Source organism: Culex quinquefasciatus, chromosome 2 (genome assembly GCF_015732765.1).
Source record: "Culex quinquefasciatus strain JHB chromosome 2, VPISU_Cqui_1.0_pri_paternal, whole genome shotgun sequence".
NCBI lineage: Eukaryota > Metazoa > Arthropoda > Insecta > Diptera > Culicidae > Culex > Culex quinquefasciatus.
In genome coordinates this window covers 191,490,429-191,562,517 of record NC_051862.1, presented here as the reverse complement: position 1 = coordinate 191,562,517, position 72,089 = coordinate 191,490,429, and positions in this window count along the sequence as shown.

Genomic DNA, 72,089 nt, shown 5'->3' with positions numbered 1-72,089 from the left:
CATTGATAAATTACTTTCTATTGTTTGTTCTCAAAAAATGCAAGAATATCTTCAAAGTTTGCTCAAATATTTGAAAACATTGGGTTGTGTGGAGTAAAACCAACACTAAAAAGCTTTACCATTTGTTCAAGAACTGAAACCAGTATTTTGTCATGAAAAACATAATTTATGCATGTTTGTTCTCATTTCAATAAACTGGTCACAGAGGCATGTTTAAAATTTCTCATCAAAAAATACCAAAATACATTTTCTTGTAGTTGAATGATTTTTTACATGCAGTCAAGCTGTTAATTGATCTTCACACTTATTTAAACATAAATGTTGATGTCCTATACAATTTTGTTGCTTAATATTAATTAATACCAAGACCATGACAATTTTCAATAAATTTAAAATTTCCCGGGAATTCCCGGGAAATTGGCTTAAAATTTCCTGTTTCCCGGGAAATTTGTAACCCCGGGAAATTGGACGCTCTAATTTATAGTCAGTAATTTTTGTTATGTTTTTATTCATGCAAACTGAAAAGATTTTTCGCCTTGTGCTTACCATGAAAACTTAAAATTGATGTACCTACAACCCCTTTAGGACTTAAGCTAACGTTTCATTCAACTATACCACCTGATAAGGATCGAATCCATTAGCTTCCGTATGCTTGAACACACACTTGGCTGACGAAGATCTCCACGATATCCTTGGCTTGGAAACGGCTGCTTGGGCGCATCCAAAGATGCAATAAAATGTGCTCAACGACCGATTCTTTGCGCCATTTCCAAGACGAGGATGAAAAAAGTGCAACGACAGGAAAGGTTCCTTCTTTTTGACCTGTCTTGTGTGTGTGTCAGTTCTTGCGCTGTTTTGTTATTGTTCCGTTGCTGTAACACCCCAAAGCCCCAATTGTGGGTGGTGACAGACCACTGTTGATAGAGTTTGCAGTGGTTTTCTGGGCAAGTGACCCGCCAAGAAGTGGTCACCCTGTCAACATGTAAAAAAGGAAAAGGTTTGATCTATTCAGATTTGTTTCTTGAATTTCTAAAGAACTGCCAAAATCTTTGCAGGCCACCCCTCCCTAGTGTTGCAACAAAAATAAATAAACTTTTGCATGCCAAAACCGTACAGACGCTTTTATGTGTCGCAAGGCGCAAGTAAATATTTGGTATCCCGTCGTTCCAAAAAGTTTACTTTCGGTGCAAGGTCTTCCAAGAGGGCAGGGATCTTCCCGGGCGCCCCATCTTGAGGACAGATATAGCAAACGGCCATGGCAACTGTCACTGCGTTGCAATGCAAACAGGAAATGGCAAAGATATTTATGGACAGTTTTGGTTTGAATCTTCGCCGTCAGGTTTTGCTGGATTTTTACAATCGTTTCCTCAGATATAGGGGGTGATGGGCAGTGTTGCCGGTTCAGACTTTGATTCTTTTGGGAGATTTTTTAAACACCTGTTGTTAGACCAACCAACAATAATAATTATAAATTCCTAATAGAATTGAATAAAATGTTAAAGATGTAAATTTTGACACCCCAGCCATCGCAGCCTTAGCCCCATCACAAGGGCACAATCGGGTGTTTCTCAACACATTGCCGATTTATTTCATGCAAAATCGCCTTCTTTCCTTGCCCGACTGCTGAATCGCAACCAGCAGCGGACTCACTTCGTCTTCTTTCAGACCGTTGCATTCAAACAGCTTTCGCTATTGCTTTTTGACCAGGACCAAGTCAACTGCACCAAACGACCCAAAAGACGGGCGTTCCAGCAACATCAACAGCAACTACTTGTACTGAACGACTGCCATAAAAGTCGTCGTCGTCCTCGTCTAACCTGGAATGGAAATGTGCGGGCCCAAATTCCAATTCGGCACCCCATCCCGGCCGCAACGATCTTGGGTACTGTCGTCCGTGGAGACCCATTCCGAAGCGGCAGACGACGGCCAAGGAAGCTGCAGAAGCAGGCAAGTGCGTCCTGCTGTTGTTGTTGTTGCTGTTTCGTCGCATGTAGTACACAAAACACTGGCACAGAGAGTCCCAAGCAGTGTGTGTGTGTGCAAAGAATCGTCCTACGTCGTCCCGATGCCCACTGGCACTCACTGCAAAAACTCTGGAAGGAAGTAGAGGAGGGAATGTCTGTCGTTTATATTAGCCGAAATTGTTTTCTACTTTATGTCCCATAAAAGTTAAAATATTGCTGGTAATTGAAACAGTTTCTGGGCATTAAATATTTCACTTTCCTCACTTTTGTTGCTTTGTCCTGGTGGCCCCACGTCTTCCGGAAAAGCCAAGCCAGACCAGTATTTTTCTTTACTCCAAGCTTCAGAAAAGACGAAGAAGCTGGGTATGCAGATCTGCAGTAGAACACAAACAACGTAGTAGTGCGGAATGAGGCTCAGATGCTATCCCCGGCGGGGATTTGTGCTGACAGCTGTTATTTGTGCCAATAGATCACCCGGAGAGTGAAGAATTCAATTTCTGAGCTGGAAAGAGATTGCACATTCTACCATGGCAGAACATTTTGTGCGCTCGACTTGCACAGCTCGAATTGAACCACTCATTTACACGATGTTTATAGGAGGGAATACTTGTCTTATCAAATGTCATGCTTGATGGAAGGCAAATAATTGTCGGTTCCAGATTTTGGAACAGAATGTATTTTGCTTGGACTTGAAACATCCTGTTTTTAAATTGAACACTAGCCAATTGTTTTCTATAGATTTTTTTTCTTCGATTTGTAATGAAAACATCATTATTATTGTACAAAACCAAAACAAGTTTTCAAAAGCTAAACAAATGATTCTTTCTTATAAATTGTTTAGGCTAGAACGAATTTCATTAAAAGTTTTTATCGCTTTGAACACTTTTGAAACCAAGTTAGCCCTTTGTCATTCAACTTACGTTGTTTGTTTAAATAGAAATTTATATCCATTTATAACTCCCTGTAACCTTTAATTATAATAATTCTTAAAATGTCATTATTTTCTCAAAATAAATTAAGTTTGAATCGAAAAACGAAGCGCATGGTTCGATAATTTGAACAATATTCATTTACGAATCGATGAAATTAGAGTCCTAACCCCTATTCGATTTGCGTGAAACTTTGTCCTAAGGGGCAGTTTTTATCCCTGATCGCAAATCCGAGATCTATTTTTTGATATCTCGTGACGGAGGGGAACATGCGAAAAAGAGGTGTTTTTTCAATAATTTGCAGTCTTAAACGGTTATGAGATAGAAATTTGGTGTCTAAGGGACTTTTATGTAAAATTAGTTGCCTGATTTGATGGCGTACTCGAAACTTCGAAACTCTGTCATTTTCCGCAATTTAACTGTAATTTTTTTTGTAACATGTCATTTTAAGAGAAGTTTAATGTACTTTTCGAATCTACATTAACCCAGAAAGGTATTTTTTTTTCTTTTAGAAAAAAAATTTCGTTTTTAATTTTTTTTTTAACTTTGCAGGGTTATTTTTGTAACAATGTTTTCAAAGTTGTACAGCAATAACAATTACAAAAAGAAAGATAAATAAACATCACCGGTTTTCTAATAACCATCACAAGTTATCGCGATTTAAAAAAAAAAAATGTTTTGGAACTAAAACTGACTATTGATATTTTTATTTCGATAGAAATCTGAAGCAACAGACATAATTTTTTTCAAATACAGCCTCAAAAAGAACTTAAAAATGGTCAATAAGACTAGATCATCTAAAGAAATTGATAGTGTTCATTAGAGTGACAAGAAAAAATGAAAATGTTGGAAAATCGTTCATCAGGTAAAAAATAAGTAACTGTGCCAATTTTGAGCCAAATCGGATAGGCAAAAAAAAAATCAAAATACCGCCAAAAGCTGGCGTTAAATATGTACGATCATTGTCAAGTGTAAAATTCTTATGTAAAACTTTATGACAAACAACTTTATCCAAGACCGCAAAACGATCCGAGTTATTTCTGCCAAGTTATGAACGATTTAAAGATGATGTTTTTGTTTGAAAAGCCAACAACTTCAACGATTAAAAGCGACCCATAACCCTTAACCAATGTCGCTCAAAATTTTTAAAGTTACTTATTTTTGCCTTCAATCTGATAATGGTAAGAAACTTGACCCCCTGGATTTGAAAAAAAATGAAAGATTTCTTGAATCATCAATTATGTGTTTTATACATAGTTGTAGGTATGGATGAGGACTCCACAAAAAAAAAAAAAAAATAAAAAAATGGAACACTCGACTCTGACTGGCGTGGTTTTCAGTTATTTCGACTTATTGAATTTTAATTTTAATAGGTCAAAATAGGAAAATTTGGTAGAATTTTAATAAAGTGCACAGCTTTTAAGCATTTTTAAGGTAAGATTTTTGAAAAAAAATCTCAGATATTGCGCAATTTCCACTAACTCGGACTTCGTACTATATTATCGATCGCACTATTGCGACTTGCCAAACTGCCTTGGGAAATTTAAATTTGCTCTAAAACGATCAAAGCGAGCCTAGGTTGCTCGCTTGTTTTCAACTGTCAATCGCACTTATAAAGTGCTAAAAGTTCTGTTTGGTCGAAACTGCGACTGGACATGTAAATAAACAATACGTGGTTGCCTAGCTTTTTGAACTCTTTTCGTCAAAAGTGCGACAAAAAAGTGCGGGCTAAATCCAAATTACAGTGCAAGAATCAATATTTTGATGCGACCAATTATTAAATCAAAATCAAAGGACATTTCCAACAAATTATAGATCTAAGATTAAAGATCAAACAACCCTTTCGTTAGTAAGTAGTAAATAAAGTTATGTAAGAAAACATTTGTATACTTGAAATTTTTATTTTACCGAAAAAAAATACAAAAATGTAAGAAAAGCATAAAACACCTTATGGTGGATAAGAAATGTATTTTTTATAGTCGCGGCAAAAATGGACACAATTTAAAAAAAAATGAAAAAAATATTCACTTTAACTTGAGAACGGTGCATTTATCAATTTTTCCAAATATTTTTCATTTTAAATTTTATATACATTTAAAAATTAAAACAAAATTAGTTTTGATCTTAAATATTTCCTTTTTCTTAAGAATTAACAATTTAAAATCATGACTTGTTCAAAAATGTTGGGTACCACCCTAAATTACAAGTGACTAAGAATGATTTCAAAAACCACAAAAATAGTTTAGACAGCTGTCAAATTTGTATGGAAAATGGCATGGACAAACTGATGGTGCAAAATGGCATATACAGTCGACTCTCTGGTTGTCAATATCCAAGGGACCGTCGAGGAAGAGAATCATCAGTTTACAGAACGATGCAGAATGAAGACTCGATTGATTTTTTTTTTTTCTTTATACCCAGCTATAGGAGAGAATCATGGCAACGTCCAGCAAACAAAAACAAACTAATGTCAAACACCCTTCAAAGCTTCGTTTCGCAAACAAAAATGTCTATGCAAGCCATGAGAAAGTGCAATTATTGACAACCGGAAGAGATTTATAAAGCAAACAGAATCCAAGGGACCGTCGAGGAAGAGATCCTTCAAGGAAGAGAAAATATCGAGGAATGAAGAGAATTGAAGAATTGAAGTCTTTGAGGCAATCAGTTTTTCGATCATCCATACCATCGGATGATGGATCCTGAAAGATATTTTTTAACAAAAAATACATAAATGTTAATAATCTTTGACAGGGCTACCAAAGCCTCAATCTTTTGTGATGATCGGATGATTTTTTTTATGAATATGTGACATGACATGAACCACTCTTTTGAAGATTTTCAGAACTTCGGTGAAAATCATATTGAATAACTTTTGAATTACTTAACTTTTGAAGTACTTAACTGCACTAAATTATGTTAGTCAATGCTGAGATAATCGAGGATAAGACATTTATCTAGAAATTGATTCTGAGTCGATTAGTATTCGTAAAGGATTATCTCTAGGAGGCTTAACGAGAAAGTTCGCGTTCCGTATCATTTTAAAGTCCTTGCTCCAAAGAGAAAGTCAAAAAGTCAAAGCTGATTGAAAGTTGTAGATTGAGCTCAAACAATCACAAAATAGTAAAAAAAATACATAAAACAAGGGAAATGTATCACCTAAAAATGTCTTATTAGAATATGAAAAAGCAATCCAATTTAACGACCCCCGGGTCTTTTGTGGGCTCTGTTGCAAGTTTCTCCTTATTTCTAGGCATCCGAAGGTTATGTGTGGTGAGTCACCCAAAACCTCTTTGACGCAAATGGACCGACATTTTACTTCCCCATCCGATAGAAGGCCAGTAGGATAAGGCGGAAATCGAACCCGTGCCCCATAGCAACTTAGTGATCGGCAGCCGAAGCCGCTGACCACCGCGCCACGAGGCCCTTTGAAAAGGAAAAAAAAAACAAATTAGGCATAAGAGATTAAAGCAAATAAAATCCCTATGTGTGGCACTAACCAGCCACACAATCTACAGTACCACTCTGGTTCTTCGCTAACCATAATCGAAGCAAGCCTTAGCCCAGATCGAAAAGTGCAACGCGAGCGACCACATTGCGCATTATGCATGTTGCTTTTACCTCGCGTACACCCCACCCTGATATTACGTAATTTGTCCTCGGCTCATAATGGCAATATGATATCGGTGATTACTTTGAAATTACATAATTTCCCCGCCGGTGCAAACTTGCAGGATAAACTGACTGGGGTTGCAGTTGGGTTTCGTACAGTACAGTGAAAATCTTGATTAGCTGCTGACCATACTTTCTCAATCACTACTGTACAAAATGGGACCTTATTAGGCGGAGATGATACCGTGGATCTCGTTCACGTTGCAGGCTGCAGGGACAAAATGCAACAATAAGGACCTAACAACGTGGTTGCACCGTCGCGTTCACGTTGTGACCACCCTCTTTTCCCATTCGGATAGTTAAATGACAAGGATTCGACTGGATTTTGCAGCTTAAACTGTGCTGCAAGTTTTACTTTTACTCTATGAAATCACATAATTTTGGCTAGACTGCTGAATCTTACAATATTAATGATAAAATTATTCTAAATAATGTTATAAAAAAAAAGAAAGTGGAAATGAAAAGCAATGCCATTTTTAAATTTTGAAAATGTTCAACACAGTGTAATTTATCTGTACCGTATGGCATCGTTTCCACGTATTAACGATACGGATTATGCTCTGTGTGGTTTGTAACGATCGCTCCAAGTGTGTTTGTGTGTTGGTGTGCGCATTAAGCCGACGGGTTTCTTCCTTCAACAACCGTGCCAGAAACTGTCGTCTGTGGCTAAGAGTGGCACCCATAACCCCTCCCCAGCCATTCGGCTCCATGACGGTTATACGGTTGTGGTTGTGGAGAGAACACACGAACCACCCAACGGTCGGAAATATAGCTCGAAGACAGCTCACCACTAATGAACGATGATTAACTTGGAAAATGAAGCTATTTGTAGTCGCAGGGGAACGGCTTTTTTTTTCTTTTTTCATTTTCTTCCTGTATGACTCCGGATTTGTGTGTGTTTGATGGGGGTGGGGTGGCACCCGAAAGGCATTTTTGCATTATCAGACGAATGTGTCTGGCTGTTTGAGATATCGTCTAATTATAACGGGGAATGAGAAACACGACAGTGGAATTCTTGTTTGTTTTGTGTGAGACAGTCTAAACAGCAATAGAGGAATTTGCTTTATGGCGATAGTTTTTCCACGAATTTCAAGAATTTAATGTAATTTTTTATTTATTAAAGATCAAAAATAAAAGTCACATAAATTTTCTTCAAATACATTGAAAAATGGACCAACGCTTGCTGAGATGTAGCCTCTAATAGAAAATTAAGTTTTTATTTCTGATAGAAAATGAATTTAAAAATTTAAGATAATTTAGACATGTTACATTAAAACCCGGGACCGTGGTGCAGGGGTAAGCGTGGTTGCCTCTCACCCAGTCGGCTTGGGTTCGATCCCAGACGGTCCCGGCTGACCACGCCTTCCGTCGGATGGGGAAGTAAATGTTGGCCCCGGACTAACCTAAAAAAAGGTTAGGTCGTTAGCTCAGTTCAGTTGTAGGAGTCGTCTCCCTGGGATCTGCCTCGGTGGAGTCACGGGTAAACAGTTGGACTCGCAATCCAAAGGTCGTCAGTTCGAATCCCGAATCCTGAAAAGTTATAAGCGTTTCAGACGAAAAATATATTTTCAATTCAATTCAATTAGTTTTTATTAGTAAATAATCAATTCACAATTTCGTAATTCTTATAACCTAATAGAGTTTTGGAGTACCTTTCAACTATGATTTGTACTATAGTTCATTTTGATGTAATTGGATATTCTAACAATGGATTTGCCAACAGAAGGAAAAATTATTTTAAAAAAACCTTCTAAATTTGCTAAGGAAAAGGATAGAGATAGAAAAGCTTAAAACTAGATCACAGTTTGTTTTGTCTTTTGACGTCGAAAAACTTCGCTGCACAAGGCAGCTTATCCGTTGTAGATATACTTCATCATAAGCTCACTCAGAGCTTGGAATTGTTCTGCCTTGTTCCGGCAGGCACGAAAGCGCGTGAGCATCTCTCCAGCAAGAGCGAAAAACTCGGGAAGCGTGAAGAGATCATCTCCGGTAACGTCTGCTTGTCCCGGTGAAGTACCGCTCCCAGAAGCAGCTACTCTAGCGTACGAACCTCCCCAACCGGGAGGGAACGCTGGGTTGGTCGGTGGAACCGCTCCGCCGCCAGCTGCTGCAGCGTTCGTGCTCGAAGTCTTTGGAGGTTGGCGGGACGCTGGCGCTTTCTTCTTCTTGTCCTGCTCCTCGATGTACTTTTTCCGCGCGGCACAGCCACGGAAATTCGCCGTGTGGTTTCCACCACAATTGGCGCACTTGACACGTGCTTTGTGCTGCTGGGCGTTTTCCCCCAGTTGGTCTTTCCGCGGAAGACTGCACCTTTCGGTGAAGTGGGTCTCACCGCACTTTACACACCGGGGTGGGAGATTGCAGTTTCTTGAGCCGTGTCCGAATTTCTGACAGCGGTGGCATTGGGCTGCGTCGGCCGGATTCTTCGTGTAGAATCGCCACGTCACGAAGAAGCCGTCCAGTGCTTTGATCTGCCGTAGGTCCTGGATTTTGACCGACCCACGATCGAAGTACAGGAGGTACAATGTGTACGTACCTGTCACCGTTGTCGATTTCGAGAGCACCTTAACCTCTCGAGGCTTAACCTTGACGCCCGACAGGTGTTCTTCCAGGTCGGAGATCGGGCGGTCCGTATATCCCTGAAGGACGATCTTCACTGGGACCTTCTCTGCTGGGTCAAATGTGAAGAATTTGAAGTTTCGCAACTTCAACTTCTTCACTACCAAGTCGAAATTCTGTTTTTATGCGTAATCACTTGCACCGAAGTTTTACTAATTTTAAGACAATATTGGAGTCCCTCAAGCAACTCGTCAACATCGTCCGCCAACGTATCCAAAACAAAAATTGGAGGTGGTCGTCGTTCCTTCGGAGAGTTACACTTTTTCTGCTTTCCTTGCTTGCGCGCAAGTTCATCATCGTCATCGTCGTCGCCAGCACTGCTGCTGTCACTGGCGGTGTTGTTTTCTTCTCCACTCAGCATCTCAAATTCGTTGCTGGTGGGAACGTTGGAAGTGGTTGTTGTCGTAGTGCTGGTGGACTGCTGCTGCTGCTGCTGGTCGGAAGTACTTCCGGATGCCCGGTCGATTGTCTCGTCCGTACTGGGGACTCACGTGGACGGTATGACACGTGTAAAAAAGAAGGATCGGTGACGTCACCGGGCACGCTCCCGTGCGCGATGGTGGTCGATGCGGCGTTGGTATGTTTACCTTTCTGCACTCTGCCGGTAGATGAACTTCGCGGGTTTTTCGAGGCCGCACTCGAACTGCCACGGCCACGGCCGGCCCTTGGCATGCTGGAGCAGCAAACTCGCGGGTAAACACTGTTAATTACGGCGAAAAAATCGAAAAGTTTGAGGAGCTCCGAACAGTTGACTGTTGCTGGCTGGTGTTGCCAGTCCCGATCGAAAAAAAAAAATATATATATATATTTTTTTATTAAAAATAATCAATGATAAACTCCCTCTTTTCGACAAATCTAAAAAAATCCTCAAGTGGTTTATGAGTCAGTCCACAAGTTAATTTGCCTAAAAAAAAAGTAATTTTACACGTTTTTCATGCTTTTATATTTTATATGATATATTGAAAGAAATAAAATCCACGATTTTAACTGCGATTTTTAACTTCAGAATCTATAATTTAATATAGTCTTAAAAAAAGACCACTGGTGCACAAGTTTTTTTTTTCCTGTTGCCAACCAGAGTCTGACGGCTCGGAATAGAAATCGATAACGGGTCTCCAGTGCAGTTAGTTAATTCCGATCACGTCACAGCTTTGCTCGTCAAAACGCCCGTGCATTTTTTCGACAGCCACATCGGATCGGGATTGTGGAAGCAAACGAGCTTGTTTTTCGTTCATTTTACGGTGGTAACATTAGAAAGGGGTTTAGGTGTTTTCTTTTGATTTGTTTTTTTTTTTTCAATTGTAATTTTTTTTTCAATCATCATTTTAGTTGAGTAGTACAGAAAATACAACCAAATATCTCGTCACATTGCTTCTATTACACGTTGCACTTTTTTCTTCACCCATATTCAATTTAAAAAAACAATAGAAATGTGACAGGAAAAGCCTGACGGGTACTATCAAAGATATTATTTCAAACCAAATTGTTACCCCTGCTGGCGTTGCTGCTGGGTGGTAGTTCAAAAGAAATGTTATTTTTTCGTACAGGATTTTAAATGGAGCGATTTTTGCAACACACTTTTTCCTATGTTTTCCACCAACTAACGATACAGATATCTGACCGTTTTTAAGCTGTTTTTAATGGTTGCCATCCCGATAGGTTTCACAAAAAAAAAGTTGAAATGGTTAGGTGATTTTTTGTTTAGTATTTAAAGTGATGCTTTAGTAGAAAATTGCGAGCAAATTTTGTAATGTAGGTGCCTCCAAGTAGGGGAAGTTCTCGTATCTTTGGCAGGTTAAGCACTCGCTCCTAACTCCATCCAATTTGCTGATTTTCACTATTTAAACAACAAATTTTGCAAAACTTTTGATAGAAACTTGCTTGCTCACTTCTTATTGAGCTATTTATCACTCGATTTCAGTTGAAAACGCTTTTAATTAGCTTTAATTGAATGTCAAAGTTCTGACCTGCCAACATTAGAGGCACGCTGGAATTAGATGCTGTTCCCCTAAGTTATAAACGAAAACCAGAACAGATCCATCATTTAGCATTTCACAGCTTTCTCCAACAAAGACGGGTGGGGTTGGCAACTTGAGCAACGAAACCATAGTGTAAGAGGTAAGAATGCTTCACCGCAGAACTTCCTGACACTGTTTCCAGAAAAGGTTCCTCTTCCTAGGACAAGCATTCTGGGATACTTTTTTTTCTCTTCGTTGCACATCTTACGTTCGCTCATTTCATCCAACAACAGCTAAATTGCCTCTGCTAGCTAGCGTTCCCAGCAGAGATGGTTGTGTATTGGTGTGCAGGGTGTGCTAAAAAGGGACACTCTCACCGCACAAACACACTCACCCTAGCAAAAACCACACTCCCGAGAGCGCTTACGTAATCGTGCTCATTTAAAATTCCAAATCCATTCCACAGATTACATGCATGTAACATTCATAATATGAAAAAGATGAAAAATTTATGTCATTCAGTAAAAGTCACCGGCGGGTGGTGGGGGTGATGCTGGGCGTGGGGGAGACGAGCTGGATGGAGAGATTGTTCACGTGCACCAGACCCGCTCACGTGGCACACACCGGGTTAGACTGATTGTTATGCTAAGAGCTTATCAATGGGTTCGGTTTACGGTGATGTGAACCCCGGCGCGTCGCGTAAGTCACTGAGTTGAATTCTCACGTGGATGTCGCTCGTCAGGACGGGGGCAATCAAAGAGGGATGATATCGTTTAATTTGAGCTGGATTACAGCCAATTAGGGGTGTTGTGGAGTGATCCCCGGGAGAATTAAGATGCTAGTGTGTTTTTAATAATGCTTTCCCGGGAAGAAAGTTGCATCTTGGAAAAATCTACCCATGTTCGTAAAAACACGAACAAGTCAAGTTCACCCCAGGGTATGGTTAAGAGATAACCGAACATGGCCACGAACATAAATTGTTCGAGGCGTATCTGCGAAAAATCTTGTTGAGTTTATTTGACCAACAATGCCACATGAAGTTGAGTTTATAGTAGCAAACAACTGAAATCTTCCAAAAATCATATCAAGTTCATAAAGTAGATTTTGATCCCAAAAATAATTTTATTGGTTTTTAATGCACCCCGCCACAATTCAGACCTCTCCCCCCCTCCCCCCTTCTTCCTCTTCACAAATATGAGTAATATTGCAGGAATATACGCACTTACATCAAAACAAGATTTTTCAAAGTTGAAAAATTATTTTACTTTAAAAACTCATTAAAAAATTGTGGAGAAAGCGTTGAATTGCCAAAATGTTATAATAATTTTCCAAATCACATTAAAAAATTAAAAATAACAGTTTATGAAAATATTCCTAAAATTGCATAAGTCCAAAAATCAACAGTAAAATTCCAAAAAGCCTGGTAATGTTTCTTATCAAAATAATTTTTCAAAATGTTGAAAAATATTCAACTGGCTGTGAGCAAAAATTTCGCAATGTCCTGAAAATCTAAAAAAATCTACCAAAAATCTTATCGTGATACGGATCCCGTAAATTTTCTAAGTGCCGGAACGATTTTTGTAGGGGGTATATCAATAATTATTAAAAAACAACTTTCGAATTTCAAAATTTTAATGAAGACGTTTTGTTAGGGACATTATTTTAGGAACAAACTGATGTTTTTGTAAAAATCGGACGAAAATTTCCTGTAATTTCGACGATTTTTCCGAAATTTTACTGGCTAAAAGCCAAAATTTTGCTAAGTCCAAAAAATCAAATAAATTCTACCGAAAATCTTGTCGTGATACGGATCCCGTAAATTTTCTAAGTGCCGGAACGATTTTTGTAGGGGGTATATCAATAATTATTAAAAACCAACTTTCGAGTTTCAAAATTTCAATGAAGACGTTTTGTTTGGGACATTATTTTAGGAACAAACTGATGTTTTTGTAAAAATCGGACGAAAATTTCCTGTAATTTCGACGATTTTTCCGAAATTTTACTGGCTAAAAGCCAAAATTTTGGTAATGTCAGCCTGGTAATGTTTCTTATCAAAATAATTTTTCAAAATGTTGAAAAATATTCAACTGGCTGTGAGCAAAAATTTCGCAATGTCCAAAAAATCAAATAAATTCTACCGAAAATCTTGTCGTGATACGGATCCCGTAAATTTTCTAAGTGCCGGAACGATTTTTGTAGGGGGTATATCAATAATTATTAAAAACCAACTTTCGAATTTCAAAATTTCAATGAAGAAGTTTTGTTAGGGACATTATTTTAGGAACAAACTGATGTTTTTGTAAAAATCGGATAAAAATTTCCTGTAATTTCGTCGATTTTTCCGAAATTTTGGTTCAAAGCAAAAATAAATATCAAAATAATTTATCATGTTTCCAAACTCCCGAAAATTTTCTAAGTCTCAAAAAAATGCTTTTTCTGTAAAAAGTAAAGAATTAAAAAATATACGCAAAAATTTCAAAGTCCAGCATAAATAAAATCAAACTTTAAAATATCAGCTCATGAAAATTATTCTAAGTATCGGAAATTGAAACTTCGGTCAGTGACTGCAAATTTTGCTAAGTCCAGCATAAATTTGAAACAAAGTCAAAATAATCATTTCATGATGTTCGGGTAAAATTTTGAAAAAAAATTAATTTTCGAAATTTTTGCTAAGTCTAAAAAATTACCACTAACAGCTCAATATCAACTGTAGATAATGCAGTATGATCATGGAATATACTTTCCATGATACGCAGTCGGTTTCATAAGTCGTCATAACTCGAGGAGTTTACAACAAGATGCAAATAAACAAGCCAAGATAGTTCGAAGTTGTCGCAACCAACTCACTTTCCGCCCGGGTTTTAAAGTCAGACTTCAGATTGCTGAAAATATTTTTGATTTTTCCTCTGCCATTACAACAGATAAATTTAGACCACTACCAAGTTCTCAGTTTAACACGGTGACGGTGGTGGTCAGCAAGACGATCTTTGCTACCCCTGGGTTGGTGGGTTTGGGAATGTCCTAGTCATGTGCTACATATGTTAAGCGTCAATTATAATTATTAGTTTGCGGCAGTAACACTGGGGAGGTCGAGGGCTGACGAGGTAGAGCTTTTGCATTCCGACCGCTCTGCTCAGACCAGGAGACCGATGGAATCTACGAGTGTTTCTCCGAGAGGAGGTTGTAGAATATGGATGAGGAATATTAATTATCAATTTATGGTGTTCGAAGCGAGTGGTTATGTAGAGGAATGTTGGGTGTGGTGGTGAATAAGTTATTACATTAGAGGGTGGTGAATTTCAAAGATATGTTATAAACCAGGGAACTATACGGTGGACATTAGAACATTTTTTAAATGACTTAAAAAAAATATAGCTGAGAAAATTGTAATCATGAAACATGCATGAAGTTCAAAATAAATCCAAAAAAATATATATGCTTAGTGATGCAAAAAAAAACAGTTTTTAAGTAATGTTATATTGGATGATATTTCAACCCTCACTTAAACTTCGAGTGTTCACGTTTCGACCAAATCTACTCAGAACTCAGAATAATCACGGTAATGTTATATCTGAGAATTTTGTATGTCTTATTTTACCTTTAAGAAGTTGTATATTCAAATGTGTTTTTTTGACAGATTTTCTTATTTCACATAACTTGAGGTTAACTTACATTGAAAAACATATAAAATCTACCATACAATTTTTCAACCTTCCTAAATTAAACCTTTCTTTACAAAAATGTAGGTTTAACCTACATTTAATTTATTATTAGGAATTTAAATAAAAAAGGTTCTTGGAAAAAATCGATTTCTTTTTACTAATATACATTTTTATTAATAAAAATAAAAATCCCAAAAGACTTATTTTTAAATTTTCAAACTTTATTAAATTTTTTAAGATACTAAGAAATACATTTTGAAGCAATATTCGTGGTTATTAAAATTCTGGTTAAGCAGACATGAATTATTTTTTTCATAAAAAAACTAGAAGAAAATAATAAAAAATACTATTAAAATACAATTAGAATTTATATTGTGAGACGAAACCGAATTTACAATCTAAAAGTACTATTTTGTTTTAAATAAAAGCGAACGTTTTCAAGTTATAGCTACATGATGGTACAGAAAAACCTCTTTTTACGCGATGCGTTGAGTTTTTCTATTTTGTCGATATCTCTGAAACTACGCAACATTTTTGCAATCCTTAAAAAAGCAATTTGTAGGATTTGTTCAGATCTACAAAATGCTTTTTGAAGCTTGCAAAAATATTGTATAGTTTAAGAGAAATCAACGAAAGAAAAGTATTTTTAGTTTAAAACATAATTCTTCAAATAAAAGCAACTCTGGAAAAATATTTTTGAAGAGCTGAAATAAAACCCAATGGTTTTCTGCCTGTAGCTTTGAAAATTGGATTATTCGTTTCTGAAATACAACTTCACAAAAAATCGAATCGATGAACATTTACTTCTCTAAGTGTCACCGACGGTGTATTTTTCCGTTTAACAGTGTTTAATGCTCGAACTTGTATCCGGACAGTCTGTTGCTGTATTTTTATGACAAATTGTTCAAAGAAAAGACTTTTTTTAATCGTATTGAGGATTACTGCTGGTCTTTTGGGAAAATTTCAAAGAATGCTAGAAATCTGGTAAATATGGTTTGGAAACCTTTTGTTGGAGGTCAAATATTGGTCAAATATGTTGTTTAGGGTCTGTTGAGGCACATTAATAAGAAATTTAATGGATATGAACATGAACCCAGCGATTTTCATTATTAGAAGAAAAGTCCCAGAAAATAAAAAAAAATCTTTAAAAAATAGTTGCTCAAGACCCCCCGACAAAATATTTCACCGGATCTTGCAAAATGTCGATAAAGAGCCCTTCTTTCATGGTGCTAAATATAAGACTTGCCGAATTTTTGTATCTTAATTTTTTCTAGGAAACACACCGTCTAACCTTATCAAACTGTTATTTTGAATTAAGGATATCTTGAAAACTATTCAGCTGATTTTCAAAGTTAAAAATTCAAACATTTTTGAAAAATGGTTTTATTAAGTCTAAAATATGAAATAAATAAATGATCTATTTTTACATCCATTCAAAAGTTTTTCTTGATTTAATAAAACTGGAATTATAATTGTTGACGTGATCAGAATTTTTTTACGAAAAATTCATCTTTTATCACTAGTTTCCGAGGTATCGTCAATTTTGAATGACAAGCTTATTAGGTGACGCTTAAAGATTTTTCAAAATTCTATTAAAAAAATCTTTGTTTTCTATAAGTGCTTTCCTTCACAGAAATAATTTTTAAATAAAAAAAAAAAACAATACAAAAAAATAAAAAAATATGCCAAAAATTGGCTTTAAATCAGGGGTGCTCAAAGTTTTTGAAGGCCGGGCCAAATTTGAAGCTCAAATGAGCTTGCGGGCCAAATTAACAAAAAAATGTTTTTGAAAAAAATAAATTACATTATTTTAATTTAAAAGATATAATTTGTTATTTAAAAAAATCAATTCAAAACAATAGAAACAACAAAATAACGGTTCTCTATCGGTATCGTTAATTTTATTGTTTCAGGTATTTGAAAAAAAAGTTTTTAGCTGAATGTACTTGTGTTTTCAAAAAAAAAAACAAAGTTTTGGATTTAGTTTTTTATTTCGAAAATGGTGACATAACATGTTGAACAATTCATCTAAAGGCGTAATTTTATCTTTAAATTAAGTGTTGCTAATGAAAAATTGTTGATAGCCAGAATTTCAACATTTTAATGAAAAAAAATGTTAGAAAATGTTTTAAGCTTCCGTATAGTTGAACTGCAATCATTATTTTCAAAACAAGAAAAAAAAGTTTCAACAAAAAAAACATTTTAGCGAAAAAACATTTATTTAGTTCATCGAAAATTCACTAAAATTCATTTTTTTTTAAATAAACCCAAACATGCTCAAATGATTCTAAATGCAATTTGCATGCATATTTAAAAAATTTCACCTGATTGCACTTAAATTTCCTTTTTTTAAGTTTTTTTTTTAATATATTTTTGCTCCTGGTTATGGTGGAGAGGTGGGTTGATCGACGAAAGCTTTCCAAAATATTTGCAACAAACTTGATTTTCCGATTTCCACATTTTGTCTGCCTGAATCAGTTGGTAGTCAATCATATTCGTTATCTAACTGTAATGAGTTCGAATCCCGAAGGAAGTGCAATGTATGTTTGAGGGTCAGTTCATAAAAGTGTCATTATGACTTGCAAATTAATAAAGAAAATTTACATTTTTGCAACTATTACAGAATTGTACCTAAGTCAAACTTTTTAAATATTTCTTAAAATGTTTGATGAAAATTTTGACGATATTTACTAGTTTCACTCACATTGAAACGTGTGAAATTGTTTTAATTATAAAATATTTTGAACAAGTTATTTGTATCCTAAAGTGGGGATCAAAATATTGATAAATCGTAAGTTTTTTTTTATTATCAAAAAATAAAAAAGATTAGCATATAAAAGTTTAAAATAAACTTTAATTTTGAAAAAGTATAAAATCACTTTACAAGTGGTCAACGGGCCATTTTACATGATCATTCAAAATGGGTCCGCGGGCCACAAAATATCACCTCGCGGGCCACGTTTGGCCCGCGGGCCATACTTTGGTCACCCCTGCTTTAAATGGAAATCATTTTCATAAAACATTGTAGATTCCTTTTGGATTTCAAATTTGATTTTGAGTTGAACAATTTTAATCTCAGCTTTTCAAAAAATATTTTTCTAATGTGATTTTATTTTACGACCATTTTAAACTCAAAATATAGAAAAAAAAACATCAAAAACGTATACCTTAAAGTACCTTGAGAACGATATGTTTATAAAAAAATAAATAAATGTGAAGTAGTATGATTATGCGTTTTAAACGAATTTTCTATAATTTTTCAACAATATTGTTTATTCACCTGAGTTAAGAAATAAAATAACGTTTAAATGATTTAAATGAACATTAAATCTAATTAAAAAAAACTAATATTTTATTTCAAAATGATACCAAGAGCTCAAACATTTTGTTGATTTGTAGCTTACTGAAATTTCACTAAATTAACGATGCAGTTCTCCCTCTAGCGCAAATCTTATTTCAAACTGACACGTGACGTGTTGAAATGTAGCATTCCTTTTACTGTAAAAAAGCCAGAATTTCGCAACATTTTCACAACATTTCCTTACACCTACCGGATTCGCTCGCTCGAAAAAGGTCAAAAACTGGCCATTAATCACCGGTGAACGCACCCCTCGCACCCTTATTTTGCCAATAGCTCATTAATTCTTCGCTGCAAAAGTTTCAAATTCAACCTCCCGCGTGTGCCAAAAAGTTTATCCCCGCTTTCACCAATAAATCTCATTAGTTAAGAGAACTCCGAAAGCACACTAATAACTGTCAGCACTTCTCGTCGAGACAGCACCACTCACGGGGAGGGGGGCCGAAAATCTCAACGCGAAACTTATTTCGCTATTTTTTTTTTTTTCGTCGCGGGCGTTCCTTGACGCTCGGATTCTCGGAGAGCTGAAAGAACGAACTTTCCAACAAATAACATAAATTTGTAACTGTCAATGCTTAACGTGCTGCACATTAAACAGCATCATAATGCGGAAACACATGTTCAATTATGAAACGAAGTGCTTTCATTTCTCAACGATTCTATTCGTGAGCACAGTTTTTCCTGTTGCTTTTCCGGTTAGGAGGAAGGGTGGAGGGAAATGGACCAAAGCTGGAAGCAACTTGCCCGCCAAGTACATGATGTCGAGCTCGAGCTTTGCTAGTTTTGCCCCGAGCAGAGTTCTGCCATGTTCCGGTGACCTTCCCTCTCTCTGTCTCTCTTCTCAACCCTCATGGACTCAAAACCAATGAAATATGATGAAAGTTTTGTTCTCGGAAAAAGATTTCCCCACTTTTTTATTATTTTTTTTGCTTTCTTTCGCACTGGTTGGCATTATGTTGTAGCTGGGGAAGGAAGATAGTTTTTCCCGCTCGACTTTTTTCCCACCCCACCCTGAAAAGAGCTCAGCTGCTGCTCTCCCCACGTAATCCTTTTTTCCTCTTCTCTTCGTCCGTTTCCATTCAACGAGCCACCACCCACCAGCATTTCCCCACCAAAAGTCGAATAATGGAAGCCATCACTAATGTTCTACAACAAAACATTTATTACACAGACGCCACTGGGGGGAGAAGAGCAGGGGCCCGGAAATGGACAAAAAGTTTCCGACTGGGAGAAAACTACTTTTTCATCTCTTCAATCGTGTTCATGTCTTTTTGTGTGCCAATTTTCACCGCTCACCTCCCCTCAACCAAAAGTAGGGCCTTTGTCTTGGCCGCAATCATAATGGGGCGCTGGGCGAGCTTTTTGGGGGAGGAAAAACGATGGGTTGGAAAAGACCTCGAAAGCATTCAATTGTGGTTAGTCTTTCAACACGTTGGGGCTTAATTACTCGAATGGAGCTTGGTTTTCTTGTGCTTGTGATTTGAAATATTTAAATATTATGTTGTCGTTTTACACCACTTGCAATAAAATTTCAAAGATATCAGAGTACTTTTTTCAATGTGTAAGAACTTTAAATATAGCAAGATCTATCTTTAAAATTGCAAGTATTTTTTTATCAATGCTTCTCATTGTTATTATTGATTTAAGTTTTGGCCGATTTTAACGTGGCATACTTTATGGATGGCGCCTTGCTCCTCGGTGTATTTGAACATAGCTTTTTTAATTCTTAAAATCTAAAAGTTTTTTTAACAATCATTTTGGAACTTGTTTTGGTAGTTACAATGTTTTACGAGACGCAGATGAATATTTTCAGCATAATAAGCTTTGGTATTAACTGCTTCGGATACGACAATATGTAAAAAACTATAAATCAAAAATATTTAGCTTTATCAAACATATAAAAAATAAAAATTAATTGTGATAGAGGGTTATTGAAACGTTATACAAATTATTTTAATAGGGTTATTCTCATCCATCTCACACAACAGTTGACCGGACCCCTTTTCGATTTGCGTGATACTCTGTCCTTAGGGATAATTTTTGTCCTTGACCATGAATCCGAGGTTCGTTTTACATATCGCGCGACGGAGGGGCGGCATTTTTGAACATGCGAAAAAGAGGTGTTTTTCAATCATTTGTAGTGTCATTTGCATCAAAAGGTGATGAGGTGGAAATTTGGTGTCAAAGGGACGTTTATGTAAAATTGGTGTAAAATTTAAAATTTGATTTGATGGCGTACTCAAAACAAAAAAAAAAACGTTTTTTTTCGAAAAAAAATAATATTTTTTAAAGTCGGCCATTTTTTGTTACTAAACTGTAAATTTTTGGGAACAAGTCTTTTTTAGGGTTGTTGCGAATACGCAAGTGTCGCACCCCTCGGACACTGCTGCTGACCCTTTTGTGCTCCGTTCAATTGTTTGTACTCACGATCGGTGCCCGTGCTATCGCTCAGTGAAGAACAGAAGTAAATAACAGTTTGGGACGAGCGGTAGTGCGGACACCGAAGTTGTAAGTTTTGTGTTCTATTGTGAAATATGTGTTATTAATTGTTGTAATAAATTTACAGCTTTGTAGCGATCGACAAATTGAATTGTTTTATTTGTCACGCTCACAATCCCGGTGTTCGTGCCCACATTCCGGCCGTTTCCAACACTACAAAGAACTTCGACCGATTCTGCCGAAGTTGATGACCGGGGACCAGTTCCAGCAGGAAGCAGATGTGCGTGGATGCTAAGGAGCAGTTCGTCCGGATCGCGCTACAGAGAGGTGAGCTGGTGAAGCAAACAGCGATGGCGGTGGATGAAGCGTCCAACATGGTGTCAGTCGGGCAGAAGTTGCACGTTTCCAAGGTCGCTTGTTTTCACCCGTCGGCTATTCACCAGCAGCGTACTCACAAAGAAGCGTCCTGGAGAAATGTGTAGTGTTCGCGGCCGACAGTTAGCGGGTCTGTAACGCGGAGGAATTGGCCCGAGAGGAATCCGGAGATGTGCGCGGGAACGAAAGCTGACGGTGGCCGATGCAGAACCGTAACCGAAAGGCGGCAAATTGGAGTCGGCGAAGCAGCAGACCCAACCCGCTAGTAAGTTGCAGGAGTTGCAGCAAGAAGCCGGTCCAGCAGGTCCAGAATGCGACATCGGAGTTCGGTAAAACTCCGGCTTAATCGAAGCAGGAGTGTTACGGGGGGAAGTGTTGCGAATACGCAAGTGTCGCACCCCTCGGACACTGCTGCTGACCCTTTTGTGCTCCGTTCAATTGTTTGTACTCACGATCGGTGCCCGTGCTATCGCTCAGTGAAGAACAGAAGTAAATAACAGTTTGGGACGAGCGGTAGTGCGGACACCGAAGTTGTAAGTTTTGTGTTCTATTGTGAAATATGTGTTATTAATTGTTGTAATAAATTTACAGCTTTGTAGCGATCGACAAATTGAATTGTTTTATTTGTCACGCTCACAATCCCGGTGTTCGTGCCCACATTCCGGCCGTTTCCAACAAGGGTAATTTAATTTACTTTTCAAATCTATATTTTAACAATTTTGAACATTTTTTTTATTTTAAAATTTTGTGTTTTTTCTAACTTTGCAGAAATATTTTGTGGAGTGTAACAATGTTGTATAATGTTCTACAAAAAAATTTGATAACTAAACATAAGGGGTTGCTAAAAATCATTACAAGCTATCGGGATCTCACGATTTTTTTTTAAATTGGTTTTTGCGTTTCTTTTTGTTTTGTCGTTCATGTCCGTCACGTGTTACGATGAACGGCCATGATCAACAACGACTGACTTTTTCAAAACATTTGGTTCGTAAAATCGTGATTACTCGTGATGATTACGAACTAACCCCTTATGAGCAACTTTCTACAAAATCGGCCGATTTCGACCATTTTTATTTTTTGTATTTTTTGATTTGACTTAAACTTTGTGGGGTCCTTCCTTATGACCAAATAAGCTATTTTGCGTCATTGGTTCACCCATACAAGTCACCATACAATTTTGGCTGCTGTCCATACAAAAATGGTATTGAAATATTCAAACAGCTGTAACTTTTGAGTGAATTTTCTGATCAATTTGGTGTCTTCAGCAAAGTTGTAGGTATTGTTGAGGACTTTAGAGAAAAAATAGGTACACGGAAAAAAAAATTGCCAATTTTTTTTATCAACTTTTTTTTCACTAAAACTCAATTTCCCAAAATACATATTTTTTGATTTTCGAGATTTTTTGATATGTTTTAGGGGACAAAAATCCGCAACTTTTGAGCCATAGAGAAACATGATCAAAAAATCTGCCGCCGAGTTTTGAATTTTCGAAAAAAAAAGTTATTTTTGGAAAAAATCGAAATTTCATGCAAAACCAAATTTGACATTATTTTTTAATGCAAAATTGAATTTGCAATCGAAAAGTACTTTACAGATTTTTTGATAAAGGGCTCCGTTTTCAAGCTATAGCCGCCGAAAGTTTGATTTTAGCGAAATATTTGCAGTTTTTCAATTTTTAAAAATAGTGACCATAAGTGATCATTTCTAAAAAAAAATTTATTGAAAAGTTCAGAAAATTTGCTATAAAATTGTCTAAGAGACATTGAAGATTGGACCTCGGGTTGCTGAAATACAGCGGCTTGAAGAAAAAGAAACACGAAAATTTAAGTTTTCTAAGTCTCACCAAAATAACCCACCATTTTCTAATGACGATATCTCAGCAGCTAATGGTCCGATTATCAATGTTGATACAAGAATCATTCGTGAAATTTTCCGATCTTTTCGAAAAAAATACTTTGAAAATTTTTAAATAAAGACTAACATTTTAAAAGGGCCAAACATTGAATATTACGCCCATTTCAAATGCTAGTCTTGATTTAAAAATTTTCAAAATAGTTTTTTCGAAAAGATCGGAAAATTTCACGAATTTTTCATGTATTAACATTGAAAATCGGACTAGAGACTTAGACTTAGAAAACTTCAATTTTCGTGTTTCTTTTTTTTAAAGCGGCTCTATCTCAGCAACCCGAGGTCCAATCTTATATCTCTTAGACAATTTTGTAGCAAATTTTCTGAACTTTTCAAAAAAAAATATTTTTAGAAATGGTCACTCATGGTCACTATTTTTAAAAATTGAAAAACTGCAAATATTTCGCTAAAATCAAACTTTCGGCGGCTAGAGCTTGAAAACGGAGCCCTTTATCAAAAATCTGTAAAGTACTTTTCGATTGCAAATTCAATTATGGATTAAGAAATAATGTCAAACTTGTTTTTGCATGAAACTTCGATTTTTTCCAAAAATCACTACTTTTTCAAAAATTCATAACTCAGCGGCAGATTTTTTGACCATGTTTCTCTATGGCTCAAAAGTTGCGGATTTTTGTCCCCTAAAACATATTAAAAAAATCCCGAAAATCAAAAAATATGTATTTTGGGAAATTGAGTTTTAGTGAAAAAAAAGTTGATAAAAAAATCTGCAATTTTTTTTCCGTGTACCTATTTTTTCTCAAAAGTCCTCAACAATACCTAAAACTTTGCCAAAGACACCAAATTGATCAGAAAATTCACTCAAAAGTTACAGCTGTTTGAATATTTACATATATGGTATACCATTTTTGTATGGACAGCAGCCAAAATTGTATGGAGACTTGTATGGGTGAACCAATGACGCAAAATAGCTTATTTGGTCATAGGGAAGGCCCCCACAAAGTGTGAGCCAAATCATAAAATACAAATAAAATCCATTTGCGGTTTTGGTAGAGAATTGCTCTTATGTTTAATAGTCAAATTAAAAAAAAAACATAAAAATCCCTTTGACACCAAATTTCTATCTCATCACCATTTGAGGCTGCAAATTATTGAAAAATACCTCTTTTTTCGCATGATTAAAAATAGTAGGGGTCGTACCGCCCCTCCGTCACGAGATATCAAAAAACGGACCTCGGAATCGTAATCAAGGACAAAAGTTACCCGTTGGGACAAAGTTCCCGATTTCGTGTGATTTGGTAGAGAATTTCCCAATAACTCTGAACAATTTGTTCAAAACGCATAGAATTCTTACAAAAAATAATATTTTAATAATACATGAAGCTTATTTTCATTTAATTTGGTTCAATTATAATACATGATGTAACAAAATTTGTTTTCCTCTTTGCAATTTTTGATAATTTTGTGGATTATCAACAACAAATAAAAAAAACTATTAGAAATGGAATTCTTCTTCAACTTTTTTTTTGTTTTTTAAGTAAAAATGTTTTCAAAAGAATGTGCTTTATTTAAAAGAATATTTAGCAACTAGGATTCGAAAATCTTAGTAAAAACAGGTTGGTTTATTTGTAAAAACTAAACTGCTGATAAAAATTTTGAAAAGTTTCACAAATTGCGCTCATATTTTTTTTTGTCGTCATTGCAGCAATACAGACTAGAACGTCCGAAGGCTTAGGAAAAGTTTCAAATTAAAATTTCCGTTCCGAAGTTGCGTTAAACTGCCGAAAATCTGTACAATGGATTTTTTATAACACAATCGAGAGACGTAAAATGACACAGGTTTCAAACTGGTGTTTTGCAGTTTTCAATGAAAATTACTGTTTTTTGAATTTTGATTACGTTTGAAGTCGGGCATCTAATAAACTTTCTTTGACATCAAATATCCTGACTTTTTCAGGCTGCAAATCATTGAAAACACATATTTCTTTAATATCAAAAAATGAAGATAAATAGGCCGCATTAAATTTAGACAGCCTAAATTGTAGAGATTTTTGCAATACCATAAGTGAATTGCAGTATATGTTGATCATTCGAATTTTGAGATAGGGTCTATTAATAGATATTAGGTGTTATATATTTAAAAAAATGGTACCATGAGTTCAAGATGAATCATCAACATAATATTGATTGCACTTATTTCTTCATCCACTTTCAGATCAATTTAAGAAAAACCCCTGAAACACAACAACAAATTAGTACACGTTTCCCGATCCAACCCCCTCTTCCAAGCGTCCCTCTCCTTGGGTTCGCTCGCTCGCATCGACCATTAATTTTCTCGCCCGGTAGTAAACAACATCGTAAATCAAAACCCCCGTAAAATGTCGATAAAAATTATCAATTCATAAAAGACGTTTAATGGACAAGTTGTACGAACCCAAACATTCCTCTCCCCGCCCGCGTCTTGGCACGTACTCTGTCTATCCAAGATTAAGCTGTATGATGTTGTGGGAGTGTTGTTGGGATGGCTCCTCCCACACCTCGAAAATAAGCTGGAGTGGCTGCAAAAGTAGTCGTCGCCATTCTGGGCGAATTGAAAAGCACCAAATAAATAAAATTAAAGCCAACACGTGGTACGGAAGCTTGCTCCCAGGCGCACCTTCAACGATCGACCATAAAGATGAAGTATACTGTGGAACCAGAACCAACTGAAACGGAGACTCTCTGGATGGAAAAGCTGAATCGTTCTGCGGAAACTGTGGAGCGGTTAAAAATTAATTCAAATGAGTGCGAATGGCATAACACTTTCTGATGATTTTTATTATCGCAAACTCATTCCACGTGTCAGGAGTCTCGCTTACCTTTGCAGAATCTGCGGTGGTCTAATGGCTGGCGCTGCCCATGCGGAACAACTCTCTGAATCGTTGCAGCTTTATTATGCATGCACCATAATTGTTACGTAGTTTGCTGTCTGCAACTTTGTCGGAAAGTGGGAAAAGGCGATTTTTGATGGTGTTAATGGACACTGCAGGTGTCTTGAGAACTTTGTCCGATGCAGAGGTACGATTGCATTTAATAATTTTGTTTTTAATTAACATAGACATTTCGACGCTGTCTTGTCGCACGTCGATCTTAGGCCAAATTGAGTTTAAAATGCCATTTTGTGCAACTCACAATGCATCATCTTTTGACCTTCACAGATTCGCAAATTTCGATTAAAATCCTGAGATATTCAATTAAAACCGCAAAAACTCCATGCATTGTTGTCACTCTTCATATGAAAGTAGTTTCAATCTTGTCGTGCTATCTTGTCACTCCCTGAAAATTGATGTAAACAAATTTACCTAAAATATCCTGGGACCATCAAAAATCAGTTTCCATAAAATTGAAAATGTCATTTTTTTTTTCGTTACAGTGCCATCCCAATTTTGCCAACATGAGGTAATTGCCAAAATCGGACAATCAACTTGTGTGGGAGCAATCCATAAATAACGTCAACCTTCCAGGATTATGGTTAAGGTTTCAGGGACAACCCATAAATCACAGAATGAACTAAATTGAAAACAAAAATATTACAGGCAAAAAAACTGGATTGATTGACTTCTAATTTCTCGATCTAGGATTTTTCGATTTTCGACGACGTCGCAAGCATTGAAAACATTACACTTAGAACTTTTTCAAAACTTTCGTAAGATCGCGAGAACTCGTGATGGTTATAAGAAAACCCCTTATGTTTATAAATATTTGTTTTAAGTTGTCTGCTCTAAAACTCTGTAAAATATTATTACATTGTTAAAATAACCTTGGAAAGTAAGAAAAAAACACGAAATTTTAAAATAAAAAAAATAAATAAAATAAATTCATTAAAAAATACGTTTATTTTTATATTTTGAGTGCGCCAAGTAATTAGGCGTCCAATTTAACATATAAGTTCCTTCGACACAAAATTTCCATCTCATCACCATTTAGGCTGCAGATTATTGAAAAACATGTCTTTTTTCGAATGTTCAAAAATTGAAGGGGTCGTATCGCCCTTCCGTCGCAAGATATCAAAGAATGGACCTCGGATTCATGATCAGGGACAAAAGTTAACTCTTTGGACAGAGTTTCACGCAAACCTGCAGATTTAGGAAAAAAACACGAAATAAAAAAAATCCGTAATATCATTTATATTGGAATTTTTACACACCATTTTTGAAAATGATAGTATTGCCACACATTCTGTAGACATTTTTAGAATATAGCTCTTGCACCAAGTTTTTATTACAGATATTTTGATATATTTAATATTACAGGAACTATTGATATAATTTTTAATTTATCCTTTAAAGTGAAAGATAATTTTAAACAAAGATTGACTATTTATACATTCAGATTGTCGCTGAATTGGGTCCTTAAGTTTTTCAATTTTGAAATAAGAAGACATCATATTCCTTGATTACATCCTTATAAGTTCAAATTAGGTTTTTTTTTTAAATTAAGGGACAGGGTCTCAACTAGAGCTGAGGAACTAAAACTTTAAATATAGTTATAACATTTTTAGTAACAGTTTTATGAATTTCGTCGCCATCGTGCTAACTTGTCGTACGTGCATTTTGGGCCAAATTGAGTTGAGAACGCCATTTTGTGCAGCTCACAATGCCTCACCTTTTGACCTTCACAGATCCCCAAAATTCGATTTCAATCCTGAGATATTCAACAAAAACCGAAAAAACTCCGTGCATTTTTGTCACTTTACATATGAAAGTAGTTTCAATCTTTTCGTGCTATCTTGTCACTCCCTGAAAATCGATGTAAGTGTGACAAAAGGCCAAAGGGATTTCAGGCCAGGAAAGTCAGGATGCGTTTGTCGCACGTACAAGCTAGACTACCGTAAACATTTGTAATTATAACTTGGGACTCCAGCAACCAACTTCAACCAAACTTTGGGACAATGCACAGAATGGTCAGCCAAACAAAACGTGTTTGTTATTGTTTACATTGCGTGCTCTCGTTTTTGAATATTCAAGGTCAAACATTAAAACGCGTTTTTCTCGGAACGTCCAAATGGCGGGTGCGACAAGATAGCACGACGACGTCGATTTGTTGACAAAAAAATATGGTTTTTGCAAAATATCGAAATTTTTGACAAAAACATTTTTTCATTCACTTTTTATTTTCAAATCAAATTTGTATTTGAAAGGCAATTTACATTTTTTAGATAAAGTCCGTATAATATGTGTTCATAAATTAAAAAGATCAAATTCGAGATTTCTGCACAGTTTGTATTTTTTGTCAGAAGAAGTGGAGTAAAAAATGGATGCATGCTTTTATCAATTTTGAATAATTTCGATTTTTTGAGCAATTGGAAATGTCTGCATTTTCAGTAGAATTTGCATTTAAAAAACATTGCGTGCTGTTATTGCTACTTAAAACGCAATTGGAGAGAAAATTTTACCCAAAATTAAGAGTTGTTTTGAGAAAACTATGTACAGTGACATTTAAGTTTTAAGATAGTTTGACAAAATATGTTTTTCTTGTTATATATTTCCCGTGGTCCCTTGCTAAAAAGTGGGTAGTAATTCATCGAGCAACTCCAAAATGTAAATGCGTCCAAATTAGATTACACAGCGCCCCTGTTTCCCGTCTCTCGAACCGCCTTTGTCATTTGACAAAATACTGTCCCTGGGACCGGCCGGTCGCATGGATTAGACGTCATCAAACCGTTTAGCCCTCATTTAGATTCAGCCGTTCCTAATTCCACGGGAAGCGCGCCTTTCTGGGCATCAGGCCGTTCTTCTATTCTTCCAACTCGGCGGCCAAAACCCAAATTGAATAATGCCCTGTGCACTTGGCCGGCCCAGATCCTTTTTTGATGAATCTCAATCTGGACTCCAATTAAAATCTAAACCCCTTTTCAGCTGCTGCTGTTCGGTGGTGGGTTGGCTCCACCGGGGACAACGAATTGTACATTCACGGCGCACATTTTCCTATTTACTCAGGACGGAACCACACACACAGAGTTTCGGACTTTTTTGGACGGGTCCCGTTTTTGTCCGGTTAACCGTTTCTCGTTGGAGGAGTAAGAGGTACAGCAAGCCTTTTCGCCATACAATTCCGGTTCGGCGAAGTACTACAACTAGTCAGTCGTACACCGGGATTTTGAGGGTCTGGTTGGAGATTGTTGGAAGCTTTATTTTAATTTATTCAATAGAACTAATAATGAATGGCTGCTAATCACCAATAGTTACAGGGAACAAATGTTCGTTGAAAAATTTAAAAACATCTTGGCCTACAATAGCCAAGTGGACCCTACTTTTCCCCGGACAGTCACAGCCAGCAAGGCAATCGGACCAAACATCGTCATTTGCATTGTAATTCCATTAGGCCAAATTAGTCACTAAAAACGAGCTAGCTTCTTTTTTTTTGGTTGCCTTTTGCTATCCTCAAATTTGGGCGAACGCTGACGAACGAGAGTTTCCATGAATAAATTCGCTTTTGGAAAAGTCAATGCAGCAGCCTGACTAGCAGTGGTCAGCATGAACACACGGCGATGTCATCGTTCAGTGTTCGGGCCAACGGGTGACTTTGGAGAACTTTCGAGGACGTGGTCACCAGAGTTGAACAAAGAACGTGCGGTCTGGATTAAGTCCGGAAATGTATGAAAAGATGATCCACATTCGGATTTCGATGGCGAAGAGCTCTTACCACAGACAACAGACGTAGCGGCTAGAACAAAATAATTTGAAAATCGTGTGTAAAAACATGGCTGCCGCATCCTGCTAATCTACTAGCGCCATCTGTTAGCCTATTGCCACTCTCTAAAGCATCTGTTAGCCTATTGCCACTCTCTAAAGCAGCCATGATGGTTTTCTGAGAAGGTGTGTTTGAAAATGCATCACCCAGAAATATAAAAAAAATATATTATTTCAATTTTTCGAAAAAAAATAATAAAAAGTTGAAGATTATGTTTAAATGCTATAGTAAATCTACTTTAATTACTAATTAACACGACTTACAAGCACGTGGATGTTTTTTTTTTTCATTTAATTATCGATATTAAAAAAATAGTCTAGTCTGATGCTTTTTTAAACACAGCAACCAAGGCCGCGCTTGAGGCTGTCAAATTCTTGCTGGTTGTGTTGATAAACAAAACCAATAGAGGTGAGCGAAAAGGAGTAGGAGACCCGGTGGAAATCGGGAGGGATGAGCAAGCGTTTCTTGGAGGATAAAAGATCCGGAACCAGAAACGAAACAATCCGGAACAAGAGCTACTATCACGGCCAACCCCGTAAACGCTTTGGCCCCAAACGACCGCATTCCGAAGATTATCTCTGGAACCGACAAACCAGCTACCACGATCATTTCAACGCTCACCTCCAAGACATCAACCTCTTCAACGCCCTCGAAACCCACCCCACCTTCAAGTGCCGCCACTTCCAGCGAACCCTCGTCGCCATACCAAAGGCCTCTCCCGGCGCGTCAGATTCCCCACCGGATTTCTAGCGAGTGATTTTACTGAAATCGGCTGAAATCAACTTTTCATCCAGAACAAACGATTACAAACGTTGAAAACCAACAAAATGAAAAATGACAGTAGGCGGAAAGCGATATTTTGACAGCGGGCAATGTGTCAGGGAAAAGCGACTGCAGCGCCACAAACGGATTGCCACAACTAAAAAATCTGTAGCAATGATTTACACAAGGGAAGAATCGAGCCCAAACGTCTGTTGTCTGTGCTCTTACCTAGCGAGTAAAGGATTTTTTCAGTTGTTGAGTAGTCTTTCTCGAAAACAAAACACATAGTTTAATGCTCCATCTTGTTAACATACTTCTATTACAAGTGAAAAATTTTCACAAAAGTTCTCTACTTTTCACAAAATATCTTTAAGTGCCATCCGTAACGTTCACGGGGAGTACATTTTCAATTGAGGGACACTATCTGTGACAGAATCTTCACGTGCTTCCAAGTAAGACACAGTGCCATCGTCATGCCTTATCTAGGAACGACTCCCAGTGAAGGAAAGGCAGCCGGAAACCAAAGTTAGCAATGGAACTGCATCGCATTAACCCTCTACGGTGAAATATCAGGCACTTTTTTAGTACCGTCATCAGGGGTGACATTGTTTTTTGTTTATTGTTTTTTGTTTTTTGTTTTTTGATTTTTTGTTTTTTTGTTTTTTTTTGCTTTTTTGTTTTTTGTTTTTTGTTTTTTGTTTTTTGTTTTTTGTTTTTTGTTTTTTGTTTTTTGTTTTTTGTTTTTTGTTTTTTGTTTTTTGTTTTTTGTTTTTTGTTTTTTGTTTTTTGTTTTTTGTTTTTTTTTTTTTTGTTTTTTGTTTTTTGTTTTTTGTTTTTTGTTTTTTGTTTTTTGTTTTTTGTTTTTTGTTTTTTGTTTTTTGGTTTTTTTTTTTGTTTTTCAATATGTTTGTGATGTTTTGCGCATGAACATTTTTGATATTTTTTTTAATTCATAGAATAACTTTTTGCAGAGAGAGGGTTAAAACATTTCTCGTGATCCTGGTGATAGCTATAGATCGAAAGGAAAGATAATGTAAGGAAAGTACGGAACCGGAAACGGTTCTTTTTCTTGCTCTACTTCAAATCCACCGGAATCTTTCCCCCCGGGAGAATCATAATCTTATTTCTAAATGATTATTGGCAATTTTCCTTTTAATTTATCACTTTCAAGAGGCTTCGCGCAGGAGAGCTTTTCATCTGATTTCGACTCTAGTTGTGTGTGTGCTTTACTGATGGTCTCCAAAGATCAAGTGCCCAAGCTGCTTCAGGAGCTCAAAGTAGGAGTACAGGAGGGAGTGCTCTCCGGATAGAGTCCAACCCCTCGTCAAGCATGCTTTATATGGAAATTTCTTTTGATTTGAAGCGAATCTCTTGATGTTGGAAAAGTGCTGCTCCTTGTCGATTACGTTTTGAAGTAACGATTTTTTGTGCGCTCTCAAGAAAATCTCTGCTAGAGATTGAAATTGACTCGAACTGGACGAAGACGACGACGACGTCAGACTCATGCAAAATGTAAACGTCAGTTACTTACAGGCTATTATGTAATGGACAAGGGTGATTGAAAACTATGGGTGTCTTATCCCATCAAGGACCGTCTCCCATTCATCCCATGGCTCCAAGACTCCATTGAGTATATCATAAAATATGATTTATTTTATCTCCAGCATCGCTTCTTTTCAACCCCTGTTTGTTTATCGTGCCAAATTGACTTCGCCCGGGATAGAATAACATATTCATCTCGTTTCTTTACTTAACTTTTTTTTTCTTCTTCACTCTGAACGGGGCTCATCTCCTTCAAAACATTTGCCGGGGGGGTTCAGGTTGGTAGGAGGGGGTGCGAGTCCCACTGTTTGCGCGCATATGAGGCCACGTTGACGCTTTTCCACCCCACCCCATTCGAACCCTCGTCTTTTGGTGGGAAAAAAAGAAAACAAAGTTTGTCTTGAACGCCTTTTCACACGCCAAGGACTTCTATTCGTCGCAGAGTGGACGCGTCCTCTCAGCGATGTGAAAAGTCATTTTTCCCACCCCAACCCCCAGAGCGCGTCCAAAGAAAACATCACCATTCATTGGGGCAGACGACCTCATCCCACGTGGGACGTTCTTTTGTGAATGAAGCTCACGCGTGTGAATGGTTGACGGGGATAAATGGCTCCGGGGCAAGTTCCACGCTGGCAAAGTCTTTGAATCTGTGTGCACCTTACACCTTTTGGGCGCAGTTTATTCCTCTATTTTTGTCTGCAGCGAGCACACGAGATGGCACATTTTGTTTGTTTTGGGATTGGCGGTTTTAATGAATGTGGTCAGGAGACGGTGTAAGAGATCGATGCCGGTGTGCTCTCTTGTACTAAGCTTTCTAGGATTTTTAACTTGATATTTCAAGAGCACACACGGGCAACGAGATTTGGAGTTATTTTTTTCCTGAATTTGATAAATTAAAAGACTTTTTGTAACTCTACATTCGTTTAGCTGGACATTTAAAAGTATTTGGTAACGGGTTAAGCGAATTCTTCTCTTTTATTTTTGAAGGGCTGTTTCTTGGCATTGGTTTGGTTTAGTTTGAGATATGCATTGATTCTTACAAGATTCTTATCTAAAAATGTCTGGAAAACACGATGGTGATTGGATAAAAGATATATAAATCAGGCCTGCCCAACGCCCGGCCCTCGGGCCGGATCCGGCCCGTGAAGCAATTTCATCCGGCCCGCGACGGCTTTTCAAAATAGTTCTTTGACCGGCCCTTCATAAAATATTCAATAAATAAAATGAGTGTCTAAATAAAAAAAAATATCTTGAGATCAAATTTTCAAATAATATAACAAAACCTTATTTGTTTATTTTGCTTTTGACATACAATGTTGCTAATTTAACATTTGTTAAGATTATGCCTTTTTTTTTTAAATGATTTTATTTCACATCTAAACATTCTTTATGTTTGAATTTAATTCTTTTCATTTCAATATTGATGTAATCAGAATTTATTATTAAACTTAAAAATATGCAAAAAGTTTGCAGAAGACACTGAATTCTAATTTCTGAAAATTTTGGCTGTTTTTATTTGTTTCTTTTTTGAGGATTTTGATTAATTATTATTTTTTCAGAGCAACTTTTCAATGATAAAGTTTTGCTTGGAAAAAGGTTAAAAAAGGCAAATTAATCATATTGAAAATAAAGATCGCTGCAAATGTTTAAAAAAAATTAAAAACAATCTAAAGAAGTCAAGAAATCAGATAGCATTTTTTTCATAGTCTTCAATAATTCTAAGAAATTTGAAGAATGACGAATCAGATATATATTTGTATACACTTTTAAAATTTTTAAATAAAGGTGCACAACAACGCAAAAAAGAGAAGATTTGAATCTAAATTTCGTTTTAATAAATTTTATCTTGTCTCGTTGATTTTTCAAACTAGAATAAAAACTTGCAACGACGAAATTTTGATATTTTACAATACAAAACAAAATAAAAGTAAATCAAATAAACACATCTTTGAAAGTAATCTTTGTATTTATTGATCCTTTCACTGTAACTTGGATTTTGCCCGCAGTTTTCTCTCGCACTTTTGACAACAAGAATTCACAAAACTAGGCAACCGCTCGTTGTTTATTTATATTTCCAGTCGCAGTTTCCACCAAACTAGACTTTTGCACTTCAAAACTGCTAGTGACAGCTGGAAAACAAACGATTAACCTCGGCTCGCTTTGATAATTTTTGAGGAAATTCAAAACTACTCAAGCCAGTCTGACAAGTCGCAATAGTGCGATCAGTAGCAATAATTTAGTGCGAAGTTCGAGTTAGTGGGAATTGCACAATATTTCTTAAAATAAATTTATTAGAATCTTATTTGCAACACTTGTTTATGTATTTGGTTACTTGGATTAACTTATTAACATAAATTTCATGAAAAAAAAATGTTTACTGTTTTTTACTTTCACCAACATTAGTTCCGGCCCGCCTCTGCTTTAGAAAAATCAGATCTGGCCCGCATGGCCAAAAGGTTGGGCACCCCTGATATAAATAAACAGAAAAAAGTTTAAAGTTTAATTTTGGAATGTTGAAAATTTGGTAGGTTGAATGTCACCTCTTTTTTGCGTAAAATTTCATAAAAATGTGTAAAAATGTGAACCTGATGAATATTCATCAAAAACTGATGAAAATTCATCATTTTCTGTGGTAAAATTCATCTTTTTTTTGACACAGAATCTGTCACCATTTCCTGATGAATATTCACTACCATCATTTTTTTTTCTGTGTATGAAGAATAGGTTACAACCACGTTTTAAACCATTAACTGCAAGAAACAATATTGGAAGACATTTGAGGGTTGATATGTTATTTAAATGAATTCCTTGTACAATTTCCTATAAAATGCAACCAGGAGAAAGTTACGAGTAAAAGTATAAAAAGTTTTTTTTCAGAAAATCTTTGAAAAAATGGCGATGCCAAAGAAAGAGGGATGGTCCAATCGGCACCAAACTTGGGATTTCTGTTAACTATCGATAGATGTTCCAAGTTTGGTCTAAATCTGTGAAGGTCGAATCCAAAAGTTAACCCAAATTTTTTGTGTTGAATTTAATTCGTTGAATTAAATTAAAAAGATGTTCAAAAATGCATGAAATGAAACATCTTTTATTATCTGTCAATATCTTTTACTGAAATGAATGAATTTTTATTTTGGCTGATGTAGTGAATTAATCAAGTTGATGAAGTTTATTTTTCAGTGCCGTTTCGCAATATTACAGAAAACGAGTTTCAAAAATTTGGCTTTGAGTTTTGCGTTTCGAGTTTAAGATGAACTTGTTTTTTAATTTATGAAAAATAAATAAATAATGAGTTGATAATCAAAAAAAAAATGTTGCAAAATGTCTTAATTATTTTGGCGTTTTGGGTTCTTCCAGAAGAGGGTCACTCTCCAACAACTCACACAGCAGTTGCCCCGACCCCTTTTCGATTTTCTTGAAATTTTGCTCTAAGGGGTAATTTTGGTCCCTGATCACGAATTCTCAGGTCGATTTTTCGATGTCTTGTGACGGTGTGGTGATACATTTTTCTTGATTTTTTTAAGGCACGTTTTTCAGTGATTTGTTGCTTGAAACCGTGAAGAGATAGAAATTTGTTGTCAATGGAACTTTTTTTTGGTAAAATTTGACGTACTCAAAAATTTATGGAAAATTAAATTTTCTTCGCCAACTTTGGCGTTCTTCGAGACGAGATTTGGCCCCGGCACACCTAGAGGTTAGGTCGTTATTATCTCAGTCCAAGTGTAGGAGTCGTCTTCCTGTTTTTTTTACTGTCTCTGTGGAGTTGCTGGTTGGTAGTTGGACTCACAATGCAATGGTCGCCAGTTTGAATCCCGGGTTGGATGGGAACTTAGGTGTAAAAAGAGGCTTGTATTATTCAACCGTTTTAATCGTTGGAACACCTTATTTCGAGTCTCGCTACTGAGAACGTCCAGGAAATGCTGTAGAGCGAACAATTTGTTTTTTATTTGATTTAGGCGGAGAATTACCCAGGATTTTTGCACCCACCCAAGCTCGAGAAAAAGAGAGAAGTTCCATATAAATTTCCTCTTTTGTTGAGCTTGCGAGTTAAGGTGCTGATGCGATTTAAGTTGTTTTGATCAGTAGTTTAAAAGAAAGTAAGAATACTGACCTATTATATCCGTAAAAATCTTTTTGAAAAAGTTGCTTTCAACCCTTTTTGTGCCAATTATCACTCTTGCCAATTTTCATATAATTGAAATCTAAATTATGTACCTTAAAAACTAGAATAGGCTCTTATGATTATCAAATAACCCTTATTTCAGAGCTTTTCCTCAAAACGAATGATATTGTTTTTAAAAATTAATGAACTGTTTTTGAAACAGAGCTTTAATAATATCTTAAGCAATTATTTGAAATTAAATTTGCCCCAAAATAGAAACAATTGCTTAGAGAAGCTCTAATCAACCAATCTATAAATAAAGAATCACGCCAACCATACATCACTTAGCTTCCACATCGATCCACTTAAACTTTTGCTCCCATCACCAAAGTTTTCTCCCTCTTGGAAAGTAGAATGTTATGAAAAAGTAAGACCACCAAAACGGGACCACCCACCCTCGCTCCCAATCGTGCAGTTCAGGTAGGTGGAGGGTGGATATATTGAGATCGATGGATGGCCACACCGGAACCACAAGCTGCGCCCTGGCACGTGTCATTGTAGGAAGCTTCACCTCCCGTTCCCTCCTCCTGGCACCACACATGACCCCGTTTTACTCCCCCCCCTCCACCTTCGATCTGGATTCGCTCGAACGAACAGCTGCTAGACTAGAAACGAAAAAAAATAACAGAAGCTGGGAGGGGACCAGGAAAACTGCTGCTTATAAAATATTCAGTATCGTATTAAAACCGACAGTTTTTCATGAATATTTTAGTAACAACAAAATTACGAAGCTGTCTCCGCGACCACCCACCACCCTTCTTTGTCTTGCGGCACTGCTTTTCCATTGCCAGGAAGAAAGGAGTCAAAACAAACCGGTTTGTGATGCCACCAGTCAGGTGGAACAACCACCCCCCTAACCTCATTTCTCCAGCGTTGTCTAGCCGGGGAAAATAGCGGAAAAATTCGGAAAATGCGCAGGAAGGCGACGTGTAGAAATTCCGGTTCGTTCGTGGGAAAGCTATACCTGTGCCGGTGGGGTTGTGGGAGGAACCGAAGCTTTTTAGATTGCGTGAGGAAGAGTGATGATGGTTTCAGCAATGGTTCGAAATGTACCACTGGCATGCTTTCGATTTGAGTGCCCTCGGGCGCCCAAATCGTATTCAGCCATACAATGATGAACATAATGGGAAAATTTATTATCGTTACTAGCCCGGTTTCGTATTATTTTATGCTCGATCATACATAATTTTGACAAGGGAGGAGAGCAGAGCAATAAATCGCTCATAACAGCTGTTTTGCTGAGGAACAAGTTTGACGTGTGGACAAATTAGAGCGCCAAGCCATGATTTCAACGTTTGGATGATTTTTTTTTAAATGCAAAATACACAAGTCCAGCCGTTTTGCATTATTGATCTCTGTGTATGTAGTCGGCTGTTGATCAAAAAATTGTCACTAAATTATCTCGGCACTGGCTGAACCGATTTAATACGATTTGCACTAGTCACTATTGAAGTACATAAAGTTTAGTAAAGTACATCAAAAGTTAAGCAAAAAAACTATTTTACTTAAGTCCGGTAGATTGAGAAAAGTGTTTTTTTATAAAAATGGCCACGTTATACATTTTTAAAAGGCATTTGAAAGTTCGCTCCACACGTCTAAAATATGAAAAGATCAAATATGTTTGATTCAAAATTGGGTGTACTTCCAGAAACGCCTACACCATGCAGTACTTTGTTCTAGAAATCCAGTTTTTTCGCGGAAAACTTAACACGTAGCCTTATGTGTGGGACAAACTTTCAATGCGTTTTTCTCAGCTCGCTGTTTTTGCATACGGGACATTTATGCGAACATAGGCAGATAAGTGTTATTTATACAAATAATTGATGCCGGTTGGTGTTGCTAGTTAACATGAATTTACTAATAATTATTCATTAAAATCTTCCAATGCATTGGAATTTTGAGTTTGAACTGAAGAATAAAGAAGAAGCAAAAACTTACATTGGACCTAATGTATATTTTGAAATAGATGTAAGGCGGTTGCTAATATTTTTTAAACCTTATGCCTCCCCACTTCCTTTCTTCAAATCGGGCCGAAATCGTGTGATCAACAGAAAATAATTTTGTAATACAATTTAGGCCGTTGCAAATATTTTTCAAAGTTTATGAAAATCTTTAAAAAAAACAAAATTTACACAAATCTTTATAAACTCGAAAAAAAGATTAACAACGTTTTTTAATCATATTTTTTTAAACAAAACTCTTCTAAATTTGCAATTGATTAAATGTGCTTTAAGATTTCGAAAAATCGATGCATCACAAAATTTTACTTTAATAATACTTTAATAATAGTCTTTTCTGAAATGATGCTATCATGTTAAAATATTAAACCAGAGTAGTAAAATGTATTTTGGCTTTGGTAAAGTTGTCGCTTAGTTAACTATCGCTCACAAATAAAACATATTTTATTTTAAACCTCTGAGCAATTCTTTGCAAAATCTGTTTTTTTTTTAATTAGAATTTTTGTAATTCTTAATCCGGCTGAAACTGTTTTGTTGCCCTCGGTATGCCCAAAGAAGCCAATTTGCATCATTAGTTTGTCCATATAAATAATTTTCTATTCAAATTTGACAGCTGTCCAGTCCATACAATAATGATCTATGAAAATTTAAAAATCTAAATCTTTTGATCTGTATTTTTGTCATCGATTTGGTGTCTTCAACAAAGTGATACACCGTCAAAAATAATGGTTATTTTTAATTTCACTTTTTGCCACTAAAGTTAATTTTCAAACAATCACATATGTTTTAGAACACTTCAAATTCCAACATTTCAAAAATTTCCCGAATCTTTGACCGCGTTTAACAATTTTTGAATTAATTTTTTTTTATCGAATTATTGGTTTCTATGTGAAATCAAATTTGGACTCAAAAAGTACTTAATGAAATTTTAATAAAGTGCAGAGCAAATCTCTCTGATTTCGGTGACTCGATTTTTTTTTGTATTTTTTAATTCGACTGAAACTTTTTTGGTGCCTTCGGTATGCCCAAAAAAGCCATTTTGCATCATTAGTTTGTCCATATAATTTTCCATACAAATTTGGCAGTTGTCCATACAAAAATGATGTATGAAAATTCAAAAATCTGTATCTTTTGAAGGAATTTTTTAATCGATTTGGTGTCTTCGGCAAAGTTGTAGGTATGGATATGGACTACACTGAAAAAAAATGATGCACATAAAGAAATGTTTGGTGATTTTTTATTTAACTTTTTGTCACTAAAACTTGATATTTAATATTTTTAATTTTTTTTATTTTTTGATATGCTTTAGAGGACATCAAATGCCAACTTTTCAGAAATTTCCAGGTTGTGCAAAAAATCTTTGAGCGAGTTATGAATTTTTAAATGAATACTGATTAAAAAAAAAATCGAAAAGCTGGTCGCAAAAAAATTTTTAACTTAATTTTTCGATGTAAAATCAAATTTGCAATCTAAAAGTACTTTAGTAAAATTTTGATAAAGTGCACCGTTTTCAAATTAAATCTATTTTTAGGTGACTTTTTTGAAAAAAAGTCGCAGTTTTTGATTTTTTTAAATTAGTGCACATGTTTGCCAACTTTAAAAATAAAACTTTTTAAAAGCTGAGAAAATTCTCTATATTTTGCATTTTTAAATTTTGTTGACACGACCCTTAGTTGCTGAGATATTGCCATGCAAAGGTTTAAAAACAGGAAAATTGATGTTTTCTAAGTCCCACCCAAACAACATACCATTTTCTAATGTCGATATCTCAGCAACCAATGTTCCAATTCCCAATGTTAAAATAAGAAACATTCGTGAAATTTTCCGATCTTTTCGAAAAAAATATTTTCAAAATTTTTAATCCAAGACTAACATTTCAAAAGGGCCAAAAATTAAATTTTACGCCCTTTTAAAATGTTAGTCTTGGGTTAAAATTTTTTTAAATATTTTTTCGAAAAGACATATAAAAAAATTAAAAATAGTGCTTTTTTGCAATTCAAGATTCAGTGACAAATAGTTAAATAACAAATCATTTAAAAAATTTACCGTGCATCATTTTTTTCAGTGTAGTCTATATCCATACCTACAACTTTGCCGAAGACACCAAATCGATCAAAAAATTCCTTCAAAAGATACAGATTTTTGAATTTTCATACATCATTTTTGTATGGCCAGCTGCCAAATTTGTATGGAAAATTATATGGACAAACTAATGTTGCAAAATGGCTTCTTTGGGCATACAGAAGGCACCAAAAATGTTTCAGTTGGATTAAAAATTACAAGAATTAAAATTTAAGAAAAAAGACTGTTTTCGTAGAGAATTGCTCTGCAACGTTTTCAAGTTACACCCATTTTTAGGTAACTTTTTCGGAAATAGTTGCAGTTGTTCATTTTTTTTAAATTTGTTCCCATGTTTTCCCACAATGAAATTTTATTTTTTTGAATGTTTATTAAATTCTCTATATTTTGCTTTATGGAACTTTGTTAAAATATCAAAAATTAGTGAAATGTTCCAATCTTTTCTGAATATATTTTCAATTTCAAATAAATCAAGACTAACATTTCAAAAAGGCGTATTATTAAATTACTGACCCTTATTAAGTAATAGTCTTGAGTTAATTAAAATAAAAAATATATTTTTCGAAAAGGTTGGAAGAATTCACGAATGTTTCATATTTTCACATTAAAAATCGGACCACTATCGACATTAGAAAATGGTGGGTTGTTTGTGTGAGACTTGAAAACATCAATTTTCCCGTTTTTTTTATCTTTGCATGGCAATATCTCAGCAACTTAAAGGTCGCATCAACAATGTTAAAACAAGTTAAATATTAAGAATTTGCTCAGCAGTGTTTTGATTTTTTTTTGAAAAAAGTATTCCTTCAAAAAAAATTATAAATTGGTCATTGATTTTTTGTACATTCCGGAAATTTCTGAAATGTTTTCATTTGATGTCCTTTAAAACATATCAGAAAATAACTGAAAATAAAATTGTATTTTTTGCAAAACAAGTAAAAGTGACAAAAAGTGAAATTTAAAATCACAAAAAATTACCGTGTATTATTTTTTCAGTGTAATCCTTATCCATACCTTCAACTTTGCCGAAGACACCAAATCGATTCTTCAAAAGATAAAGATATTTGAATTTTTATGTATCATTTCTGTATGAAAAGTCGCTAAATTTTTGCAAAATGGCTTTTTTGGGGATACCGGATTAAAAAATAAAAACAAAAATAATCGAAAGACCGAATCTCAGAGAATTGCTGCTCTGTTGATTTTTTGCCTTTAAAATAACTCAAAAAATGAACTTTTAGATTTGTTGTTTGATAGTTATGATTAAAAAAATCGATCAAATAAAAAATAAAAAAATTGGTTGATTTCAACATAACCTCAAATGTATCTTTATTTTCTTAAGAGAAAGTATGTAGTTTTTCTTAAATCGGAAAATTTCTTTTCCATACTAAATTGGGGAGGCACAAACCACCTAAATGTGGCTTAAGTTACGTTTTTCTCAATTTATGCAATTAATGCAGTTTCATAATTTAATGAATTGCAAATTTGTGCCTGCAAATGGAAATGCGTAAATTTATAATTTTGTTGGTACATCTCAAAATAAAAAAAACGGCAATTTCAACAATGTTTGAATCAATAAACAAAGTTGATGTTGCTTTTGAAGTAAACAAAGAACGTGAAATTTAAAATATTAATTATTGGATCTCATTTCAACATGTAACGCAAAAATATTTGCCAACAAATCAATAAGTCAAGCAGATTTAATTGAATATTGATAGCTTATTTACGACATGTGTTTTTATTTTTCCTGCCTTCGCACAATCCATCGGCAATGCACAAACGATTGCACCTTAATTATTGATCAATGGAAATAAAAGTACACCAACTGTAAAGCAGTAACATTTTTATTAATTGAAACGAAATTGGAAAGCCGAACAACTATGTAAGGGTGGTGGAACAATCAACGCAGCAGTGTTGCATCTGCAACACAGAGCTGATTACAGCTTTGGTGAAAGTGTGTGCAGCTTCATCCGGCACACATTTCCCTGAAATGTGATACGATAAATAAGTTCAAACAACAAACAGACGCTTTCAACAACAGACAGCAGGCACCACTACAGCACATTTGCATTAATTATGCGAAGAATATTCATTTGCCGATAACGACGACACACAACAGTAACTATTACACCGGGACGTAAATGTGTTTGTGTGTGTGATCCTTAAAGTAACCGCACACAAAGGCACAACTTTTCATCGCCGGGGCTCTGACGTCTTCCGGTAATCAAAGCTTAGCCTAAGTCGCAAGACAAACAAAACTAGTCACATATTTGCATATTGAGGGGGACACACACACACTCACGGAGTTACACGCAGCTATATATAGTTACAGTTACATATATTCATTCATTCCGTTGAGTGCTGTGCTGGTGTTTGCTGGTGAGAGTGCGTTTATTGTGTTTGCACAATGTCACAAAATCAGTTCAAGTTTTGTGGAGGAGGCGAATTGGTTACGTGCTTCCGACTCTGATGTGGCAGTGTTGTCAGCTTTTTTTTTTTTATTATTTTTAAATAATTTTAGGAATGTTTCTTCATGTTTACTAGTTAATAACCTCCCTCAAATGGAAATCATTTCAGCTTTTTTATGACAACAAAAAAAAACGCCAAAAGCAAATCAGTCCTCAAAAAATTGCACTAAACCCAAAATATAACAACACTGCCCTAGAAAATACCGCAAAAATGGGACAACTTTCCAAACAACTGACAACTGTGACCGGTTCTGAGGGAATGGGTCGATGATGGGCGTTATGATAGCTTTTACGGTGCTAACGTTCCTCCTGGGGGCCCTCTAGCTCCGGTGGCGGGCAGCCATGACCGGTTCGAGCTCCACTCTACGAATCCACTGTGAACACTACACATTTTACCGGGCTCTGGACCGGAAGATAAAGGCTTGATGTAATTTTCCAATTTTGTTTGGGGGGTGGTTTGTGTGTGTGTGTGTGTGTGTGTGAAAGAACTTTCCCCTTTTCCCTCCGCGCGACACACAAGTTTTTCACGTTGACTTTGTCTTTGGTGAGGCGAGCACAAGTTTTCTAGCTATTGTTATTAACTATTTAGATTATATATATCCCCAAGCTGGGTTGTAATCAAAAGTGCCGGGACTTTAACTGGCAGAGCAGCAGAGAGGAGAGGAAGGAGTCTCTCTATTCGTGGAGGAATTTTCAGAATGGAACGCAAACTTGGCAAACATCTCCATTTGCGAGCTGCGGGCCACGGATGGGTTTCGCGCTTTTCAGGAGTGACATTGTGAGAAATTAAGCAATAAGTTAACACAATTAAATTGGTATTTTTTTGAAAAAAAAAAAAAAATAAGAAAGAGTAATACTTTTCACGAACTGAAAAATGCTATCTTATCCCATAGTAATATTTATGTAATTAATGTTATATTTGATGTCAACCGCCTGCTTAGTTCCATAATAATACCATTTCCTGTCTTGGTACAGAAAAAAAAATACTTTGAAGTTTCACATTTTTTTATCAAATCATTGCAAATTTGCTGAGAATTCTAGAAAATTTGAATAGAAAATAACACTTATTATTTTTTAACACACAAATAGGGGAAATTCTCCTAACTTTCGATAGAAACTTGATTGCTCACTTCTTATTGAGCTATTTATAACTCGATTTCAGTTGAAGACGAATTTAATTAGCTTTAATTGAATGTAAAAGTTCTGACCTGCCAACATTAGAGGAACGCTGGAATTAGATGCTGTTCCCCTTAATCACATTTTGATAAATTTTGTGGTTTTTCCGTCCATTTTTGTTTTCCGGTCTTCAGAAGGTTATTTTAGGCATAGTTGTTCTACGCAAAACTAAATTTCTCTTGTTTTATTTTTTACTTCTTACATTTTTTATATGCCTCTTTGAAATTCCAAAAATGGCTAAAAAATATATTTTGGCTAATTTTTAAATCGATTTCCCACAGAAGCGGGATGGGATTAAAGAAAGTTAAACTCCGTTTTTTATACTGAAAATCTAAAGTTTTATGATAATTGTTCGATAAGATTTTACACACAAAATAACAATTTTTGCATCATGGATCTAAAATTTTTTGAAAAATATTTAAGAGCAACTCTCTACGAAATCGGCCGATTTCGACCATTTTAATTTTTTGTATTTTTGGATTTGACTCAAACTTTGTGGGGGCCGTCCCTATGACCTAATAAGCTATTTTGTGTCATTGGTTCACCCATACAAGTCTCCATACAATTTTGGCAGCTGTCCATACAAAAATGGTATGTAAATATTCAAACAGCTGTAACTTTTGAGTGAATTTTCTGATCAATTTGGTGTCCTCGGCAAAGTTGTAGGTATTGTTGAGGACTTTTGAGAAATAAAGAGGTACACGAAAAAAAAAATTGCAGATTTTTTTTATCAACTTTTTTTTCACTAAAACTCAATTTCCCAAAATACGTATTTTTTGATTTTCGAGATTTTTTGATATGTTTCAGGGGACAAAAATCCGCAACTTTTGAGCCATAGAGAAACATGGTCAAAAAATCTGCCGCCGAGTTATGATTTTTTGAAAAAATAGTGATTTTTTAAAAAAATCGAAGTTTCATGCAAAAACATGCAAAATTGAATTTGCAATCGAAAAGTACTTTACAGATTATTTGATAAAGGGCTCCGTTTTCAAGGTATAGCCACCGAAAGTTTGATTTTAGCGAAATATTTGCAGTTTTTCAATTTTTAAAAATAGTGACCATGAGTGACCATTTCTAAATTTTTTTTTTGAAAAGTTCAGAAAATTTGCTATAAAATTGTCTAAGACATTGAACATTGGACCTCTGGTTGCTGAGATACAGCGGCTTAAAGAAAAAGAAACACGAGAATTGAAGTTTTCTAAGTCTCACCCAAACAGCCCACCATTTTCTAATGACGATATCTCAGCAATTAATGGTCCGATTTTCAATGTTAATACATGAAAAACGAAATTGATTTTATAGCTGTCGGCCACCATTGCTTGTACCAACCACTAGTGTCTTCCTTTTATCTACAAAGAATTCGCCGCCCTGGGCTCCTAAGTGTATGAAAGTATGGCACGGAGCGGCAACTTTGCCGAAGACACCAAATTGATCAGAATTGATCACTCAAAAGTTACAGCAAGAATATTTACATACCATTTTTGCATGGACAGCTGCCAAAATTGTAAGGAGGCTTGTATGGGTGAACCAATGACACAAAATAGCTTATTAGGTCATAGGGAAGGCCCCCACAAAGTTTGAGTCAAATAAAAAAATACAAATAAAATCCATTTCCGGTTTTGGTAGAGAATTGCTCTTATGTTCAAGAACTAAAGCAGAACAATTGTTTGCATATTTATTAATTGTGGAAAAACGTATTTATATCAATTTATATCCCGAGAAATGTTAAATTTATTGAAAATTGTTCAATTTCTCATTAATACTATAAATAAGTTTGATTAGTTAATAGCTTGATAGCTTGAAAAAGTCAAATTTCAGTACTAAAATTTTATAATTGTATAAAAAATACAAAAAATATCTTAATTGGTTTTTTGTTAATTAACTCAAGTTAATTAAAAAAAAACGATAAATTACCATCTTCCCACGATTAGGGTTACATTAAATTCTTTTTTAATTCTCTAACGGTCATTCATACACAAAAAAAGAATATTACCTCTTTATTCGTGTAATATTCCATAAAAAATGTGTAAAAATGTGAACCTGATGAATATTCATCATAAACTGATGAAAATTCATCATTTTCTGGGGTAAAATTTATCATTTATTTTGCCACAAAATCTGTCACCATTTCCTGATGAATATTACCATCATTTTTTTCTGTGTATGCATATCGTAACATCGTATGCCAAACAAATAAGTTTTGTCCAATGTCTATCCCGGGTAATTGAAAAAAAAAAACACGGAAAATCCTGAGATTTTTTAAGGAATGGGAAATGGGATAAATTACCATATATTCTACATTTTACTAGTGCAAATGATCATAAAATTGGGTTTATTAATCAATGGGTCCATTTTTTTGCATATTTAACTTAAGATTTATAAATTACAACTTGTATGTTTAAATCTTAAACCAAAAAAATAAAATTAAAAAATCTATTTGTAAAAAAATATACAATGTAGATTGTATTTAAAGCAATAAGGTAATTGAAAATTATTGTAATTTTGAAAAGCTCTTGAAAACTCGTACACTGTCAGTTATGAATTATAGTTTTTTTTATTCAAGTCATATTCAAGATAAACTAGACATTTTTCACCATTGAAATCCCTGTTATAAAATTGATCACAATTTATTCATTGCAATTAATGATGACACTTTTTATGTTTTTTTTTTTACTGCATTTGTTATATGACATTAAGATAAATTTCAAACTCACTCTTGAAAACATTGTTGAATATTTTTGTAAAATAAAAACGGGTAATTCTCCACCAACTTACACGAAATCGGAACAAGTTGCCCCGACCCCTCTTTGATTTTCGTGAAATTTTGTTCTAAGAGATAATTTTGGTCCCTGATCACGAACCCGAGGTCAATTTTTCGATATATCGTGACGGTGAGACGGTACGACCCCTTTCATTTTTTTTTGGTTTTTTACTAAGACACGTTTTTCAGTGAATTGTAGTTGGCAACCGTGAAGAGATAGAAATTTGGTGTCAATGGGACTTTTGTGTAAAATTAGACGCTTGATTTGATGGCGTACTCAAAATTCCGAAAAAAGCATTTTTCATAAAAAAATAAAAAAAAAGTTTAAAAATCGCTGCCATTTCCCGTTATTCAACTGTCAAAAATCGTGAGACATGTCATTTTATGGGAAATTTAATGTACTTTTCGAATCTGAAATAACCCAGAATGTTCAGTTTTTCATTCAAAACAAAATTTTATATTTTGAAATTACGTGTTTTTTCTAACTTTGCAGGGTAACATTTTAGAGTGTAACAAAGTTCTACAAAATTGTAGAGCAGACAAAAAAAATGATATATAAACATAAGGGGTTTGCATGTATTTTTCACGAGTTGTCAGAATTCTACAAAAAAGTTTTTTGAAAAAGTTATGATTTTGACCATTTTTGACCAGTTTTTCGAAATTTTAACCCCAAAAACTCAATCGTGTGCTTTTGAAAGTATTTTTTTTCGGAAAGTTCAGCTAATTTTGCATAAGAATGACCCCTTTGGGCGATTGTTGTGGCTCAATTTTTGAGGGTCCTGCCAATAACCAATCCCAAAATTATGGAATTTCCAATGAAATGTATGCTTCAAAACTGTAGATTTTATTTTAAGTTTCTGCCACCTTCTTCATCTTCTTCACAGGGAAAAAATATTATTGAACATGTACAATTTTCTTCAATCTATTTTGAATATGTTTTTTGGGACTTTGGGACTACTGAAGAAGACATAAAAAGCATTGAATTACAAATTAATAAAAAATATTACCTTTCTTGAAAGTTTTGAATACAAAGTATCATATAGTAATTTTGAATCAACATGTTCAAAGCTAAGCAAAGAGAAAAAAAAATAACTTTTGCATGAAAATCTTATACATTATTAAATCTGAATTTTTGATCATCAGCCATCGTCATGCGCATGAAACCCATTTGACATTTTTTTCAATTCAAGTATGAGGCTGGTACAAATTTTATTTAAAGTTTTTGTCTCCCCCTAACGATGGCAGATTATTTTATTGGAGATATGTATTTTCTAAAAAATAAATCTGTTTTTTATCTGTATCATTTTAAAAACTTCTACAGCAGATTTAAGTTTTTTAGTCATATTAAAGCATAATTCAATTACAAGATTGTTGAAATTATTAAATATAATCAATTCAAAAACAAATCTGTAAATACAGATTTTTGTGATTTATGGGATCACAAAATCTGTAAAATACAGATTAATCTGTAAAACTGGCATAGCTGTCTAAAATCTTTAAATTTTAATTTCTTTTGATTCAACCTTTTAAGTGCAATAATTTCCACCTTACCCCAGCTCTACATTGTCACAATCGCATCGTCTGTCTGTCTGTTTTCCCGCCCCGAAACGCGGTGTAATACAAATATGACAAGATAGCGGAGTTTGAAACACTTTATGTTAAAATAATAATCTTAATCATCCGTGGGTTTGTACCCCTCCCACGTGCCACCACCCACTACTACCCATCCATTGCCGCCCTGGGCGACTGAGTTGAGCACACTTTGGGTAAATAGTTAGCTGAAGATGTGGCTGCAAGGGGGTAGTACGAAATGTAAATTAGGGGTCGTTTGCTGTGTGTGAGTGTGTGTGTGTGCGGTTCGTTGGCTCTATGAAAGTGATGCTGTTTCAATTAAAGATATGGGTAATGTGTATGTGTGGGTGAGTGTGGATCTGAGCAAGTGTGGATGTGGCTTAAGGGGACAGGGAAAGTGTCTTATCAAGACCAAGATTCAATTGTAGTTATCTGCAACAGGCACGGGGGGAGAGTATCCATAGTGAACTCCTCATTTTCCTATGTAAACACTATGGAAAGGGATACACTGATTTCATTATGAAAACAAACAGCACAAGTTCGTTATAATTTGGTAATTAGGCAAACATTAGCTTTGGAACAGTGGGTAAGCACATATTCTTATTTTTTTCATTCACCATTTGATGGTTTTTGCTCAAAATTTAAGAAAATTTGTATGCAATTAAATGTATAAATAAAAGACTAGTTACAAGTTACAACATTCGAATATATTTTCTACATCAAACCGTCTCAATCGACTGCTTTTCGGTAAATTTACTCTTCGACTTCAGCACCATAAAACTTACTGAATCGAAAAATCCTCCACACTGCTGCTAATAGCACCGATCACGACGGTAAATTTGGACTAGGAAAGCTTCGCCCTCAGATGTTGACAAATATCTCCAGATTCCTTTCAAGAGGATAGGCAAAAGCTCATCCCACTCCGCGCACCCACCCCAAGTCTGGTGCAAAATCTGCTGCGATGCACAATTTTTCCGCTAAATTTCCCTCCCATAAGTACACTTTAGGTCGGGAGAGACGAGTATGACGCCACGCCGTAAGTTGTTCAAGGGAAAGTTTACTTATTCGAAAATCGTAGACTTTTACGAAGACGACAAAAACGACGGTGACGACGAAGACATAAATCCCGGCTCTTAAAAGCATAAGCTGATCTGTTCGATTTTTTTTTTCTTTCATGCTACCGGCAAATCCTTTTTATGGCCTACCTATAATAATAAATATGATACACTTTTTGATGAACCATTGCAGGGTGGCGACACGAGTTGATGGGTGGTGGGAGGAAAAACCACGAGAACCACACTGCTGCTGCTGCTGGGAGGAAAAGTAAAAATAGGATACACATTTCGAGCCGGGATAAAACACACTCTTCGTTGGGAGAGTCCTGCCTTGGCAGGGGGTTGCGGAAATGGACTGGGGAAACTGTCTGGTCTGGGGATGTAAGAAGGCGAAAATCGCTCGTGTGGCCAAAAAAATCCCTCGGAGACGATATTCGGAGTCTATAAAATTTTATCTATCACATAAATTCTTGGCACAGAATTATTAAATTTGATTACATGCACGATTAGATTTTAAAGAACGATGTAGGAAGTGATTCGATTTTGGTTATCTATTTTTTCCTCTCGAGAGCACCCGGTTGCCAATGCCAGCGGGAAGGTATTCGAATAAATCGAGCAATCGAATTATGCCCTCGTTGACTATCTACTAGAAGTAGTTCTTTTCCCCCCTGATGGCCCCAAATATCTTCAATCGAAGTGCTTTCCAAAAGCAAATAACTCGGGGCCAGATAAGGGCGAAATCTTTGCCGTTGAGTTTTTTTGCAGCCACTTTGGGAACACCTTTTTTGCTGAATTGAATTTGCTACCGTCGTCTTTCTCGATGATAAATTGAATGTGAAATCATTTCATGCGAATTTAAGATCTAGGAGCACTCCAACCCTCCTCGATTGCAGTGAATTTTATTTGCATACGATATCGTACGATAGTATGTCTGCACGAGCAACTTTTCTAATGGATTGGATTCGATTGCTTCTAGAATGAATCGGTAATGAATTTAATTGCTCAATAAAATCACGCTCGAGCAATTGTTGTAATTGGAGGTGTGCATAAATTATGACTTTCAAGAATAAACTTTCAACAGGTGAGTTTTAAAAAAATATGTTCTCATCATTAATCACAACGCATGACTGGTGTAAATGCTGCTGTCATAGCTATTATTGATTTATGAGTTAATTTAATCCATTTAAAAAAAATTCTAGGACAATCTCTTCAAAAAAAAATTAAAATAAAAGCAATGGCACTTTTTATGGTTGAATTTGGCTGATTACTGTCAATTATGTAGTTATTCCAGCTAAATTAATTCCTGAAACAGTAAAATTTGAAACCCACTAAAAAAGATGAAGAGTTGAAATGCATTCTGTACATTTGAGAACACTGCCATGAGATGTCGGTTTTACCAGAGTCTGCTTATTTTCATCAAATCCACAAAGGAGTTGTTTTGGGAGTTGGATTCGGGGTGGCTGGAATAGGGAATTTTTAGTTTTTAACAGTTTGATCACAAGGTTATTTTTGTTCAAATCATTTTGGCATAGAGCAATCCATGTCAAATAGGGAATCGGTTGTACCCGACCCTCTCCGATTTCAATGAAACTTTGTAGACATATTATCCTAGGCATATATAAGCCATTTTTGTGTATATGTATATGGATCCAGTAACACTCGATAATGACATTTGAGAAGGGCGTACGTGTTTTCAATATTTTTGTTTTTCGTAATTTAAATATTGCTGTATCTCGAAGCCGTTGCATCGAATCAAAAAGTGGTCGAAGACAAACTTGTAGGAAATTGGACGGGCTTTCCGAAAAAAAATACACTGAAAGAAAAAAACAATCCACTTGTATGAGATATTTTTATTTTTAAGTTTAAAAGTTAAATTTGAAGGTGAGCCCACTATTTTTTTCGCTCAAAATTTTTGTGAGAATAGCCTAAGATGTAACAAAAAGACTCACGAAAAATGCAGGATGGAGCAACTCACCTAAAAAAATACAAAAATCATTTACTGAAACTGTTTTTTTTTCAAAACTGTTCTTAACGTCAAAATTTTCAAAAGCCGAATACGGGAATCGATTCTCCAGACAATTTTACATAAATGTCTCCATATTGACCATTGTCTTAAGTCCAATCCTTGTGAAGTTACAGCGGTTTTAAAAATAAAAATGTTGAAAAAATTGGTTTTTTGATGGTTTTTGGCAATTTCTATATAACGGACTTGATTTTTCAGTTTCGAAAATATTTTTACCGAAAAGCTCGTCCAATTTCCCATAAGTTTGTCTTTGATCACATTTCAATTGGATGAATGGGTTTACAGATATAAGCTAATTTATTATCCAGGTTACTTTACTACACTGAAAAAATGTTATGTTTGAATTATGAGCTATGTAATTAGCTTATATCTGTAAGCCCATACATCCAAATGAAATGTGGTCAGACTCAAACTTATGGAAAATTGGACGAGCTTTTCGGTAAAAATATTTTTGCAATTCCGTCATGAAACTACTTACTTTTCCTGTCATTATTGAACGACGAAATAGCCTACTTTTCTGTACCAAAAACAACGGAATCGAATAGCAACACTTTTCAAAATAAATGCTGAAAAGTTCTACTTTTCAGCACTCAAATGGGTGCTGAAAAGTTGAACTTTTCAGCACTTGTTTCGAAAAGTAACACTTTTCAACATTTTTTTGATTTAAACAATTTATTGACAAAATACATGAAAATTTGAAACAAAATTTCACTCAGTGTGTGTTTTTTGGAATTGCAAAAAAGGTTGTATGGAGCTCGTTGCAAAACTTGATTTTTTTCAGCACTCTTCGTATTTATCCAACTCGGTGAACCTCGTTGGATAAATGTACGACTCGTGCTGAAAAAATCCTCTTTTTGCAACTTGTTGCATAAACTACTATTTCGAAACCGAAAAATCAAGTCCGTCATACAGAAATTGCCAAAAACCATCAAAAAACCTATTTTTTCAACATTTTTATTTTTCAAACCGCTGTATCTTCACAAGGATTGGACTTAGGACAATAGTCAATATGGAGACTTTTATGTAAAATTGTCTGGAGAATCGATTCCCGTATTCGGCTTTTGAAAATTTTGACGTTTAGAGCAGTTTTGAAAAAAACAGTTTCAGTAAATGATTTTTGTATTTTTTAAGTGAATTGCTCTATCCTGCATTTTCGTGAGGCTTTTTGTAACATCTTAGGCTATTTTCACAAAAAATTTGAGCGAAAAAAAATGTGAGCTCACCTTCAAATTTAACTATTAAACTTAAAAATCAAAAAATCTCATAAAAGTGGAGTGTTTTTTTCTTTCAATGTATTTTTTTCGGATAGCCCGTCAAATTTCCTACAAGTTTGTCTTTGACCACTTTTTGATACGATGCAACGGCTTCGAGATACAGCAATATTTAAATTACGAAATACAAAAATATTGAAAACACGTACGCCCTTCTCAAATGTCATAATCGAGTGTTACTGGATCCATATACACAAAAATTGCTTATATATGCCTAGGATAACATGTCTACAAAGTTTCATTGAAATCGGAGAGGGTAAAAAAAAAGTACCTAAAAAATTCCTGTTTTGGGCTGGAATTGCTCCATACCAAAAAAATCATCAACCTCTTTAGAATATCATTTTTTAAATAATTGTTCAAATAATTATTTACAAAAAAACTTCCTTAAATCAGCCCAATCTGAGCCCCAAAGTCACGCTGTGCGGGGTCACGTTGGACGCGTTGATCACGTCGATGGCCGGAATCATCATCACCGAAAGAAAGAAAAACACCTCAAAGTGCTGCGAGGTAAACATTCCGCAATAAACTGGGCAAACCATGTTGTTTTTTCACCTGTCGAGCGTTATGATTCTGTTTCGTATGAACGCAACTCCTCACTTCCGGCGTGAACGCGCAAAAGTGGAAAAACGTTTCTCGATTTCGATGCGAAAACAGCTGAAATAATTTCCCACCCCTCCACCGACTGGGTAATCATAATAACCACACTGGTTAACAGGGTGGCTTGACTAAAGGTAATTCGAAACTTCACGTACAGGTAAGAAAAACAGACAGCTTAAATAAGGTAAATGCTGGGTGGTAGCCTATAGTAACCTAACTGTAGTTTGATGGTGAATTGAAAGAGTATAAAAAAGCATCTTAAGGTGGGGGTGAACTAAACGATTTCATGAAAGCATTATCATCTCGTGAATGAAATGATGAAAACCAAGCCCAGTTGAATTACCCTGCATTTTATAACACCTTTCCACTACCTTGCGAGCCAGGCTTTTTGTAGAGTCAAACCAGCCAAAATCGCAACACAAAGGCTTTTCCCGCTCCTCAAGTACTTCATAAAGCTCGAATTGGACCCCCTTTTTTCAAACCAAGTGACAATGATGGCAACTCTTCATTGTGGTGGTGGCACCAAATGCAAAACTCAAACAGAGACTCAGCTGAAAATATCTTTTTGATTAATTTCAAAAGTTTGCTTCACGCGGTAGCTTTAATTTCCTCTGCTCAGGTGGAGCAACTCTTCCGTCAAAAGGGAGGGGGAAAATCCACCCAGGAAAGGATTTCTCGTTGCTGCTTCCGCTGGAGCAGGAGAGGAGCAGGGAGCGCTGCAGCTGGGATGGGTAAAGTTTTCCCCTCGGTGACGTTTACATGTTTTGGTCTACACGTGGTTCCTAGAAATAGATCTGGGGTGAATTTCTACGCCCAAACGTGCCCAAACCTTCTGACTTAAAGGAAACTTTCCGTTTCTTTTGAAAAATGTAATGTGTTCAAGCTTTGTCGTAACATGAACAAGTAAAAATCATTTCTAGAGTTTTTTTATGGACCGATAAGCTTTTGTGTTATATATGTTTATAGGACCTTTGTTGTAAAATATTTCATGAAAACGGTGCGCATTATTGAAAATATATTTTTAAATTTCGGCCGGAGTTATGTTCAATCTCAGTTTACCCAGGTTGGAAATTTTTGAGACGAGATTTGTCTGATCACGGGCCAAATCTAGAGATTAGGTCATTAGGTCATTACATCTACAATCCTGGAGTTTTTTTTGAAAATGTCCAATAAACCAAATTTCCAGTTTTTGCTTTTTGGGTGTTTTTAGAACCGCCTTGAGTCAGGGGTATTGAAAAACACCCAAAAAGCAAAAACTGAAAAATTGGTTTATTGGTCCTTTTCAAAAAAAAAAAAAAAACTCCAGAATCAAACTTAAGCGTTCGCTGTCTGATATCGAAGTAACAAAGCAAACAGAGGCAAAAGTGACAGACGCACCATTCTACGATTTGTCATTGTAGATTAGTTTAAAGAGTCGTCGCCCTGGTATGGGTAAAGTTCTATACCACGCCTACTTCGGCAGAGTATTATTTAGACTCTCAATCCAATGATTCGAGTTTGAATCCCGAAGTGGAAGAGAGATACGTTGTAAAAGTGGTTTGGATTGTTTCACTATTTAAGCCTCCATAACCTAAAGCCGAATAGGAGTTATGCAGAGACCTTAAAGACAAAGCTATTTAAAGAATGATGTTAGTGTTGATATTTGAGTTTTATTTGACGTTTACTTAATTTAAAATTCCTTAAAAATAACCGCGAGCATTACCAAATAAATCATCAATCCTAAGCTATTTTTGTGTTTCAAAATATAAAACATGTAACGAGGTAGCACACAAGTAACGAAATCTGAACTATCTTGTGTTTATATGAACAGCAATTAAAAATTAAAACTCGTCATTTTTAAAATTTTCAAAAAATTGCAAAAGTTTCTTTGGCATTAATAGTTACATCTTTTTTATTGAATTGCCCATTAAGGTGGCCCTAGCCATGTAAAAAAAATAGAGCGTCCAATTTCCCGGGGATAAAAAATTCCCGGGAAACGGGAAATTTTCAACCGATTTCCCGGAAAATCCCGGGAATTCCCGGGAAATTTGAAATTTATCGAAAATGATTCTGATCCCGCTTCTGATAAATATTTTGCAACAAAATTGTATAGAACAGCAACTTAAATGGTCCAAATGAGTGTGATGACTTAACTGCTTGTAAAAAATCATATAACTTTAAGAAAATATACAAACTTTAATTTTATATGCTGTCTCGTACCAAGTAAAAAAAATCGTTCGTATTTCTTGTTATGAAGTGTTATTTTTCAAATCAAGGTGTTTGGAAATTGAGTAAGATCTGGTTTCAGCTTATGAATAAAAAGATAATCATTGAATTTAGCTTAAGAATCTAACTTCTCGTGCTTTTTTAATTGAGATACTATTTCATTTTCAATTGAATTTTTAATTGAAATACTAGTTTATTTTCATTCTATAATAGCGTTATTTTTGTTGCCCATCAAATAAGCAAGATCTGTTCCTAGTTGTGATTGCTTCAGAAATAAATACTATCAGAATCAAACCTTAACATGCAATTTACAGACAAGTTAACAAATTGAATATGAACAGTCGATTGAAATGAATAAAATCAAACAAGGTTCTCTCATTATTTTTTCTTGTATATTTTCAAAATATTGGTGCCAAACAATAGAAAATTTATACTTCCACTTTAATTTCGGGAATTCCCGGGAAATTTACAAATTTCCCGGGAAACGGGAATTATATATTTTCGGAAAATCCCGGGAATTCCCGGGAATTTTTTTCCCGGGACGGGAAATTGGACGCTCACACGAAATCAGGAAAAGTTGCCCCGACTTCTCTTCAATTTGCGTGAAACAATGTTGTAAGGGGTAACTTTTGTCCCTGTTTGTTTTTTGATATCTCGTGACGGAGGATATTCATAAAAATCACGAGTTATCGCGATTTTACGAAAAAAACGTTTTGAAAAAGTTACTTTTTGCGTCTCTTTGTTTCTTCGTCCGTGTCTGTCGCTGGTGACCATGAACGGCCATGATCAACGACGACCAACCTTTTCAAAACATTTTTTTCGTGAAATCACGATATCTCGCGACGGTTACAAGCAAACCCCTTGAGTTTTTTACATCATTTTTTTTGTAATTGTCTGCTTTACAACTTTGAGAACATTGTAACACTTTTAAAAATAACCCTGCAAAGTTAGAAAAAAACACGATATTTTAAAATGAAAATTTTTGTTTTAAAATGAAAAAATTACCCTTCTGGGTCAATAATTATTCGAAAAGTAAATTAAATTTTCCTTAAATTACATGTTCCAACATTTTTTACAGTTGAGTAACGGAAAACGGCAGAGTGTTTAAAACTTTTTTAGTGTTTTTTCGATGAAAAATACGTATTTTTCGAAATTATGAGTACGCCATCAAATCAGACGTCCGATTTTGCATAAGTCTTTTTGACACCAAATTACTATCTCATCACTGTTTCAGGCTGCAAAATATTGAAAAACACCTCTTTTTTTGCATGTTCAAAACTGAAAGGGGTCGTACCACCCCTCCGTCACGAGACATTAAAAAACGGACCTCGAATTCGTGATCAGGGAAAAAAAGTTACCCCTTAGGAAAAAGTTTTACGCAAATCGAAGAGGGGTCGGGCAATCGCTGTGTGAGTTGGCGGAGAATTACACATTACTTAAAAATGTGTAAAAATGTGAACCTGATGAAAATTCATCAGAAACTGATGAATATTCAGCAATTCCTGTTATAATATTACACTTTTTTTGACACAAAATCTGTAACCTGTTCCTGATGAATATTATCATCATTTTGTTCTGTGTATTTCAACCGATTTCAGCTTTCTTGCAGCCTTTTGCAAACAATCACGAGCGTAAGCGGAACATTTTGAAAAATGAACATTTTTCAGTAAGATTGCGTCAAGGGGTTGCAAACAAGTAAATCAGTAAAAAATTCTAGGGTTGTTATGAGTCCGCACTTGCACACATTGACAAAATAAATTTGAAGACAGATACACGGAAAAAAATCAATTCTCAAAATCGTGAATCACGAAATCGGTTCAGGTTAAAGGATCGATTTTTAGCGTTAAAGTTTATATAGGAAAAATTGCTAAAATATATGGGGAAAAACATCGCTTCAGGATTTTTGCAGCAGGTGGTGCAAGTCTCGTCCAAAATTGCAAAAAGCATTTCTTGTGTGGAGTAACTATCCTAAGCTGAGGCGTGGACTACCTTTCAACAGCTGATTAAATCAAAGTTGGGAACAGAGTTAATGAATCGAGTAAATCTACTGAAGGAAAAAAGTTACAAAATAACCTTCGAAATAACTAATAGGTGGGGGTAATGCGCAAGAGTGAGATTCTGGTAGGAAATTTAATTTCCTACAACTTTGTCCAAGAGTGCAAGAAGTTCCAAGCTGATTCTTATGAGTTATTAGCAATGTGATGAAAATAAATCGGCTTATATACTTGAAAGTGTATAAGGAGAATACAGGAAGTATATAAGAAAATATTTTTTCAAAGAAAATCACCAAAAATGAAGATCAACTCGGATCATTTTGCACCCTTCAACAAAATTGTTGGAAATTAATTGTTTATTTTGACGAAGGTGACTTGCATGCTTTTGCATGTGATTTTACCATCGAATTTTTTGCTGTATATGTTTAGACATTGAAGACAGTGAAAACATGAGACCATTGCGTTGTCAACAGGTAGAATCAGTAAAGACTGTTGCAAATGTGTTGCAATTTTTAAACCACTGAACACAGAAAAAATGGATTTATGATTGTTGAAAATTTGGAAGATTGAAAATTACCTCTTTTAAAAGTTATATTACCGAATAAAATGTTTAAAAAATTAAACTTGATGAATATCCTCCAAAAACTGATGAAAAGTCATTTTCTGGCAAAAAATCTGTCACCATTTCCTGATGAACATTACCTACTTTTTCTGTGAAAAAACGGGTTAAAAACGATAAAGTACTGCATAATTTTGTTAATTATAATTAAGCAAAAGTGGAATCTATATTGAATATTGATGTAAACATCCACATTCGGGCTCTGCATGTTTTTTTAATTGCACTTTCGCTTTCTTAAAAATCTATGATTATTTTGCAAAAAACGTGCTGATGTTAAGTGAGCCATAAGTTGTATATTTTACATTCAATTCTTACGCCAGAAACAAATCACTTGAATCGGATTCCCGCACTTCCGCCTCACTAATTTTCTTGAATATCGTCTGCACCCTTAATGGGAGGGGGTATTGAAATGGGCTTCCCACCCGAGCAAACAAATCCCAGTCTAGTAATACCAGCAAACGCATCAAAACAAACGAGAGAGCTCGCCACATACACTTCTCATGCCCCCTGTCTTTCTCTGGTGCTGGACCGCCGGCCGGTTGTTTTTCATACAGTTTTTTTTTTTTCATTTTGCTGTTTTTCCTTTTAAAAGAGAGGTGGAGAGAAAAAAAAACACATAAAATATTACGCGCTGCCAAGTATGTTGATTCATTAAAATTGCAGCATCCACTTCACGCTTCGCCAGCATTTTGTCGTTTTCAACGCATCCCGTTCTGATTGCACTGCAAAAAATTTTGAAATAAATATTTAAGATTTTCACATTCTAAATGAAATTATTTTTCCAAAGTTTTGATGTGTGCAACCAGCAAGTAATGTCAAGTGAGGGGGGCAACCATGTTGAACATATTTACATACACCGACACCTTTGAGGACCAGTCACGTTGTCATTCCTTCGAGGAGGAGGAGAAGGAGGTTGCATTGCCCAGTGATTCGTTGATGATGATGGGTTTCGCGCGTGGGTTCCCTTTTTTTTCTCAAAACCCATCAACATCGTCGTACCCCGGCCCGCGTAAACATCGGTATTTATTTATAAACAACGATGTGCCACCAGGCCGATGCCCAGTCACGTGGCAAAACTGAAAAGGATTCGCATTCGATGATAAGTGCGAAATGTTGCAGGACGAGGTTTGGCACGTCCTTGCGTGCGAGAGGCACTCGTCTGTACGCATGCAATCTCAACGCATCGCTGTCATTGGCGCAGTTTCATCAGATCTGATGAATGGAACGCAGCAGGGTTGTTTGTCAGTTTTTGTACGGTAATATTTAAATTATGTTCAGCATAGAAATATCTGTACTTCGATATTTAAAAAAAAGTCAGGAGGAATTTGAGAATAAAGAAACAAAGAAATTTGTTTATGCATTTCTGACAACCAAAGATGTTGACAATTGACAATCCACCCTTTTATTGCCACTCCTTGCGTTGATAATTGCTTCCATACAGAGTGTGGGAGAGACATTCCCATTTATTTGTGTTGCGTTTTGAATGTGTTGAAGACCTTTGTGGTTCTGCTGAATGGACGACACTCTTGAATGCCGTGTTTGCACTGCTTTGAACTCTAAACACCTCCGAGAGCAGCAACACTTATCAGTTGCGTAATACGCGGCTTGTGGATGAGAAAAAAAGTGTTTTTTTTATTTGTTGGTTCAAAGGTGAAATTTTCGGCAATATTTTGTTGGTCCTAGTACTAACTTACTATCATGATTACCAACCTCGAAACGTCGTTAGCGCGAACGACTGTGCCCAAAAATTTCTCTCACTCACCCAAAAGTTGGTTCATTTTTCACACTTTTCATCTTCCATTCATTTATTTTACTGTTTTTATTGCATTTCCACTTGCCGAGGGGGAGGCGTTAGGGAAATGCGCTCCAGGACTAATCAAGTGTAATGAATTGCTCTTTTTCAAGTCCAGAAATGATGAAGTGGCAAAACGAGTCGAGAGCGAGAGAGATAGCTCGGACCTGGAAGAAAGTCGGAAAAATCGGGAAGGCAACTTTCCCCGCGCGCGCTGCTTCATTATAACTTTGTTTCTTAAAAGGGAGGAGGTCATTCAGGCTGTCTTTGTTTTTAATTGCATCTCTTTCAACTTGCCTGGGCTGTAGCAAAACTCGCACACACTCGCGACACACAGTCGGAAGCAGTTTTTCATTTTAATTTTCACTTCGTGCCCCTTCTCGGCACGATTTTCCTCAGCACAGCTCGTGATGATGGCGCTGGTTCTTCAAATCTGGCGGCCAAGTTTTATTACCTGTCTTTACTGGACTGAATCAAACTTAATGCTTGTTGGCCAACTTGAGTTGGGGTAACTCACTTTTGAGCTGTTTTGTTAATTCCCCCCGGGAGTGGATAATAGTTTTCTCACGAATCACCAAATTTAATTTCCCTCAGTGACACTTAAGTATTAGCCGTGAAATGGCCATTTCCAGCTAAAGTTGAGTACAAAAAAAAGAGAGAAAATTTCATTCAGAATTCATACCTAATTGCCACCTGGCACGACACCAACCATTCGAGAGCGTGGAAAACAATGACAAAATAATAAAAATCGAACCGTTAATCACGGCCTGCCGATGATGGTGGTGGTGGCGGCAGTGAAAACAACAACCATTCATTAGAAAGGACTCTCCACATGCCAGCACAGGGCTCTCCGACATTCGCATTGTGCATTGACAACATTACCCGTTAATAATTAATAAGCATTAGCATGTGGTTACTGTCACACGGCGTCCTATCAATCATGGGGCGAAGTAGTTCCGGGAAAACGCGACAAAGTTGCTCGCTGCACGAATGTGTTTGTGGGAAATCGTGTATGGGAATTTGTTTTTTTTCTGCTGCTTCTCTATTTGATCAATTATTTTCTTATTAATGAGCTTAATGCTATGCAACGAAAACATTTCAGCGAACAAACCACAGCTGTAATTGCTTTCAACTATTGTAGAAATAAACAATTGCACTCGTCCTTTCAGCAATCGTATGCAAATAGAGGTATAAAATGCAAGTCATTTATTTCATCAAGAATTAAGTAAAATATCATCTCATTTATTACTATTTAATTGATACTTGAGCAACTCTCTACGAAATGGGTCGATTTCGAACATTTTTATTTGGTTCAAACTTTGTGGGGGCCTTCCCTATGACCAAAGAAGCTATTTTGTGTCATTGGTTCACCCATACAAGTCTCCATACAATTTTGGCTGTTGTCCATACAAAAATGGTACGTACATATTCAAACAGCTGTAACTATTGATTGAATTATCTGATCGGAAACAGAAAAAAATTGCAGATTTTTTAATCAACTTTTATTTCACAAAAACTCAATTTCCCAAAATCAAGGGGTTTCCAGCATCGTGTCAGACTGGTCACTAATGCGGAATTACTTGGAATTTGTGCAAGTAATTCTGTAATTCCGGATTTACTGAGTAATTCCAGAGTAATCCTGGTAATTCCTAATAATCCCAGTAATCCTGGTAATTCTATGATTCTTGTTTGTGAAAACATACTTCAGAAAATAATAAAAAATAACTATTAAAAAGATAATTTCGATAAACCTTTTATAATTCTATTTATTGCCTATTAATTTTCATGCGTGAAACCAAAATTACAGCTAGTACGTGATCATTCGGATTTTGAGTAAATAATTCAGTAATTTCAGAATTACTCCGCAATTCTGCAGTAATTCCTGTAATTCTGGAATTACCCAGTAATTCCGTAGTAATTCGAGTAATTCCATAGTTACTCAGTAATTCGTGTATTTCCCATTAATTCAAGTAACTACTAGTAATTCTTTAAAGGTAAATCGGCAGAATGCATTTTGCTTTTCCTTGATGCTTTTTATGGTTGTAAGAAGTACAGAGCGGATTCGAAATGTCCGCCAATTTGGATGCTCTCTAATTCAAATGTATTCGGATGAAAAACACTCAAACGTCAAAATCAGTTGTCAAACTGACGTTGATGTTTACCACATTATTCGATGATTTCCAAGTAGTCCAAGTAAGTCCAATTTTCCCGGGTTTTGAGTTTACCGGAAAACGGAAAAAATATATTTTTTATCCCGGGAAATTTTTGAAAACGTCATAAAATCTGTGTTTTCTTTATATTAGTTATGTTTTTAAAATCAAACTATTAGCTCAATACTATTAAAATCAATCTAAACAGGGATAGCACCTTAATATGGTTTTGAAGATTTTTTTTTGTTCTTTGTTGTGCTTTGAATTTTAAATGCACTCAAACGCCAAAATCAGTTTTCAAAATGATGTTGATACTTACACAATTGTTCGATGATTTCCAAGCAGGACGTCTAATTTTTCCCAGGTTTTGAGTTTCCCGGAAAACGGGAAAAATATTTATTTATTCTCGGGAAGTTTTTAAATTTTGAAAAAGTTATAAAATCTATGTTTTCTTTATATTTGTTATGTTTTTCAAGCTTTAAATTTATAGAATTAGCTCAATACTATCAATATCAATCTAAACAAGGATAGCAGTTTTTAGATAGCTTAACATTCCAACGCCCAAGGCTCCAAAAAAGTTGGAACGGTAACTTCAACTCGCTGGTTCTCGGGCATAACTCAACCAATCAAGATGATTCTTCTTTCCAGTGATTTGTTAGATGTTTAGATGATTATAGAACATTGCAGAACTTTATTCGATCAAATTTGTAATTTTTGCGATCAAAAACATCTTTCCAACTTTTGTTTTGCGTGTAAAAAAAATCGCCAAAAATTCCGCGGCGGCAGTCGTTTAAAATAACGTGGAACGATGTTTTTGATCGTGCACCGGACTTGAAAATTACAGATTTGATCGAATTAAGTTCTGCACAATTTTAGGATCATCTAGACATTCTTACAAATCACTGGAAACAAGAATCGTCACGATTGGTTGAGTAATGCCCGAGAACCAGTGAGTTGAAGTTACTGTTCCTCCTTTTTTGGGAGGCTTGGGCGTCTGTGTAAGTTGGACATGCGTTGGGCGTTCCAGTGTTAAACACATTTTCGCTGTTCTGTGTTGTGCTTTGAATTTTATATGCACCACAATTCTAATTCAAATTAAATAAGTATCTTATAAATATTTATTTTATTTTTAATTTCTATATGACATGAATAAAACAGCTTGAAAATTGGTTTAAGATGTCTAAAAACAAAAATGACAACAAATAAAATGGTACCAATTTATGTAAAATTTTAGACAATTTTAAACTTATAAATTGTAATACTAATGTAATTTCCAAGCCAAATTTTGATTTTTGTTTCATTCCAGAAATTCTCCGTACAACATATAAAAATCCCAAGAATTTTGTGTCGGGAATTCCCGGGATGGACGTACTATTGCCAAGCACGTGGTTTTGTGCATTTGACAGCTGTCATTCGATCCAATTCTCAATATGCTGGAAGCTAGGCAGTTATTCCAAGTTATTTTTATAAATTTGAGCAATTCTGCGTGGTTTCTGGAAATCCCAAGTAATTCTGGGAAATCAAAGTAATTCATGACATATTGCCAGTAACCCTGGTAATTCCATTTAGACTGGTCAGTAATCCTTGATGCTGGAAACCTCTTGCCCAACATATGTATTTTTTGATTTTTGAGGTTTCTTGATATGTTTTAGGAGAGAAAAACTCACATCTTTTGAGCCATAGAGAAACATGGTCAAAAAATCTGACGCCGAGTTATAATTTTTTTTAGATGGTGATTTTTGGAAAAAATCGAAATTTTATGCAAAAACTAATTTGACGTAATTTTTTAATGTGGGCAATTCTCTGCCAACTCACACAGCAGTTGCCCGACCCCTCTTTTTTTTGATATCCCTAGTTTTTTGATATCTCGTGACGGAGGGGCGGTACGACCCCTTCAATTGTTGAACATGCGAAAAAAATGGTGTTTTTCAATAATTTGGAGCCTGACACGGTGATGAGAAAGAAATTTGGTGTCAAAGGGACTTTTATGTAAAATTAGACGTTTGATTTGATGGCGTACTCAGAATTCCGCAAAAAACGTATTTTTCATCGAATAAAACACTAAATAAGATTTAAAAACTCTACCATTTACCGTAACTCGACTGTAAAAATGTTTGGAACTTTTTAGTGTTTAAAAAAAAAACATTTAAAACTTTTTCATTGTTTTTTTTGGTGAAAAAAAGTTTTTTCGGAATTTTGAGTACGCCATTAAATCGAGCGTCTAATTTTACATAAAAGCCTCTTTGACACCAAATTTCTATCTCATCACCGTTTCAGGCTGCAAATTATTGAAAAACACCTCTTTTTTCGCATGTTCAAAAATGGAAGGTGTCAAACCGCCCTTCCGTCATGAGATATCAAAAACGGAACTCGGATTCGTGATCAGGAACAAAAGTTATCCCTTAGTACAAAGTTTCACGCTATTTGAAGAGGGGTTGAGCAAGTGCTGTGTGAGTTGGCGGAGAATTACCCATATTTAACTTTGGATTAGATATATTTTTATTTTTTCTTGAGATTAGCTTTTTTTCTGGTACAATTAAAATGTTCAAATCTTGAAATCGCATTTAAAAAAAAAAAACAACAATTTATCTTAATTAACTGATTATTCTGGGGTATGGGTCGTTCTGGGTACTGGTTCCTTCCAATGATTTTTAAAGGTTGTGTCACTGTTACCTAGCGTTACGATAGCGTATTGAGATCACGAAAAATGCACGATGTTTCCACAAGTTCAAATTAAAAAAAAAAATAATGGTAACTTTACCCAAACTCCGTCCAGTCATTTCAGGTAACGAAAATTTCAACAGTGAAGTACTTTTTCACAAGCCGTTTGACGAAAATATTCCGAAAGAATGTTTCACCCCTCCCCCTTAGAGTGTTGTTTCCATACTTTGAACGTTCATAACGACAACATCGTTAGAGGAGAAATTTCCCCCCCCCCCCCCCAAAAGGTGCCCGCAAGAAAACTGCTTTTCCCAGGCGCTTCCAGGTAGGTATCCTCCTTATTGGTGAATTTTTCCACCGAAACTTGGACAAGACCAACATCAAGGGGAAACCCCCCGCATGAAAAGTGCCACTTACGAGAGATTTTTACCTCGAAAATGTTGCGTAAAGTTGGGAGGGTGAGACTGCTCCAAGAAACCTAGAATGGTCGTGGGCGCGCGGCACAACAACTTTCAAAACTCAGCCTTTCTACGGTGGAAGCTTTTCATTGAAAAGTTTTCTCCTCATTGGCAAATCTTGCAGCGCAGACGGTTAAGGTGGTGGGTGCCATTTTTGGCTTTTTTAAGTTTGCTGAAAGAAATTACGCAGTTTTGTTCAAAATGGTCACCACGTCGTCAACCTTGTGGTTTATCCAAGTTAGGGGAGGGGTTGACGTGACGTACTTTGGCGCTTGAAAAGTTTTCACTTTAGATGTTTAGCTGCACTCACTAAGCTTCGCTTAGAGGTTTTATTAATTTTAGCGCCCTTGTGCCATAATTTCTGCCGCAGAACCGACGCGTGTGGGCGCATGATTTTCAAATTGATTTTAAATTGATCCCAGGAAGGAAACTTTCTTTCGTCTCAGGTGTGGAATCGTTTGATGGAATGCTGGTTTGCTGTGTTTTCTTAGTTCAACACATTCAAAAACAGATTGTTTATAATATATATTTTTCAAATATCGTTGAAATAAAACGTTAAACTTCTGGATGCCAGCAAATTCCCTGAGTTATTTTTAACAGAAAAATCTTCCTTCTCGTCAGCGTCGTCGTCATTGGCGGCACGTGCCCACGAGGCGTGATGGAGCATTTTTCGTCTGGGGTAATGCGGATTCATAAATATTTCCCTCGGATGTGCACGAGCAGACCTCGCTCGATTTGTTCGCCCCTTTCTGGGCCTCCAGCGTGGCGTTAAACATGGAACCTTTTCCATAGGAGAAGGAAGCAACTAACAGACTTGTGAAGGGCCCTATTTGAACAGTGATCCTTTTTCCCACTTATATATATTCACTTAGTGGCAGTGCGTGGCCGAATGGTTACGCTGTCCGCTTTGTAAGCGGATGAATCTGGGTTCGATTCCCATCTGCTGCAACCTTCCATCGGATGAGGAAGTAAAATGTCGGTCCCGGCCTTGGTTGTTAGGCCGTTAAGCCATTCCAGGTGTAGGAGTCGTCTCCATGCTATAACTACAAATAACATACCAAACCAAGCCTACTCCGGTGGAATCGCTGGCGGCGGTTGGACTCACAATCCAAAGGTCGTCAGTTCAAACACTGGGTGGAAGGTTCCGTCCTGCCTGTGTGGATCAATCGGACCGCGCACTGGACTCACAATCCAGAGGTCGCTGGTTCGAATCCCGAGGCGGACGCAAAAATTGTAAGTGTAAATATAGGTATTCGGTGCCCTCTCCCCGTGCCATACTTTCCCACTTAGGAGACCCGGGAGGCGGAGTCTTGTCGCAAAAAGAACGATACACACCTGTGGAACCGTTGACGAAACAGCAAGGTTTAAGAGGGCCACATTATAAGGTGTTACGTCGATTCCGTTTTCCGGAAGGTTCCTTGGAGTAAAAGAGGTTTGGGTGCTCTCCCCATTCAAGCCTTCGGACTCCTAGGTTCGAGCAGAAACTTGCAATAGATACCACAAAAGACCCGGGGGTCGTTAATGTGGATGGTTTGATATATTCACTTCTGATAACTCTCGTGATTCTATTAATATCTTAGACATTTATATTTTGATATTTTCAAAATAAATTAAACTTTTACAAAAAAAAAATCCTATTTCTAAAAAGCCTTGTTTTAGGTTGACATTCAAGTTGACATTCGCTAAACATTTATAGGATTGACACTTTGTTGTTAAACTGTTTCATTTCCGTACCCTGGTGAATTGAAAAAGTCTAACTAAAAACTTTTACACTATACATTGGAATCAGGCTTGAAATCTAGCTTCAGAGTAAAAAATCTATATGTTTTGTAATGAACCTAATATTCATAATTCTCTGACAACTCACAAAAAATCGGAAAAGGTTGCTTTTATATTAAGGCGTAATTTTGGTCCCTTTACAACTTTATTTAAAATTATTGCACTCTAAACTCTAACTCTAAGTCTTGCGTTCTATATGAAAAAGTGAATTTGCTGGGTTATTGCAAATTCGAATAGTCAATTAAATTTCCCATAAAGTGACTTTCTAAAAAAAATCATAGTTGAGTAAAGAAAATTGACAGATGTTTAATTATTTTTAACAGAAAATACGTTTTTTCTGGAATTTTTGGTACGTCATTAAATCTGCCACCAATTTAAATACAATTTATTAATTTTTAGGGCTTGTCATAAAAATGGATATGTAAATGTGTATAAAATACTAAATTCTGAGAAAATGAAAAGTATGGTCCAATTGGTGCCTTCGGAAAAGTAAGAAGTTATGTTTAGGACTTATCGAAAAATAGGTTCATCAAAAAAAAAATGCTATTTTATTTTAACTTTTGTCCCTAATAATAAAATTTCCAAAATAAGTATATTAAACTTTCGATATATTTGAGGAGACTAATAAGGACATTTTCTGAGATATGGTGCGTGATTGTGCAAATCTGTTTCCGGAGAAATGACTTTCAAGAAAAATCGTGTTTTTTTGAAGAAAGTATCGAAAGCATCAAAAAAGTTACCGTTTTCAAGATAAAGCTACATACTAAAAGGTATAAATTATCGATTTTTTCTTAAGTTTTTTTTTTTTTTTTTTTGCAATTTCAAATTATTTCTTGAATTGCCCAAAAACAACATTTTTGATAAGCTGACAACATTTCCTACAATTTGCCTGTGTGACTTTGAAAATTTGGCAATTAGTTCCTAAAATAAAGCTTCACAAAAAAAAAATATGAATCGATGAAAATGATTTTTTCTAAGTGTCACCAAATTAACCTAGGGGGAATTCTCGTATGTTTGGCAGGTTAGGCACTCGCTCCTAACTCCATCCAATTTACTTCTTATTGAGCTATTTATCACTCGATTTCAGTTGAAAACGCTTTTAATTAGCTTTAATTGAATGTCAAAGTTCTGACCTGCCAACATTAGAGGCACGCTGGAATTAGATGCTGTTCCCCTATAATTTGCAACTGGCTATTTTTCTGAAATGATTGGTTTGATTTTCATTGTTAAAGTTAATACTCTTGTTAAATAAAAAAATATTTTTAAATCAATCTTTACTTTAGAAAAGGTCTACAAATAAGCTATTCTTTATCTCATAGTTTGGACCAAATTGTAACAATTTAATTAAGTTGTAATTAATGGCAACAAAATCCCTTAAAATAGCTTAGCTCACTGGGATTTGCCAACCCGTAAAGTGCTAACAGTAATGATTGTTAAAAATAATAAAATACGTTGTTACCGAGTCTAACTCTTCAAAAAGAGTAGGTGAATGTTTCCAGCAATCAACTCTGTGAAGTGCGAAATTCAGTTTCAAAAAAAAAAAAAAAAAAACAATTTTGAAATGTTTTTTATCAAAGATCGCGAAAATTATTTTTTTTTTATGTTATAAATCAGACCAATAGTTTCCGATACATTGTCATTGAAAATTACAGGATAGTTAAGTGACAATTAAAAAAAATCATCGGTTCTAATTCTTTGTAAGGCTGAATCTCAGAAATCAATTGCCCGATTTTCAAAGTTCGAAAAAGGAAATTGATGGAAATTTTGTCATATTTTGAAAATGGAAAAGTTTATTTAAAAAAAAAACTTTTTTCAATTCCGCTTTAAATTGTGATTTTTATTATATTTTTGTCCTAGTTTTTGATATCTTCCAAGAAACATAATTTAAAAAAATCATTGCTCCTGAAACAGATTTTGCACAATCACGTACTATTCCCGTGTACCATTTTTCCGAAAAGTCTTAATCATAACATATAACCTTGCCAAAGTTACCCAATCGATTTGACAATCTCTTCTCAAGGTAACACAATTTCATTAATTCACATAACTATTTTGTATGACCAGTTCCCAAAATTGTATGGAGACTTTTATGGAAAAACTAATGATGCAAAATGACTTCTTTCGATAAAAGAAATGCATGGGAAAAGTTTCATCGAAATTAAATAATAAAAATTAAATATTTGCGAAACCGTAGAGAACTACTATGCATTTTTTTAAATAAATATTTTCCAAATTGTATTCGCTAGTTATGAAATGACTAATCACAAGTTAAAATTGTCAAAACTTCTTATTTACACACACAAAAAATAAAAAAAATGGTTTTTTTAATTGCAATTTATTACCTTATTTTGTATGAACAATTTTCCACATAATTTTGAACAGTTATGTAACGATAAATGGCAGAGATTTTTTTTTAAATTTTTTGATCAATGCTAGAAATGTTATATTTTAATGTAAACCCCAGTTTAATATTTAGCCAATGCTACACCCAAAGGAAAAATATATCTCAAAATCTGCAACATTTGATTTGCTGCAGAAAATGTCATATTTTATAACATTTTTTGCAGCAAGCCCGTAGATCATTTTTGCCCGCGTGTAAAAATTTCAGCGATCTGCAGTTCTCACCAACACATATAATGCTGGCCCATCCCCGAGCAACACTCCAAAGAGAAGCATATGTTGGTGCTCTTTCACTCTCTTTCCATCAAGCGTCCATGGCGCGGTGGTAGCGTGTCGGATCAATAACCAAGAAGTTGGTGGTTCAACCCTCGCTCCATTAAGATTTTTTTGTGAAATACAACCAAAAAGCCGTCGGTAATGTCGATAATTGTCGGTAACGGGCAAAAATGTCATACTCCTATATCGCAAAAAATGCATGAGGACAGATTTCATGCAGATTCTGATATACTTTCATGCCGCCATGCACCACAATCATGCGACTGCCAGTTGGGTGTAAGTTTTCACCGTGAACTAACACCGTCAGCGTCTTGTCTTGCTTAAAAGTCGGAAAAAGTTCGTCCTTCGGGAAGGTGTCGGAAAATGCCAACGCTACTGGATTTCTATATATGTTGCTCTGCCAGCTCTGGAATTTTCCCCTTCCCTGCAAAAGATCAAAGTTGTGCGATTTTGCCGATGGAAATGGGTGAAATCCGGCAGCCGGCAACGATGTGAAGCCAAAATGTGAGCAGAAAGTGAAATACTTTGTAGTGTACTTTTCCTCCTGTGAAATTTATAACAAATCGTTGTCCTCATTGCCTTCTCTGCTCCATCGCCGCCTGAAATCCTCAAAAGTATCATCTTGGAAGGAGAATATCACTTTGGTTTTTTCGACTCTCGAATTCCTTGGTTTGGTTCCGCTCAAACCCGTCATCGATGATTTCCCATTTTCTTTTTTGGCTCTTGCCAAAACGCTTGAACCTTGAACCGCGGTGAGGGGGAGGTGTTTGAGGTATCGATGCTCACGATATCCACTCTGGGCTCGTTTGCATCCTTTTGATGCTGGCTTGTGACGACCCCGTCAGGGGGTTGGAAACACTGAGTGGGAGTTTGGGAAGGACGTTATGGTTCAAGGAGCACGTCTTGGATTTGTTCAAGAATTCTGCTTCCGTGGAAAATTTCACACACCAACGCAGCGCAACGCTTTCCAACCGTTCAAAGTTTCGGTTGGGGGAAAAAGAAGTTTTGAATATTTCAAACGCCCATTCAACATTCATACCGCTCCGGAACCTGGGGATCACCAACAACAACAAAAAACTCCGTGTTTGTTGGAGTACCTTGGTGAAGTTACGTGGTGTTGTTGTATTAATGTGGTTGATTTGGTTCAAGCTGACCTTTTGAGATTTAACATGTCGACATGCGAATGATGTTCAAACAAGTTTTTTTTAATATGCAATCTTCTTGTGCCTTTTGTTCATAATCATGTGCTGTAAGTATAAACTGCGCCGAAGCTTTTATAGAACCATTTTCAATGAATCGGCCTAATCATCTAAACTTGTCCCATAATTGACCTATTCAACGCCCACAAACACCTACAGCAGGACTAGCACCCAAAACACGACGCCCCAGGATGGCCTGACCTCTGGAGGCCAATTGGTATTGATTTCCGTCCTACACATCTAAATAGTGGGTTAATTACCACGCACCATAGTCCGAAGCTGGGGCAGCTTGAACTATCGTACACCAGGCCTCATTAGTATGGCAATTAGTTTAGTTCAACAAAACCGGCTTTCTGACACGTTGGCAAGGGATTTGCTCTGCTCTGCCCGAGTGCGATACGTTAAATCAATTGCAGAGGTCCTGGTTCCGTAGTCGTCGTCGTCGTCCGCGATTGCATCATCCGGAACCGTGGCTAATGAGCTGCAGCGGCGAGTTGGCGTGGTTGACGGCGGGAAAAGGTGTGGAAAGTCACCCCAGACAAGTGATCGATAAGTGTGGTTCGGGGTGTCGAGTGCCGACCCGACCCGACCAGACTAGACCAGGACCCCGCGGGGGCCATCGCGTAATTAGATGAGTTTAGTTGATTACAAATTGAGCGTTATAATTGAACAATAGGAGCTGGTACGCACGCACGACCACGCACGCGAAACTCGCGGAATTGGCTTGATTTCTCGTCGGCATAACAAGATTATTGTTCAAAGATTAGGTGGGAATATCCCAGCGGTCTCGGAGCTAATCATGGCTTATGTTACTAGCAGACTATTAATGTGTGCGTGGAAGAGATTGAGCTTAATACGCATTGAAACATAAATGAACAAATAATTAGGAATTAGTTCCTTATTATGATATCATGCATTTGTAATTTTTTGATTCCAAATTATATTTTCCAAGGGTTTTCAGAAGCGTTTATTACTTGCCAGTCTGCTAATTAATTACTCAAATTTCTGATCCAAAATGATTTATAACAAAAAATACTCAATTAATTTTCACTTTGATAAAAAAAAATAATATTTAATAAATTTAAGAATTTATTTCTACGGTTCAAAATTTAATTGATATAAATAACTCTTTCAAAAATAAAACTTCATAAAATAAAATAAAATAAAAACACTAAATATCAAGCAAATAGCAATCAATTTTTTTTCATACAAAATCATAAATTATGATTAGTATTCAATTAAAGTATTTTCAGGTAAAACATAAGTAGTTCCACATTGATATGGACAAGAATCTTTTTATGGACAATTTATCCGTTCATTATCTGAACCGAAATTCTCTTATGTTTCACGTTTCAATCAACCGAACCCTTATCAATCAATTGCAAAAGAAGATTATTTAAGTTAACTTACTTTTTTTGAGGTTTCGTTTATCAAAAAACACTGAAAAGCGTAGTTTTAAAACACAAAGGAGGCTTGTTTGCCATCATATTTTAAATTCATTTTTTTTTTCGCCGCAAAATAAAATTTTACTGTGCTTCTTTACTTCAATATATGAAATGAATCAA